This window comes from Macaca thibetana, chromosome 7 (genome assembly GCF_024542745.1).
Source record: "Macaca thibetana thibetana isolate TM-01 chromosome 7, ASM2454274v1, whole genome shotgun sequence".
NCBI lineage: Eukaryota > Metazoa > Chordata > Mammalia > Primates > Cercopithecidae > Macaca > Macaca thibetana.
Window position 1 is genome coordinate 124,918,233 of NC_065584.1, and position 60,948 is coordinate 124,979,180.

General features: G+C 46.3%; 2 protein-coding genes and 2 pseudogenes across 4 annotated transcripts; 2 read left to right on the plus strand and 2 right to left on the minus strand.

The window, feature by feature from the left end:
- The first annotated feature begins 12,452 nt into the window (after positions 1-12,452).
- Positions 12,453-12,545, plus strand: LOC126960225 (uncharacterized; annotated as a pseudogene).
- Positions 12,546-14,483: 1,938 nt separating this feature from the next.
- Positions 14,484-15,407, minus strand: LOC126959884 (39S ribosomal protein L42, mitochondrial-like; annotated as a pseudogene).
- Positions 15,408-37,734: 22,327 nt separating this feature from the next.
- CCDC32 (coiled-coil domain containing 32) lies at positions 37,735-50,944 on the minus strand. Of its 2 annotated transcripts, none has more exons than XM_050799589.1 (4): positions 50,605-50,944; positions 48,328-48,578; positions 41,844-42,000; positions 37,735-38,747 (listed from the first exon to the last, which is right to left on the minus strand). In XM_050799589.1, the coding sequence occupies exons 2-4, from the start codon at positions 48,569-48,571 to the stop codon at positions 38,591-38,593; spliced, it is 558 nt and encodes a 185-aa protein (XP_050655546.1). In that variant the 5' UTR covers positions 48,572-48,578; positions 50,605-50,944; the 3' UTR covers positions 37,735-38,590. The 2 variants fall into 2 exon arrangements, with proteins under 2 accessions (XP_050655546.1, XP_050655545.1); XM_050799588.1 differs by having other exon boundaries at positions 48,328-48,583; positions 50,605-50,942.
- Positions 50,945-55,119: 4,175 nt separating this feature from the next.
- RPUSD2 (RNA pseudouridine synthase domain containing 2) lies at positions 55,120-60,644 on the plus strand. Of its 2 annotated transcripts, none has more exons than XM_050799502.1 (3): positions 55,120-55,758; positions 58,101-58,397; positions 59,709-60,644. In XM_050799502.1, the coding sequence occupies exons 1-3, from the start codon at positions 55,153-55,155 to the stop codon at positions 60,441-60,443; spliced, it is 1,638 nt and encodes a 545-aa protein (XP_050655459.1). In that variant the 5' UTR covers positions 55,120-55,152; the 3' UTR covers positions 60,444-60,644. The 2 variants fall into 2 exon arrangements, with proteins under 2 accessions (XP_050655459.1, XP_050655460.1); XM_050799503.1 differs by having other exon boundaries at positions 55,120-55,575.
- The last annotated feature ends 304 nt before the right edge of the window (positions 60,645-60,948 follow it).

Here is a 60,948-nt window from a genome sequence, read left to right on the forward strand (position 1 = left end):
GAGCAAAGTTTTATAATGCTTAAAATGTTGAAGCTTGGTGGAGAGTGGAGGGGTGTTAATACTATTCTTTCAAATTTGCTGCTTTTGAAATTCATAAAAATAAAAACAAGTAGGAGGGAAAGTATATAGGTGTAGGGTGTAGTTGTAATTTATAAAAATAAAGCGTCTTGAGTTCTGTGGCCTCACGTGTAATCCCAGCACTTTGGGAGTCTGAGGTGGGTGGATCGGATCACGAGGTCAGGAGGTAAAGACCAGCCTGACTGGCCGGTTGCGGTGGCTCACACCTGTAATCCCAGCACTTTGGGAGGCCGAGGCGGGCGGATCATGAGGTCAGGAGATCGAGACCATCCTGGCGAACACGGTGAAACCCCGTCTCTACTAAAAATACAAAAAAATTAGCCGGGCGTGGTGGCGGGCGCCTGTAGTCCCAGCTTCTAGGGAGACTGAGGCAGGAGAATGGCGTGAACCCAGGAGGCAGCGGAGCTTGCAGTGAGCGGAGATCGCGCCATTGCACTCCAGCCTGGGTGACAGAGCGAGACTCCGTCTAAAAAAAAAAAAAAAAAGACCAGCCTGACCAACATGGTGAAACCCTGTCTCTACTAAAAATACAAAAACTAGCCAGGCATGGTGGTGGGCGCCTATAATTCCACTACTAAGGAGGCTGAGGCAGGAGAATCCCTGGAACCTGGGAGGCAGAGGTTGCAGTGAGCCAATATCGCGCCATTGCACTCTAGCCTGGGCAACAGAGCGAGACTGGGTCTCAAAAAATAAATAAATAAATAAATAAATAAATAAATAAATAAAGCTCACTTTAAAACGTTTCTACATTTATCTTAAAGGAACATGAGGAGGATGGCCGGGCGCGGTGGCTCAAGCCTGTAATCCCAGCACTTTGGGAGGCCGAGATGGGCGAATCACGAGGTCAGGAGATCGAGACCATCCTGGCTAACACATTGAAACCCCGTCTCTACTTAAAAAAATACAAAAAACTAGCCGGGTGACGTGGCGGGCGCCTGTAGTCCCAGCTACTCGGGAGGCTGAGGCAGGAGAATGTCGTAAACCCGGGAGGTGGAGCTTGCAGTGAGCTGAGATCCGGCCACTGCACTCCAGCCTGGGCGACAGAGCCAGACTCCGTCTCAAAAAAAAAAAAAAAAAAAGGAACATGAGGAGGAAAAAAAGTTATTTTAAAAAAGAATAAAATGTTTCTGAACTTACAGTATTTTTAAACTCATTATAATTTTCTCTATTTGTTTAATCTCCACTAACATGAGAAAGCCCTTAATTTTTATTTTATTTTATCTTAATTTTTTTAGAGACAAGGTCTCACTCTGTCACCTAGGCTGGAGTGCAGTGCCACGAATCACAGCTCACTGTAGCCTCGAACTCTCAGCACTTTGGGAGGCTGAGGCAGGAGGATTGCTTGAGCCCAGGAATTCGAGGCTGTAGTGAGCTATGATCAACTGCACTCCAGTCTGGATGACAAAGTGAGACCCTGTCTCAAAAAAATTAAATAAGATAGAAAGCCTCCTAATTCAGCCTTTCTAGAAAGTCTTTTTTTTTTTCTTTTTTTTGAGACGGAGTCTCGCTCTGTCGCCCAGGCTGGAGTGCAGTGGCCAGATCTCAGCTCACTGCAAGCTCCACCTCCCGGGTTCCCGCCATTCTCCTGGCTCAGCCTCCCGAGTAGCTGGGACCACAGGCGCCGCCACCTCGCCCGGCTAATTTTTTGTGTTTTTAGTAGAGACGGAGTTTCGCCGTGTTAGCCAGGATGGTCTCGATCTCCTGACCTTGTGATCCGCCCGTCTCGGCCTCCCAAAGTGCTGGGATTACAGGCTTGAGCCACCGCGCCCGGCCGAAAGTCTTAACTAATATATTGTATTATATGAAACACCTTACAAACTTCATATCCACTTTGTCTTGGGAATTTCACTAAGAAAATTACCGTGGATTTCTGTAAAGATTCAGCAACAAGGAAGTGCATCCCAGCATTATTTACTTCAGTGAAAAAAATGGGTATAATTTAAATGTTCCAACAATAATAAACTATGGCCCAGTCACCCAAAGATAGGAGTACAATACAGCCATCAAAAATGAAGTTGTGGGCTGGGCATGGTGGCTCTTTCCTGTAATCCCAGCATTTTGGGAGGCTGAGGTGGATGGATCATTTGAGGCCAGGAGTTTGAGACCAGCCTGAGCAACATGGCGAAACCCCGTCTCTAGAAAAAATACAAAAATTAACCAGGGGCGGTGGTGCATGCCTGTAATCCCAGCTAACTCAGGAGGCTGAGGTGGGAGGATTGCTTGAGCCCAGAAGTGAGCCAAGATCGCGCCACTGCACTCCAGCCTGGGCGACTGAGCGAGACTCCGTCTCAAAAAAAAAAAAAAAAAAAAAAGAAAAAAACATAAAAATGGTATTTGAAGGAAGGCTACTGAATTACCAAATATTTTCTTCTGAAGAACATGAAGGAGCCCCCCTTGTGGGTGCCTGGACCCTTAATCAGAGCTGAGACCAATCGGAGCCGCAAGGTGGCAGTGCTGCTCGCTGAGGCTGCCCTTGGGCTGAGCTTGGGCCAGCCCCTCGCCCGGAGAGTGCCCCCTCCCCCAGCTTCCCTTTTACCCCAACACACACGGACACCCCCTGAAAGAAGAGACAACCTGGTGTGCACAGCTGCCCCGCCCCTCTCTGCACCTAAGTCGAGGGTGACAGGGGAGTGGAGACGACAAATTGAGAATGTCCTTTCCTTGGAGGAAACTGGGAGGCTTCCCCTAACAACTTTTGTCTCTAGATGTGGCTCCAGCTGCCAGATATTTTTTTTTGTGTGTGTGTGTGTGTGTGTGTGTGTGTGTGTGTTCTGCATATTTTGCTTATTATATCATTTTTCTTGGATGTTGTGTACTTGTTTTAATGTTTAGAACCTGTTCATTTATTTCAGGACAGTATGTACAGAACACAATGTTGAAGAAAATACATTTACTTTGTACCCAATTCTATGCATATTTTCTTCTGCTTTTCAGTCCACACATTGTTCAACATATTGGAATTCCTTTCTATACCTGCTTTGAAGCAGAATCAATGCACTATACTGATATAATTTCAGCAAATAACTCAACTACTGACTGAATGCATAAATGGCATCATTTTGCATTCTGGTCTGTAGGCTTATAATAAAAGTACTTCATCTACAAAGCAATAATGCAACTTTATTTATAAAATCATTTTCCAATTAGGAAAATACTCAGTAGTTTATAAAAGTGGACATTTGCATAATCTTTTTCATAATTCATGGAATTGTTTAAAGTGTAAAATTCACTGTTTTTTAGTATATTCACAGAGTTCTACAACATCATCACAATCAATTTTAGAATACAATTGAATCTTGAACAACGTGGAGGTTAGGGCTACCAGCCTCCCTGCAGCTAAAAATCCATGTATAACTTTTGACTCCCCCAGAGCTTAACTACTAATAGCCTACTGTTTACCAGAAGCCTTACCGATAACATAAACAGTTGATTAACACATATTTTGTATGCTGTATATATTATACTCTTACAATGAAGTAAGCTAGAGAAAATAAATGCTATCAGAAAAATCATAAGAAAGAAAAAATATGTTTACTATTCATTAAGTGGAAGTGGATCATCATAAAGATCTTCATCCTTGTCATCTTCATGTTGAGTAGGCTGAGGAGGAGGAAGAAGAGGAGGAGGAGGAGGAGGAAAAGGGGTTGGTCTTGCTGTCTTGGGGTGTCACAGTCAGAAGAAACTTCGTCTATCAGTGGACCAGTGCAGTTCAAACCTGTGTTGTTCAGGGGTCAACTGTATTTTCATCACCCCCAAAAAATAAACCCTATATCCATTAGCAGTCACTCCTCACTTTCCCCTGTGTATTTGCCTATTCTAGACATTGCGTATAGATGGGATTATATAACGCGTGGTCTTTTGTGACGCTTTTCTCATTTGGCATAATGTTTTCAAGGTTTATCCATGTTGTAGCATGTATCAGTACTTCATTCCTTTGTAGTGCCAAATAATATTCCATTGTATGGAGTTTTATTTATCCATCTATCAATGGATGGATATTTGGGTTATTTCCACTTTGGGCTACTATGAATAATACTGCTATGAATATTCATATACAAGTGTCTGTGTGGGATATACCTAGGAGTGGAATTGCCATCATATGACTGTTTTCCAAAGTGGATGCACCATTGTACGTTCCCACTAACAATGTATCAGGGTTCCAGTTTCTCTACATCCTAGCAGGTTCTTGTTATTGTCTGTCTTTTTGATAAGAGCTATCCTAATGAGTGTTAAGTGTATCTCATTGTAGTTTTGATTTGCATTTCCATGATGGCTAGTGGCCATTTCCATGTCTTCTTTGGAGTGATGTCTGTTCAGATCCTTTGCCCATTTTTTAATTGGGTTGTCATTTTATGATTGAGTTGTTAAAGTTCTTCATAAATTCTAGATAGCAGTCCCTTCAGGTATCTGATTTGCAAATATTTTATGCCATTCTGTGAGCTGTCTTTTCACCTTCCTGGTGGTGGTCTTTGAAACACCAAAATTTATAATTGTGATAAAGTCCAGTTTATCTACTTTTTTCTTTTGTCACTTGTGCTCTTGCCTATCCCAAGGTCACAAATATTATTCCTATGTTTTCTTCCTATATTTCTTCTAAGAAATATATGGTTTCTCCAAAGTAATGTGGGTTACAAAAAAAAAAAAAAAAGAATAAAAGAAATATATGGCATGTAGGGTGTCAGATGGGGTCTAACTTCATTCCTTTGCAATTGGATATCCAGTCGTCCCAGCACCATTTGTTAAAAATACCATTTTTTCTCCATTCAATTGTCTTGGCACTCTTGTTGGAAATCAATTAATCATAAATGTAAGGGTATATTTCTGGACTCACAATTCTATTCTATTGCTTTATGTCTATCCTTATGCCAGTACCACACTGTCTTGATTACTACGGTTTTATAGGAAGTTTTGAAATTAGGAAGTGTGAGCCCTCCAACTTTGTTCTTCTCTTTCAAGACTGTTTTGGCTATTGTGGATTCCTGGAATTTCTATATGAATTTTAGAATCAGCTTGTCAATTTCTACCAAAATAATCCACTGTGATTTTGCTATAGATTGCATGGAATCTGTAGATCATTTTGGGGAAAACTGGCGTCTTAACCATGTTACGTCTTCTGATCCATGAACATAGGATGGTTTTCCATTAATTTAGGTGTACACCTGTTTTTTAAATGTTACTGGGCAGGGAGCTAAAATATCAGATGGTTCTATTTATTTTCAAACAGTTGGGTACCTTGAGTAAAGCCCGTTAAGCATGTAGATGCCACTCAGCAAAACCTGAGGAGGACAGTCCCTACCTTTGCAGTACAGACAGTTGCTCAGCATAACTCAGAGGTGCTGCCACAAGCTGCTGGTTTTCTTTTCTTTTCTTTTCTTTTTTTTTTTTGAGACGGAGTCTCACTCTGTCGCCCAGGCTGGAGTGCAGTGGTGCAATCTTGGCTCACTGCAAGCTCCGCCTCCCGGGTTCACGCCATTCTCCTGCCTCAGCCTCCGGAGTAGTGAGACTACAGGCGCCCGCCAGCCTCCACGCCCGGCTAATTTTTTATATTTTTAGTAGAGATGGGGTTTCACGGTGTTAGCCAGGATGGTCTCAATCTCCTGACCTCGTAATTCACCCGCCTGGGCCTCCCAAAGTGCTGGGATTACAGGCGTGAGCCACCGCCCCCGGCCTTTCTTTTCTTTTCTTTTCTTTTTTTTGAAATGGAGTTTCGCTCTTGTCGCCCAGACTGAAGTGCAGTGGTGCGATCTCACACATTGCAACTTCTGTCTCCCGGGTTCAAGTGATTCTCCCGCCTCAGCCTCCCGAGTAGCAGGGATTACAGGCGTATGCCACCATGCCTGGCTCATTTTTATATTTTTAGTAGAGATGGAGTTTTCACCATGTTAGTCAGGCTGGTCTCGAACTCCTGATCTCACTTAGGTGATCCACCCGCCTTGGCCTCCCAAAGTGCTGGGATTACAGGAGTGAGGCACTGCACCTGGGCAGCTGCTGGTTATCTGCTACAAGAAAAGGTGGGTAAGGGCTGGGCACAGTGGCTCACGTCTGTAATCCTAGCACTTTGGGAAGCTGAGGCAGGCGGATCACCTGAGGTCAGGAGTTCAAGACCAGCCTGACCAACATGGAGAAACCCTGTCTCCACTAAAAATACAAAGTTAGCCAGGCGTAGTGGCACATGCGTGTAATCCTAGCTACTCAGGAGGCTGAGGCAGGAGAATTGGCTGAAACCGGGAGGCGGAGGTTGCAGTGAGCCGAAATCCTGCCATTGCACTCTAGCTGGGCAACGAGAGTGAAACTCCATCTCAAAAAAAAAAAAAAAAAAAAAAAAAAAAAAAGTGGGTAAGTCTCTCTGAATTTATTTTCCTTACCTGTAAAAACGAAACAACCATAATTACCTCAACTACTTAGTAAAATTGTGTTGAACAAATTTTTTGAATTATAAAAACAGATAGGTAAACAATAGTTTATTAAATAGGACATAAAAAGGGTCAATAAACAAATGAAAATATCTCAATATCAGTAGCCAACTGAGAAATGCAAACTAAAGCCACAGTGAAATACACACCCACCAGAATGGCTAAACTTAAAAAGACTGATACTATCAAGTCCTGACAAACACATGGAACAATTAGAACTCTCATTCATTGCTGGTGGGAGTGTTAAATGGGACAACCACTTTAGAAAACATATTGGCAGTTTTTAAAAATAAAACTAACAGACATAACAGTAGTTCCATTTTGTGGTATTTACCCAAGATAAATGAAAATGTATATTCACAGAAAAGCTGTACATGAATGTTCATAGCTGTTTTATTCACAATAGCCAAAAACTGGAAACAAATATCAGTTGACAGGAGAATGGATAAATAAATTGTGGTATATCCAGAACAATTAAAGACAGATCAATACTTTAAAAGAACAAATTATTGATACACATAACATGCATAATCTTAAAAATATTATGTTGAGTGAAAAAAGCCAGACACAAAAGAGTATGTACTGTGTAACTGGATTTATGTAAAATTCTAGAATGGACAAAGCTAAGCTATAGGGACTGCAGATCAGTGGTTGCCTGGGGCTTGTGGGGGTGGGGCAATTGGCTGCAAAGAGGCATGAGAGAACTTTCTGGAATGATGGAAAGGCTCTGTCTTCGTTGGAGTGGTGGTTACATGGGTGTATACCTTTGGAAAACTTCATCAAGCTGTTTTTTTTTTTTTTTTTTTTTTTTTTTTGGAGACTGGGTCTTGTTCTGTTGCCCAGTTTTTCTATAGCCTCGACCTCCTGGGCTCAAGCAATCCTCCTGCCTCAGCCTCCTGTGTAGCTATGATTACAGGCATATGCCACTATGCCCAGCTATTTTTTAAATTTTTTGTAGAGGCAGAGTCACACTGCGTTGCCCAGGTTGGTCTCCAACTCCTGGGGCTCAAGCAGTCCCCTCACTCAGTCTCCCAAAGTGCTGGGATTACAAGCATGAGCTGCCATGCCCAACCAATCTGTTCTTTTTTTTTTTTTTTTTTGAGATGGAGTCTCACTCTATTGCCCAGGCTGGAGTGCAGTGGCATGATCTCGACTCACTGCAACCTCTACCACCCAGGTTCAAGCAATTCTTCCTCAGCCTCCCGAGTAGCTCGGATTACAGGCCCCTGCCACTGCGCCCAGCTAATTTTTTTGTATTTTTAGTTGAGACAGGGTTTCATCATCTTGGCCAGGCTTGTCTTGAACTCCTGACCTCATAATCCACTTGCCTTGGACTCCCAAAGTGGTAGGATTACAGGTGTGAGCCGCTGCGCCCGGCCAAATTTTGTAATTGTAAATTTAGATGGGGTTTCACCATGTTGGCCAGGCTAGTCTCAAACTCCTGACTTTAGGTAATGCGCCCGCCTCAGCCTCCCAAAGTGCTGGGATTTACAGGCATGAGCCACCGTGCCCAGCTGAGCCCTCTTCTTCTAAAGTCTCCCCAAACTACGTTATGTGTCCTAAATTTTGAAAAAGTCCTAAATATTCTAAAGCCACACTCTTTTAGACTTATTTCCAAGACCTCAGGGAGGCCTGCCAGTCCTTCTCAGGCCACCGTAACCGACCTGAAGTGTCCTCTTACCCAGAGCTCAGCTTTTTTGACCTCACCCTGACAGGCCACTGGGACCTTGCCCGCTCCTCAGAGCTGACCCTGCCTGATACCCCTTGTTTCTCCCTTAAGCTTTGAGTGCAGAGACCCAGGACATTCAGTGCTCAGGGAATACTGGGTGGCTCTGGCCTGGGTTCTCCAAGCCTTAGAAGCCACCTGCCCACAATTTCTGGTCCACCCAAGGCCCGGGCCCTTGGGAGCTCATACTTTGGTGTCTCTCCTTAGATATAAATAAAATAGTGTCAATAATTACATATCTGTGTCCTTGGCTTTTTTTTTTCTCTCTCCATGACCTGCAAGTCACCCTGGATGGTGGCTGGGGTGGTTAGGCTCTACTGTTGTTTCCCACCGGGAGTGCGGACGAAAGGCCTCTTGAACACCTGTGAGCTGCCTGGTGCCTGCGTGGGCCCACTGCAGCCTCGCTTCACACAGCGCGGGCTGTGTAGATCAGAGCCAGAGAAAGTTAAAGCTGCTCATGAACTAGGGATAAGCACCATTGACAGTGGTCACTGTCCTTCCGAACATTTTTTCATGAAAACATGTGGGCTTGTTTATAAGTGTGTGTTGGGGGGTCATTTGTTTTTAACAGGCTGGGCTCATGCTCTTTCAGCTCAATAAATATTTATTGATTAGTTACTATATGCCAGGTACTGTTTTATATAACTGAAAATAATACTGTAACTTGTTTTTGCTTAAAAGCATAAAATCTTTCCACATCAGTACATAATGATCTCCATCATTATTATTAACAGTCACGTAGTATGCCATAGCATGGCAGTATCACAACTCTAGAATTTAACTAGTTTTAGACATTCAGATTGTCTCCATGTACTTTTCCATTACAAATAATGCTGCAGTGAATGCCTTTGTCATATGACCTTGTGCACATTTGTAATACATTCGTAAATATTTCTAATAGACTCCTTTAAGGGAAACTGCTTAATTAGAGCAAGTGTACTGGCTGGGCGTGGTGGCTCACACCTGTAATCCCAGCATTTTCAGAGGCTGAGGCTGGCAGATTATCTAAGGTTAGGAGTTCAAGACAAGCCTGGCTAACATGGCGAAACCCCATCTCTACTAAAGGTACAAAAATTAGCTGGTGGCATTTGGCTGTAGTCCTGGCTCCTCAGGAGGCTGAGGAGGCGGAGGTTGCAGTGAGTGCCACTGCACTCCAGCCTGGGTGACAAAGTGAGACTCAGACTCATAAAAATAATAATAATAAAATAAAGTAAATATGCTGATTATTTTATTTTATTTTATTTTATTTTATTTTATTTTTTGAGACAGGGTCTTGTCAGAGCAGCAGTACACCCAGACAACAGCAGTACAGTGATGTGATCTCAGCTCACTGCAACCTCTGCCTCCCAGGTTCAAATGATCCTGCCATCTCAGCCTTATAAGTAGCTGGGATTATAGGTGCAGGCCACCATGCCCAGCTAATTTTTGTATTTTTAGTAGAGACACGGTTTCACCATGTTGCCTAGGCTGGTCTTGAACTGCTTTTTTTTTTTTTGCTTTTTTTTTTTTTCCTTTTGCGGCATAGTCTCACTCTGTTACCTAGGCTAGATTGCAGTGGCACGATCTCAGCTCACTGCAACCTCCGCCTCCCGGGTTCAAGCATTTCTCCTGCCTCAGCTTCCCGAGTAGCAGGGACTACAGATGTGGGCCACCACACCTGTCTAATTTTTATATTTTTAGTAGAGACAGAGTTTCACCATGTTGCCCAAGCTGATCTTGAACTCCTGATCTCAAGCGATCCACCTGCCTTGGCCTCCCGAAGTGCTGGGATTACAGGTGAGAGCCACCGCACCCCACCGAATGTTCTTAAATGTTGTACATAGATGCTATGGTTTGAATATTTGTACCCTCCAAAACGCTTGTTAAACTTAATCCCCAGTGTGGCAGTATTGGGAGGTGGGGCCTTTAAGAGGTGATTGGGGCCGGGCACAGTGGCTCAAGCCTGTAATCCCAGCACTTTGGGAGGCCGAGACGGGCAGATCACGAGGTCAGGAGATTGAGACCATCCTGGCTAACACGGTGAAACCCCCCGTCTCTACTAAAAAAACACAAAAAACTAGCCGGGCGTGGTGGCGGACGCCTGTAGTCCCAGCTACTCGGGAGGCTGAGGCAGGAGAATGGCTTAAACCCGGGAGGCGGAGCTTGCAGTGAGATTGCGCCCCTGCACTCCAGCCTGGGCGACAGAGTGAGACTCCGTCTCAAAAAAAAAAAAAAAAAAAGGTGATTGGATAATGAGGGCTCTGCTCTCACAGATGAGTTCTTTCATTCATAAATTCATTGATTAATGGGTTACTATGGGAGGGGAGCTGGTGGCTTTGTAAGAAGAGGAAGAGAGACCTGAGCTAGTACATGAGCGTGCTCAGCCCGCCTCAGCGTGTGGTGCTGTGCTCTGCCCTTGGATGCTGCAGAGAGTTCCGACCAGCAAGAAGGCTCTCTCTGGATACAGCCCCTTGACCTCGGACTTCTCAGCCTCCATAAGAGTAAGAAATACGCTTCTTTTTGTTATAAATTGCTCAGTTTTAGATAATTCTCTTATAAGCAACAGAAAACAGACTAAGATACTGGGTATCGAGATTGTACCCATTCATTCTGCTACTACTAGTGTACAAGAGGGCCCTTTCCCCTACTCCCTGTGGCCTATCTTCACTAATTTTGTCAATTTGATAGATAAAAATGGGCAATAATCTTTTCAGCAGAAATCAGCCTCAGCAGTCGATACTGACTGAGCAGTTTACAACCTTCAGCACAGGGCACTTCTAGAGTGTAAACTGAGAGAGGCGAAGCTCTGGCCACTCTCATGGGGGAAGATTTGGATTTGGCTAACACTTGTGCCGTCCGTCATGTACGTTCACACACTTGGTCTTCTTTCTCCCTCATAACCACCTTCTAAGGTAAATATCATTGTCTCATTTTTTCAGATGAGGAAACAGGCCCAGAGAGACTAACTTCCCTAAATCAAAAAGTTAAGAAGTAACAGCCCGGGGTAAGGGGAGTCTGAGAGTGAAGGGAAGAGTAGCAGAGGCAAGGCCATCATTAACCCTGGAATTTGTGTGGAGCCAGGGCTGGGTCTCAAGGCCAGGCCAGACCAAGGGAGGAGTGGAGGAGGAAATGATACGAAATTCTTTGCCATGGGCTGCAGACTGTGGAATCTGTTTTGCCTGTGCTGAGGGCTTGTCCTGGTTGGGCATGAGGTAGAGGCTGCAAAGAGTCCAGAGCCCTCAAATCCAGGGAGGGGAAGGCCCCAGGTCTGGTAATGCAGAAGGCCTGAGGAGAGAGTGGGCAGGGATGTTACCCTGCTGACGTCGGAGGTGTGTAGGAGTTGATTATACGTCGGAGGTGTGTAGGAGTTGATTATACGGAGCAGGCCTTGTCCACAAGCGAATGGGGAACTTCTTCCATCCTCCTAGCTGGCCTGCCCAAAGCCCTTAGCACAGATCCCATTTCTCAAAAAACTATTAAAAAAAAAAGAAAAAGAAAAAGGAAAGAAAAGTAAAAGAAAACCCCTAAACAGTCCTCTTTGCATAATGGTGGCTCTGAGCCTGGGAGTTCCAAGGACAGACTTGTGTCTCATCACCTCTGGCTCCAGCATGTGCTAAGTGGTCCTCAGCGCTCAGCATTCTGAAGAAATATTTTCAGCAGTCTCTGGGTGGGGACCCAGTAGGCAGCTAAGTGCCTTTCTCTGGAGATTCTGTTCCCCAGTGAAGGTCAGCTTAAGTGGACAGGCTTCCAGGGTCACAGAAACCTCTGTGGACCCACACGTACAGGAGAAGCAGCCGCTCTGCAGGGAGGCTTCATCTCAGCCCCTTTTCCCACACAACCTTGGTGCACAATATGCTACTCTGTGCCAGGGGTCTTAAAGGGAAGCTTAACACATGGCGGCATCACTGGAGTGGTGATTTGCCAGTGTTTTCAGATGACAGAGGGCCAAAGAATACAGAAAAGGGCCTTGCATCCTGAACCTGGTGAAATTGTGGCCCAGGATCACAGGAAAAGAACACACATTTCCTCAGCCTTTTTAAATAAGAAAATAGTACAAATAATGGAAACTCTATTCTTTGGTTGGTTATGTGTTTATTCTTAGGAAATGCATTTATATGCAGAGAGAAAAAGAGGGAGAGAGAGAGCAAGCACGTGCAAATGTGGTAACATCAGTGAATCTGGGTAAAGAGTATTTGGAAATTCCTGGTACATTCAACTTTTCTGTAAATTTGAAATTGTATCAGAATAAAAAGCAAGTATTCTCTTCCTCAGTGCATGCACTAAAATTGGAACATACAGAGATTCGCACGGCCCCTGCGCAAGGATGATCAGATGGTTTGGATGTTTTGTCCCTTCCAAATCTCATGTTAAAGTGTGACCTCAGGCCGGGCGTGGTGGCTCACGCCTGTAATCCCAGCACTTTGGGAGGCTGAGGTGGGTGGATCACCTGAGGTCAGGAGTTCGAGACCAGCCTGGCCAACATGGTGAAACTCCATCTCTACTAAAAATACAAAAACTGGGTCAGGTGTGGTGGCACATACTTGTCATCCCAGCTACTCGAGAAGCTGAGGCAGGAGAATCACTTGAACCTGGGAGGTGGAGGTTGCAGTGAGCAAAGATTATGCCACTGCACTCCAGCCTGGGCAACAAGAGCGAAACTCCATCACACACACAAAAAAAGTGACCTCCAGTGTTGGAGGTGGGCCTAATGGGAGATATCTGGGTCGTGGGAGCGGCTGCCTCATGAATGGCTTGGTGCTGTCCTCATGGTAGTGAGTGAGCTGTCACTCTGAGTTCACGTGAGCTCTCTCTCTCTCTCTCTGGTTGTTTAAAAGAGCCTGGCACCTGCTCTCTCCCGCTTTCTCTCTCTCTCTCTCCCTCCTGCTTGGTCCCTCTCTTGCCATGTGACACACTGGGTCTGCTTTGCCTTCCACCATGATTGTAAGCTTCCTGAGGCCTCACCAGCAGCAGATGCTCGTGCCATGCTTCTCATACAGCCTGCAGAACCATGAGCCAAATCAACCACTTTCCTTTATATATAAATTGCCCAGTCTCACTCAGGTCTTCCGTTTTTTTGTGTGTGTGGTTTTTTTTGTTGTTTTTTTTGAGACAGAGTCTCACTCTGTCACCCAGGCACAGTCTTGGAACACTGCAACATCTGACTCCCAAGCTCAAGTCATCCTCCCACCTTAGCTTCCTGGGTAGCTGGGATTACAGGCGTGTGCCACCATGCCCGGCTAATTTTTGTATTTTTTGTAGAGAAAGGTTTTGCCATGTTGCCCAGACTGGTCTTGAACTCCTGAGCTCAAGCGATCCACCCATCTCGGCCTTCAAAAGTGCTGGGTATGCAGGCATGGGCCACCGCGCCTGGCCAGACATTCCTTTAGAGCAATGCAAAGTGGACTGATACAGATGACTTGCAAATTTGTGAAGTGTTCCATATTTTTTACTACATGTTCTCATTTATAAGTGGGAGCTAAATAATGTGAACACATGAACATAGAGTGTGGAATAGTAGACACTGGAGACTTGGGAGGGTAGGAGGGTGGGAGGTGAGTGAAGGATGGGAAATCAGGGGGTACAATGTGCATTATTTAGATGATGGCTACACTAAAAGCCCAGATTTAACCACTGTGTAATATATCTATGTAATAAAACTCCACCTGTATCCCTTAAATTTATATTTTTTTTATATATATATATATATATATGTATTTTTTTTTTTTTTTTTTTTTTTTTTTTTTTTTTTGAGACAGAGTCTCACTCTGTTGCCCAGGCTAGAGTGCAGTGGTGGGATCTCGGCTCACTGCAACCTCCGGCTCCTGGATTCAAGTGATTCTCCTGCCTCAGCCTCCTGAGTAGCTGGGATTACAGGTGGGAGCCACCATGCCTGGCCAAATTTATATTTTTAAAAAGTAACAAAAAGATTTACAAAAACCAGAGGAGCATTTTTAGGTAAATTAATCTTCATTCCCACAAGACTAGCACAAGAATGGGTTTACATTTTGCATAGATTTTGATTTTTGTTGTTGTTGTTTGAGACAGGGTCTTGCTCTGTCACCAAGGCTGGAATGCAGAGGCATGATCACCGCTCACTGCGGCCTCAACCTCCTGAGCTCAAGCAGTCCTCCTACCTCAGCCTCCCAAGTAGCTGGCACCACAGGCACATATCACCATGCTTGGCTAATTTTTTTTTAGAGATGGGGTCTATGTTGCTCAGGCTGCTCTCAAACTCCTGACTCAAGCAGTCCACCCACCTCAGCCTCCTACAGATTTTGTGGGTTTTTTTTAAATATGAAAAGATATGTTATTATTATTATTAGTGCATACACCACATTGCACTTTCTCCAATGGCAAATGAGGCAGAGGGTAATATTTCTCTTTAATTCCCTAAGAACCTCAATATCATCTGTCTTCTGGAGGATTCAGTTTCTTCTGACATTGTGATATTGTCCACGAAGATACCAACTGTACTTAGTATAAATAACATTTTGCTAAGTTGTTCTATTAGGGGTTCTCGCTCAAGGTGTTCACTTTTTTCTTCTCTAGTTTTCAGCTCTTGACCGTGTGTTTCTTCATTATTATACACAGGATCTGGTCAAGGGATAGATTTTGTGCGTTCATATGGATGTCTGTAGAAGGATAGTAACATACTATTGTCCTGGCATCAGTTGTCAAAGCAAAGTCTACTTTGCAACTGTAGTCATCTGGAAAAGTGGAGTATGTAGATTTATGGCAAACATAAGGCTCCATTTTGGATTGAAAATAAATGTTTCCAGATAGTTCCCTTTGATATCACCCATCTTACTGCTGCTACTGCCATGTAGCAAGATGCTTATCAGGTAGTATGAAAAAAGATGCTTCAAAGAGAATCTGCTTTTAAAATCTGCTTCTGGGCACATCAGTTTTCATCCCTGCTTAACAGCTCCTCACCATGAGCCCATCATCTTCTCTCTTTATTTTTGCATAGATCTTAAATTATTTTTACTCAGTTGTAATCATGGACAAATTTGTAGTCTGCTTTTTTTCACCTAACATTAGTTATAAACTGTTTTCCATACTGCTGCATATTCTTTGTAATTATCATTTTAATGATTTATAATTTAATTTTTTTACTTGATTTTTTTTTTTTTGAAAGAGAGAGTCTCACTCTGTCACCCAGGCTGGAATGCAGTGGCATGATCACAGCTCACTGCAGCCTTGACTTCCCGGATTCAGTTGATCCTCCCACCCCAGGCTGGCGCATGCCACCAGGCCTGGCTAATTTTTTTGTATTTTTTATGGAGGGGGTTTTCACCATGTGGCCCAGGCTGGTCTCAAACTCCTGTGCTCAAGCAATCCTCCTGCCTCAGCCTCTCAAAGTGTTGGGATTACAGGCATGAGCCATCGCACCTAGCCAATTTATAATACTATATATCATAATTTATATTCTCCTGTTGGTGGACATGTAAGAGGAAGAGGATACTGGTTCATCATGAGCTCTGTACCAGGTGCTGCCCACCGCAGGCTATATATGGGTATCATCTTGTTTGACCCTCATGATCCTGCTATGCCCCAGGCTCTGTTCTAGTTTTGGGAACACATCAGCAAATTAAATAGACAAAATGGAACTTACATTCTAGTAGGGGTCGTGGTCGGCGGGAGATGTACAATCAAAAGTATACATAATGCTGAAGAATTAAATGTGGAAGGAGTTTAAATTTTGAAAGTTTGCTATACATACTTTTCCTGCATTATTATTATTATTTTATTTATTCACTTATTTTAAGATGGAGTCTCCCTCTGTTGCCCAGTGCAGTGGCGTAGAGTGCAGTGGCGTGATCTCAGCTCACTGCAACCTCTGCCTCCTGGGTTCAAGTGATTCTCCTGCCTCAGCTTCCTGAGTAGCTGGGACTACAGGCGTGCACTACCACACCCGGCTAATTTTTGTGTTTTTAGTAGAGACGGGGTTTCACCATATTGGCCAGGCTGGTCTCGAACTGCTGACCTTGTAATCCACCCACCTCAGTCTCCCAAAGTGCTGGGATTACAGGCGTGAGCCACTATGCCTGGCCATTGTCCCCCATTATTATAAAGAGTTTTCAGCACGTTTTTTAAAAAGGATATGCATAATAAATAAAAAAGTATGTATTATATTATAAGATGCCAAATAATATGGAAAAACAGCAGAATAAGGAGAGTAACAAGTGCAGGAGGAGGGAGTGTTTTCGTTTGAAATAGAGTAGTTGGGGTAGACCACACCGAGAACGTTTGAGCAAAGACTTGGAGGAGATGAAAGCAATCCCTGAATAACACATGAACAAATCAAATGACTTTTTCAATACATTCTAACTATGCCGTTAGGAAGCAGGCATTAGAAGGGCTAAGATCCCACGAGGGGCTGGTGAAACTTGTATATATCTACATCATTGGCTAAAATATAAATCAGCCCAGTTCTTTTGTGAAGCATTATGTCAATTCACACAGCCATTTAAAATATTAATGTCTTTTGACCTGGTAATCCCACTCCTGGGAATTTGTCCTAAGGAAATTTTTGCAAAGAGGAGAAAAGGCTCTATGTGGAAAGATCACTGCAGCAGTATCCATTTGTCTTAGTCAGGTCTAACCTTAGTCAGGTTTATTTCTCACAGTTCCGAGGTTGGAGTCTGAGATTTGGGGACCAGCAGGGTCCAGTTCTGGGAGAAAGCCCTCTTCTGGGTCTCCAGCTGTATTAGCCCATTCTCATGCTGCTATAAGAACATACCGGAGACTGGGTAATTTATAAAGGAAAGAGGTTTAATTGGCTCACAGTTCGGCATGGCTGCGGAGGCCTCAGGAAACTTACATTCATGGCAGAAGGGGAAGCAAATACGTTCTTCTTCACAGGGCAGCAGGAAGGAGAAGAATGAGAGCCAGTTGAAGGGGGAAGCCCCTTCTAAAACCATCAGATCTCGTGAGAACTTACTATCACAAGAATAGCATGGGGAAAACCGCCCCCATGATTCAATTACCTCTCACTGGGTCCTTCCCACCACATGTGGGGATTGTGGGAACTACAATTCAAGATGAGACTTGGGTTGGGATGCAGCCAAACCATATCACCAACTGTCAACTTCTCATTGTATCCTCACGTGGCAGAAGAGAACTAGCTAGGTCTCTGGCCCCTTTTTGTAAGGGCACTAATCCCATTGATAAAGGGTCCACACTCATGACATAATTACCTCCCCAAAGTTCCACCTCAGGATTAGTGTTTCAACATGTATATTTTAGAGGGACACAAACACACAGTCCATTGCACCATCAAAGTGAGGAAGTGATGGATTCAGAATTGTCTGGGAGTCAGGTGTTGGGGTCTGAAGGTTTGACTCTATGATCTGCCACTTGGTATCTGTGTGGTCTTGGGTTTAGTGACTTGATCTTCCTGAGCCCATGCCTGCCGTGATGGAAGGAAGGAAATCAGTTTGGGAAAGTCCTGGGGGACGAGACTGTGAAGGGTCTTGACTGCTAAGCCAATGATTCCAGGCTCTGTGCAGTCAGCAGGAGAATCATTACAGGTATTTGATTAGAGCTGTGCATCAGGAAGATTAACTTGACGGTGGCATATAAGATGAATGGAACGGGAGAATGCAGAGGTGGGGAGGCCACTTAGGAGGCTTCTGCAGTAGTCTACATGAGAGGCAATGACTAATTAAATGAAACAGCCCAAATTGTATGAGCACCTCATGGGTGATGAGCCATTATAAATCTCCAGCCTCCCCATAGCATCTGTCTTAAAGTCTGCACTGAACAGAAATATTACAGAATAATGCTTTATATTTCTTTCTTTTTTCTTTTTTTCTTTTTTTTTTTTTTTTGAGACGGAGTCTCGCTGTGTCGCCCAGGCTGGAGTGCAGTGGCCGGATCTCAGCTCACTGCCAGCTCCGCCTCCCGGGTTTTTACGCCATTCTCCTGCCTCAGCCTCCTGAGTAGCCGGGACTACAGGCGCCCGCCACCTCGCCCGGCTAGTTTTTCGTATTTTTTAGTAGAGACGGGGTTTCACCGTGTTAGCCAGGATGGTCTCGAACTCCTGACCTCGTGATCCGCCCGTCTCGGCCTCCCAAAGTGCTGGGATTACAGGCTTGAGCCACCGCGCCCGGCCAATGCTTTATATTTCTAACCCTTTGCAGTTCAAAAAGTGCTTTTATGAGCATTATCTCATTTGATCTAGGCTGTTTACAAATTGATTTTTTTTTTTTTTTTTTTTTTGAGACGGAGTCTCGCTGTGTCGCCCAGGCTGGAGTGCAGTGGCCGGATCTCAGCTCACTGCAAGCTCTGCCTCCCGGGTTTTTACGCCATTCTCCTGCCTCAGTCTCCCGAGTAGCCGAGACTACAGGCGCCCGCCACCTCGCCCGGCTAGTTTTTTTTTTTTTGTATTTTTTAGTAGAGACGGGGTTTCACCGTGTTAGCCAGGATGGTCTCGAACTCCTGACCTCGTGATCCGCCCGTCTCGGCCTCCCAAAGTGCTGGGATTACAGGCTTGAGCCACCACGCCCGGCCAAAAATTGATATTTTGAAGGAGTTTTTCCAGATACTGAAATTGGGCCTATAGATTTATAGTTTTCAAGGCTCGCCCCTTCTATCCTCCTCTACTCAGCTTCCTTTTGCTCAGTCTTCAGGCACTTCATGGTTCTTTATTCCTTTTCACAACCAAAAAAAAAAAAAGTGTATGCTGAACAACACACCAGGCTCCTTGCTAGGTCACTCCAAAAGCAGGGAAGTCATCAGTGTGCGGGATTTGAGCACATTTGGTTTATTTAATCATTCGTTCATCTTTCTCTGATCACAGTGGAGTTTCATGTGTTCCACCATATGCTGTCCCTGAAATGCTCTGCACACACCAGTAAGAGCCCACGAGGGGTCCTAGCCTTTACCTTCCCTCCTTGTCTGCCAGGATTGAAGGAGGAAATCAGGTTGGGAAAGTCCTGTGGGACCAGATTGTGGAGGAGCTTGACTGCTAAGCCAAGGACTCCAGGCTCTATGCTGTCAGCAAGAGAAACATTACAGGTATTTGATCAGAGTTGCGCATGAGGAAGGTTAATCCAGCAGTGACTCCCTCCAGCTTCAGCCCTTCCCCAGTCTCGCGGTTGGGGGGAGTGTCTTTTGCTGGATTTCCCCAAAGAGGTCCCAAGTCACACAGACACAATTCAGGAGACACAGGACTAGCGATCACCCAGGAGGCCTGCAGCCTGGGTCTCCACTGTGATTGAGGCTTCCTAACTCTGGCTTTTGGGCTTCCAGAGGCACTAATGAGCAGGGCTGAGCAGTAATTAAGACTGTGCTGTGTTCCACATCACGCAGCACAGCTGCAGCTGCCGGGAGGAAGGGGAAGGAGAGAAGACAGGGAAGATGCCTTTAGCCCTCTCTTCCCACTCTGAACCCACTTGCTGTCCAGGCTCTTCAGTGCAGCAAGGGGGTTTGGTAAAGCCATGGGATGATGGAACAGCTACAGGAGATGGATGCCCAGGGCTGGGGAAATAGTGTTCAGACACCAGCCAGCTGTTGCTGCTCCATTCTGCATCCCAGGTGGGGTGCCAATGGGCCAAGCCATGGTTGTCTCAGAGGTGAGGACCCCCTGTCTTGCAACCAGCCTGGCACTACAGGCCCTGCAGCAGGAGGGGGCTGTGATCTGGCCAGGGGGAGCCAGGTGGAGGGCGAGTATGACACATGCAGTTATGAGCCTGGGACTTTCTCTGGCTCACATCCCAGAACAGGGGCCTCTCTTGGTGAGGGGCCACTGCAAGAACAAATACTCAATGAGCAACACAGAGCCAAGCGCTGGAGGTTCACAGGTCACACTACGAGCCAGTTCATTCCACAGAACACACTCTCTAGTGGAGAGGTAGAGGTCAAAACAGAGTCATGACTGCTACGATGGTGATGAGAAAAAGTTCCATGGGGCCACCTAGCGTAGACTGAGGACAGCTTCACTTATATGGTGGCACTTGAGCTGAACCTTGAAGTAGAAGAGGGATTCACCAGAAAATATGGTTTTGGCAAAGGGAATAGAGAACAAAGGCAGTTGGCATGAGATAGTTGGCTGCCAGGAGACGTGGTGGGCCTGGCCCAGAGCATGAGTGGAGTGAGAAGGGAAGGAGTCTAGGGAAAGGAACCTAGAGAATCCAGAATTCTAAAGGACCACCAGAGGCTCCAGGCGGGGCAAGAGCGACTAACAGGATGACCCACCTTCCCCAACTTACACCATCTCAGGCACTGGGCAGATGCTCTGTGACTTTATCGGGATCCCTGGGGAGTGGTGCCAGCCCCAGGTACTGAGCTGGAGGGGGGATCACAGAGGACTCAAGGAGGAAAGGCAGCTGGAGGGAAGGGGCTTGGGCGGAACAAAAGAGGAGGGGGCTTGGCCCTGGGCTCTCATCCACTCCTGAAGCCCATCCGGGGAAACAATGAACAGTGAATGATGCAGTGCCTGTGTCCCGAGATCCCAGCCTTGTGTGGGGCCATCGGGTCACCAGAAGCCTTCCTGTCTCCTGCCCATTGCTCTGGGGGCCACAGGTACCTGAAGGTTTCCAGAACCCAGGGAAGAGGCCGGAGGTTCAGTCATAGCTCTATAGGAACAGAACTAGAGTGATGACCAGCTCCCAAAATACATAACCCTTATTTTGAGCTTCACAATACATGTCAGTCAGAGAAAGAAAGGTTCAAGTCTCAAAAATGCTGGATCTTGGCTGGGCGCGGTGGCTCACGCCTGCAATCCCAGCACTTTGGGAGGCTAAGGCAGGCAGATCACTTGAGGTCAGGAGTTCAAGACCAGCCTGACCAACATGGTGAAACCCCGTCTCTACTAAAAATAGAAAAATTAGCCAGGCATGGCAGTGGGCACCTGTAATCTCAGCTACTGGGGAGGCTGAGGCAGGATAATTGCTTGAACCTGGGAGGTGGAGGTTGCAGTGAGCCGAGATGGTGCCACTGCACTCCAGGCTAGGTGACAGAGTGAGATTCAAAGTCTCAAAAAAAAAAAAAAAAAAAAAGCTGGAGCTTCAATAATGCTGACCACTTTCAAATATATGTAATCGGCCGGGCGCGGTGGCTCAAGCCTGTAATCCCAGCACTTTGGGAGGCCGAGACGGGCGGATCACGAGGTCAGGAGATCGAGACCATCCTGGCTAACACGGTGAAACCCCGTCTCTACTAAAAAAAATACAAAAAACTAGCCGGGCGAGGTGGCGGGCACCTGTAGTCCCAGCTACTCGGGAGACTGAGGCAGGAGAATGGCGTAAACCCAGGAGGCGGAGCTTGCAGTGAGCTGAGATCCGGCCACTGCACTCCAGCCTGGGCGACAGAGCGAGACTCCGTCTCAAAAAAAAAAAAAAAAAAAAAAAAAAAAAAAAAACAAATATATGTAATCAGCACTCGTTTCAAATAGTCTTTTAGCAGCATGCTAACTTATGACTACAAGGTCTGCGGTCCCCTCTCCTGCCAAGTGTCCCCTTCCCCTGTTCGAGCGGCTTGAAGGCAGTCCTCCAAGGGGATTCAGGGTTGTACTCCCGTATAAAAGAAAGCCTGTGGTGCTGCTGTGTTAAGTTACCCACCTGTTGGCTGGTGAGCGCCCCCTTCATGTCTTTCCTGAAGGTGGATTTTCAGTAAATAAGAAGACCACATTTTTTATTCTGAGGCTGTGGTCTTGTTTTCCATAGCAGTATGTCCCAGAAAGTTCGAGATCTCTTGCATGGCCATGATTTGAAAGTCTGGAAATGGGATCCACCGGTAAGCTGTGTTCTCCATGGAATTCACCCGAGGCTGCCCTGCACCCCTCTCCTCTCCCTCGGGGTCACAGGGCATCTGTGGGCGCCTCTTCCTATTGCCTGTATGTCCTCCCCAATAGGAGAAAGACAGGGCATAGAGGGAAATGAGTCTCTTTCACTGGTTCGAATTAAGGAGAAGCCTGTCAGTCCAAGCCCCCCTCACATTCAGGCAACGGCCGATCCGGCTTCCTTTCCTCCGACCTGGCGGGCATGGGAAGCAACTGTGGAGGAATTTCAGAGCTGGGGGAAGCAGAGGGAGGATAGGAATGCCTTTTATTTTCTTTGAACTTTTCCATTTATAATATTTCTATTTTTAAAAGAATAATTTGGTTATTTTTCATTTAGCATATTTTCCTTAGAGCAATAAAGGCTTTTGCAATATGGAAAAGGTGACATTTGATCTGAAGGAGTCTGGGGGAGCTCTGAGTATAGGGAACCGACCTTTCATACCCGCCCATGAGCGCTGCTGCCTGGGGGCCTGAGGTGTAGGTCGGCTCACCGCCAGCGACCTGCCTGTGACCAGCCTGTCCCTCTTCCCATGGGTTCTCTAGCTGGCTCTGCCTAAAGCCTGTCTGTCTCGCCAACTCTCCCACTTCTCAGCTTCTCCCTTTCTTCATTCAGCCCGGCCCAGAAGCCCTGAGGGCTGGGCCAGAGAGAAGCAGTTGTTGCTGTTTTTTCCCAGCTCCCGCTCAAACCTGACACCCACAGAAAGGTCAAGCCCACGTGGTTCTGCACATCCCTGCCTGGCCAGCCCTGGCTGTTACCATGACGACTGCTGGGCTGGAAATGTCCTTCGCCACCTCCACTCAGCACACTGGTGACTGTCCCACGCCCCATCCTCAGAAAAGCTGCTCCTGCCAGGGGTTCTGGAGTTACAGGGCCTTTGGGAATAAGACAGACCGACGGAGACCAGGAAGATGGACAGATACAGTCAGAGGCACACACACTAACAGAGTCAAAGAGACAGGCATAGTGCGACAGGAGAGTGCGAAGGTGCGAGGAAGTGAGGTGGCGACACAGCCTCAGCCGCGCAAGACTGCAGGAAAAATAAAGCAAAGCGGGGCCTGAGACAGAGACAAGAGACAAAGGGAGGCACGGGGGACGCGGGGGCCCGTGGCGCCACAGCGAGAGGCCAGACAGAGGAAGAGACAACAGGCAGAGGCCAGGGCAGTCAGCTCTCCCATCCCAGGGAATTTCCTTGCCCAGTAGGTCTCTCTTGGCCTCATCCTCTCTGAGATGTCAGGCAGGGTCTGTCTGAGTTGATTTGCTGTCCAGGCTGTTCCTCTGGCTGGACAACATTTGCCACCTTAAGAGGGGCCCTCCCCTAATAACAGTGATTGTTATTTTGTTGACAGACACACACACATACACCCTGCTCCTTGCCCATGATTCCATGTCACCCCAAACTCATCATAAATACCTTCGCAGCCTCACTTCACCCAGGCGTTGGAACATTGAGCAGGGTTGATTTTCAAATTGTGGCAAAATCTAGGAAATAAGCGTGAACCTCAGAGATGATGAAGCCCCTGGAGGATAATGAACGGGCAAGAGGAGGGAAAAGACAGACTGAACAGTGAGTACCAGACAAGAGTGTGGGGGCAAGAGGGTGGGAGAAGGGATCAGGAAAGAGAGAGGCGGGCTCAGAGCTCTGACCAGGGCAAGCCAGAGGAGCGGTAACGGGAGGGCTGGGCCAACTAGATTAGCCTTCAGGGCCTGGCAGGGAACCCTGCCTCCAACATCAGTGCCATGATTTCCCATCTTTGAGGTGTCTCCCAGGCTTTGAGAGAGGCTTCTCAAGGTCTTTGAATTCTTGGTCGTTCTTAGCATTTTCTTTTTTCTTTTTCTTTTTCTTTTTTTTGAGGTGGAGTCTCACTCTGTTGCCCACGCTGGAGTGCAATGGTGTGATCTTGGCTCACTGCAACCTCCGCCTCCCGGGTTCAAGTCATTCTCCTCCCTCAGCTTCCTGAGTCGCTGGGATTACTGGCGCCTGCCACCATGCCTGGCTAATTGTTTTTGTATTTTTAGTGGAGATGGGGTTTCACCATGCTGACCAGGCTGGTCTCGAACTCCTGACCTCAGGTGATCCACCCGCCTTGGCCTCCCAAAGTGCTGGGATTACAGGTGTGAGCCACTGTGCCCAGACCAGCATTTTCTTCTTAGAAAATGACAAGGCTGTTGGCCGGGCGTGGTGGCTCACACCTGTAATCCCAGCACTTTGGGAGGCCAAGGCGGGTGCATCACGAGGTCAGGAGATCGAGACCATCCTGGCCAACATGATGAAACCCTGTCTCTACTAAAAATACAAAAAATTAGCCGGGCGTGGTGGCAGGTGCCTGTAGTCCTAGCTACTCAGGAGGCTCAGGCAGGAGAATGGCGTAAACCCGGGAGGTGGAGCTTGCAGTGAGCTGAGATCGTGCCACTGCACTCCAGCCTGGGTGACACAGCGAGACTCCGTCTCAAAAAAAAAAAAAAGAAAATGATTAGGCTGTCAACACAGGAAACTCTGGGGCCAGGTCAGTCTCTCACCTGTCCTAACCTTGACCACAGTGTGGAAGGACGGTAGAGTCAGTGCCCTTAATGTCACCATGTTCCAAGGTCACATGAGTGTTGAACAGGTGCCAGCCTGAAGCACCGATTGCCCTGGTGCCGTCCGTCCAGAGAGCCCAGTGAGAAGGTGGGCCAAGAAAGAAGACTTGAACCTAAGAGAGCTGTGGGTGGACATTCAGAGTAGGCTGGGCTGAACTCGCCCCGGGAAGAACCACTTCCCACACTGGGCCACAAAGGCCAAAATGTCAAAACCAAGGGTCCTGCACAGCCCCGGAAGGTGGATCCTGGCCTGGGCGGGAAAGGGATTGTGCCATATGCTCACGCGCTGCCTCACATCCCTCCAGCCCATTTCCGTGACCAGTTGCAGTTGCAGCGGATGCTTCTGGTACACGCTCAGTTTCCCACCTCTCTCCTTCTCTGCATGAAGTTTTTCTCAGCCCCTGCAGGGCCGCCTGAAAGTGGCAGGGGCTTAATACCTCCAAAGAGCAAACCTCAACCAATGAAGGATGGGCATTGGTGGAACTATAACCCAGATGTCCCCCGTCAGTCAGTGGCAAAATTCTGAGCTGTAATCTTTTTTTTTTTTTTTTTTTTTGAGATGGAGTCTCGCTCTGTCACCCAGGCTGGAGTACCGTGGCTCCATCTCAGCTCACTGCAACCTCCACCTCCCGGGTTCAATTAATTCTCCTGTCTCATCCTCCCAAGTAGCTGGGGCTATGGGCACACACTACCACACCCAGCTAATTTTTGTATTTTTAGTAGAGACATGGTTTTGCCACGTTGGCCAGACTAGTCTTGAACTCCTGACCTCAGGTGATCCACCCACCTCAGCCTCCCAAAGTGCTAGGATTACAGGCGTGAGCCACTGCGCTCAGCCTGAGGCGTCATCTTTATGTCTCCTCAGAGTGATCCCAGGGCGACAGCCCTAACTACCCACAGTGGACCTACTCAACACAGGGAGCTGTCTCATTCTCCTCACTCCCTCACTCTTGCTCACCCTCTAAAATCAGCCACCTACGTACAGGCCCTTGTCTCATGATACACATTCAGAGAACATAAAACAGCACAAGAGCGATCTTCTTTTTGTCATCTTCCAGCCCGAGTCTCTCCCTCATGGTTGGGCTAAGATAAGAACTGTGGGAGGGCTCTGCCTCTGAACACTGATTGGCAGGTGATCAGGTGTTTGTCATTATTATCTAGGAAGGAGAAAGAACTCACCAGCTCTCCCTCCCAAATGCTTGGGAGACCAGGGCTGACTTACCAGCAGCAGGCCCCCATAGGTCCCCAGTGGCCAACCACAGATTTTCATAACTGGAAAGGACCTTAGGGGTGACCTGATCCAACTTTCTACACAGTGCAGGAATCCCCTTTACAACCTCTCTGACATCCACTTACACACCTCCAGTGACAGAGAATTACTATCTTCTACAAGGCCACCCTGTTGTTGAACAGCTATTAGAAAGTTCTTAACACTGAATGGTAATTGGTCTTCCTGAAACTCCCTGCCATTGGTCCTAGTTTGTCCTTTGTACTTCAGTGTCTCAGCTTTCTACCCAATACTCCTCCAAATATTTTAAAGCCAACCGGGTCTCTCTTAAATCTCTTTTCTATGGAAAACAATCTTATTGTCTTGTCCTGTCTTCAAATGACTCGATCTTCTGAGCCTGCTCACCCTGGACCCCTCCTCTAGGGAGCATTGCAGTTTGTCGATGTTCCTCTGTAGGAAAAGACCCTGTTGCGTGGCAAGAGTGGCAACATCTTGAAGCAAAACTGCCATATGACTGATGTTTGACTCCTGCATACATCAGCCTCCCAGGCTCAAGCTATCCTCCTCAAGGCATTCCCGTGGCAAGGTCAAGAAACAATGCCTGGGCCGGGCATGGTGGCTCACGCCTATAATCCCAGCACTTTGGGAGGCCAAGGTGGGTGGATCACCTGAGGTCAGGAGTTTGAGACCAGACTGACCAATGTGGTGAAACCCCGTCTCTACTAAAAATACAAAAAGTAGCCAGGCATGGTGACAGGCACCTGTAATCCCAGCTACTTGGGAGGCTGAGGCAGGAGAATCACTTGAACCCAGGAGGCGGAGGTTGCAGTGAGCCAAGATCGTGTACTGCACCCCAGCCTGGGCGACAAGAGAGAAACTCCATCTCAAAAATAAATAAATAAAAGAAACAATGTCTGTAACACAGATAACCCCTCATAAAGAAATGATGCCGGGCCAGGTGGGGTGGCTCATGCCTGTAATCCCAACACTTTGGGAGGCCAAGGTAGGAGGATTGCTTGAGCCCAGGAGTATGAGACCGGCCTGGGCAACATAGTGAGATTTCTTTTCTTTTTCTTTTTTTTTTTTTTTTGAGACGGAGTCTCGCTCTGCCGCCCGGGCTGGAGTGCAGTGGCCGGATCTCAGCTCACTGCAAGCTCCGCCTCCCAGGTTTACGCCATTCTCCTGCCTCAGCCTCCTGAGTAGCTAGGACTACAGGCGCCCGCCACCTCGCCCGGCTAGTTTTTTGTATTTTTTAGTACAGACGGGGTTTCACCATGTTAGCCAGGATGGTCTCGATCTCCTGACCTCGTGATCTGCCCGTCTCGGCCTCCCAAAGTGCTGGAATTACAGGCTTGAGCCACCACGCCCGGCTCTTTTCTTAAAAAAAATAAAATAAAATAAAATATTAGCCAGGCGTGTAGTCCCAGCAAACTCAGGAGGCTGAGGAGGGAGGATAGCTTGAGCCTGGGAGGTTGAGGCTGCAGTAAGCTGTGATAATGCCATTACACTCTAGCCTGGGTGACAGTCAGACTCTGTCTAAAAAAAAAAAGAAAATGGAAAAGAACGAGAAAAAAGGAAAGAACGCCTATAGCATAAATAACCCCTCATAAAGATGCTTATCTGACCTCCCCAGTGGTCATGAAACTTTATACAATAAAGTCTGAGGTGTGACCAGCTGCACATGTTTTCCCCTAAAAGCTTGCTATGTAAAGGATATTTTCTGGAGGGTGGACATGGAAATCCACCACCTCATGACCACCCAAGGTATGGCTTCTGTGTATAAGTTGCTATTAAGTATTTCTTTCTGAGAGACTAGATTCTGTTAGCCTCTTTTTTTTTTTTTTTTTTTTTTTTTGAGACGGAGCCTCAGTCTGTCGCCCAGGCTGCAGTACAGCGGCATGATCTCGGCTCACTGCAACCTCTGCCTCCCGGGTTCAAGAGATGCTTCTGCCTCAGCCTCCTAAGTATCTGGGATTACAGGTGCACACCACCATACCCAGCTAATTTTTGTATTTTTAGTAGAAACGGAGTTTCACCATATTGGCCAGGCTGGTCTCAAACTCCTGACCTTGTGATCCACCTGCCTCAGCCTCCCAAAGTGCTGGGATTACAGGTATGAACCACTGCGCCCGGCCTTGTCAGCCTCTTTCTTTGGCCCCTCAGCTCTCTTGGCCTTTAGGGGTAGGTTTGCATAGACCTGCTCGCTGCAGAACATCCTCTTACATTGTGGTGCCCAGATGATGCTTTCAGAGAGGCATGGCCAGTGCAGAATATATTTTTACACTACTATGTCCCAAGTACATTTCCACTATTGATTCCTAGAATTATAACTTTTTTTTAGCAACACATAACACTGCTGACGCCATTGAACTGTTAAGACACTGAACTCCTGTTTGGGGTTTTCCATACCACTTTCCCCTTTCTTCAGCCAACAGCAATCCTCTTTCACTTCCCATTCTGATATGGTTCTGGTGGGACTGTTAACCACAGTATCCTGTACACTTACTCATAGATCTTGCCCTTGTCATAGTCACTGCTCCAATGACGAGCATGTGACCCAGGCCAAGCCAATCTGAGTCCTTCCCCTGGAATTGATTTATTTATCTGAGACATGATCTTGCTCTGTCACCCAGGATAGAGTGCAGTAAGGCAATCATAGCTCACTGCAGCCTCAACCTCCTGGGCTCAAGCAGTCCTCCCACCTCAGCATCCCGAGTAGCTGGACTACAGGCATGCGGTACCATGCCAGGCTAATTTTTAAATTTTTTGTAGAGACGGGGTCTCTGTGTGTTGCCCAGGCTGGTCTCAAACTCCTGGGCTCAAGTGATCCTCCCAGCTTGGCCTCCCAAAGTGCTGGGATTATTAAGCCTAAACCACTGTGCTGAGCCCCCTGGGATCTATTAGATGGGGTTGGAAAGTGTATCTTTCCTCTAGAGTTCCTAAACTGGAATGATGTCTGCCCAGAGCTCCCTGTGCTATACGAACACACACAGATAGTCAACAGTGGGAGGAAGACAGGCTACAGATACTGCTGGAGTCCTGGGGTCCAGCTAACTGAAGCCAGCTCTGTATATCTTAGGCTAGAATTGAGTCTGGCTTGGATTTCTTTTTTTTTTTTTTTTTTTTTGCAATAGCCTTGGAAAACTTTCCAGAGTCTGGCTTCTTGGCTTCTGTCACTAGAACTTTGTCCCATCACTCTAGTCTATAGAAAAATTTTAGAATTGTTATTCTGTTATTTAATCAATTACCTACTCTTCTCACTTTTGATAAGGTTTCCTTCTATTCACTCAACCAAATCATTGATAAAAATGTTGAGTTGAACACAGGAAAAAGAAACCAACAACATGTCAGCTTATCAATAAAAGAGTTTACCTTTGGGATGACTGTTTCAACAACTGTGAGTCTCCTCTACCATACTCTTACCCAACGTACACTCCGCATCCTGTCTGCCTTGATCAGGCACCATGCTAAAGACCACACTGCACCTTGGCATTCTGCTGAGCCAATAGTTGATGGTCTCATCCCCAAAGGATATAAGATTAAAGAACCAAAACTGGTCCTGGAGATACCTATTCTTTAAAATGCCCATAAACTCTCAGTAACCTATCTCCTTTCTTGCACACACACACACACACACACACACACACACACAGAGTCCCTCTTATCACCCACCTCCACCTTTGCTTCCTCCCTCCCTACTTATCTCACCTGCTAAAGAAGTAATTTTTAAAAGTGGATTAGGTAAACATGAAGGGAGGAGAGAGTCTGTTTGGGAAAAGAAAACCTTTAGAGCAATGTGTGACACAACACTTGGGACAGAGGAGGTGGAGAGAATGGGGGGAGATGAACATCTCTCTGCCACACATTGACTAATGGGAACAGTACATTGAGGGCTCAGGAAAGGCTGAGGCTGGAGGCCAGGGAATCCAGGAGCAGAGGCCCACTACTGCTCCACTTTGGCCTGTAGGAGGTGGTATGGGGTACCAGCAGAGAGCACAGGCGCCAGAGAGCTAGGCTTGGCTCTCCATCCTGGCACCACCACGAGCTAACCACCCACTGCTAACTGCTGAGAGCCTGAAGCTCCCAAGACAGACACTCAGGTGCCACACTTCCCTCCACTCAGTGACCAAGCCCCAGTGGTTCTCCTTACAAATGCTCCCATATCCACTTCTCTCTAGTCTTGCTGCCATACCTCATTCATGTAACTATCATCTCTTCAAAGATTTATTCTGCTCCATTCTCTCTCTCTTTACCTTCTGAGACTGGAATCACACGTATATTAGACTGTTATTGTCCCTCAGCTCTTAAAGGTTTTGCTTTGTTTTGCTTTCCCCCTATCCCAGTTTCTTTTCCCCCATCCCAGTTTCTCTTTGTGTTTTAGGATTCAGATAATTTTTATTGACCAGTTCAAGTTCACTGGTTCTTCACCTATGCCTACCTACTGAAAAGCCTGTGGAAGCAATTCATCTCTAATATCATGTTTTTTATTTCTAGCATTTCCATTTGACTTTTCCTTTTTCTTTCTTTTTTTTTTTCCTGAGACAGTGTCTCACCCTGTCACCCAGGCTGGAGGGCAGTGGCATGATCTTGGCTCAGTGCAACCTCTGCCTCCTGGGTTCAAGTGATTCTCTTGCCTCAGCCTCCCAAGTAACTGGGACTACAGGCATGAGCCACTATGCCTGGCTAATTTCTGTATTTTTTGGTGAGATGGGGTCTCATGTTGCCCAGGCTGGTCTCAAACTCATGTGCTCATGTGCTCCTCCTGCCTTGGCCTCCCCAAGTGCTGGTATTACAGGCATGAGCCACCACGCCCAGCCCCATTTCACTTTCTCTTAGTTTCCATGTCTCTGCCAAAATTCCCTGTCTGTTCATGCAAGTTGCCCACCTTTCCCCACTAGACCCCATAGTAATTGTAATTATTTTAAGTCCCTCTGCGATAGTTCCAACATCTGCGTCATCGGTGAGTCTGGTTGTGTTGATTCATCTTCTGATAATGGATTGGGTGGTTTTCTTCTTGCCGTTTTGTGTGTTTTGCTATTTTATATTTTATTTTATTATTATTATTTTATTTTGAGACGGAGTCTTGCTCTGTTGCCCAGGCTGGAGTGCAGTGGGGCCATCTCAACTCACCGCAACCTCACCCTCCCATGTTCAAGTGCTTCTCCTGCCTCAGCCTCTGGAGTAGCTGGGACTACAGGCACATGCCACCAATGCCTGGCTAATTTTTGTATTTTTAGTAGAGATGGGGTTTCACCATGTTGACCAGGCTGGTCTCAAACTCCTAACCTCAGGTCATCCACCTGTCTCGGCCTCCCAAAGTGCTAGGATTACAGGTGTGAGCCATAGTGCCCAACCTGTGTTTTGCAGTTTTTTAACTGAATGCCCATGGTGTATGGAACCGCAGAGACTGAGCTAAATAGTATCTGTGTCTGGGAGTGAGGCTGCCTCGTCTGTCAGCCCCACTGACAGAAGGTTGAGTCTGGTGGGTTGGTCTGGGGAGTTGAGTCAGTCTTGTTAGGAACTGGACAGGATTTGGGTTTGGTTGTACTCTCATTACCTTCAGTGCACCCCAGTTCCTCTAGTGGTGGGCTGCTTAGAGTGGGGACTGGGGTGTCAGGGCTTCCTCAGTGCTGCTGTCCCACACCCAGCTTTTCAGCCGGTAAGAGACATCCGTTGCTTGTGATCTGGTGCCAGGCTCAGGCAGGGCAGGGCAGGGTTGATTCTGTTACCCTGGCCCAGCTTCAGTCTTAAATAGGTCCTAGATACCTGAGCTTCAGCAGTGGGACTTTCTCAGTGTTTCTGTCCCTCTTCCCTATGGCAGCCAAACTCTGCCTTATATGTGGTTCATCTAGGATTAGCCAAAGTTCTTGCCTTCCCCACAACAGAGTGGACCTTCACTTGACTCTTCACCCCAGGACAGTTTCCTGCTTCTGTTCCTGGGTAGGGGTTTCTGCTTCTAGTCCCAGGAGCAATGGGTCTTTGCCTGTTCAAGAAGGGCAAGAAGGTTTTGACACCTCACCAAAAGCAGATAAGTTTTGCTTTTATTCCTCCCACTGAAGCAAATGTTTGTTACCCTCCACCGAGGCTTAAGGCTTTTGCTTAAAGGGGAGGACTGTGGAAGTTGAGGTTTTTTGCCTTCCACCAGCCTTGATCAACCTCTGTACGCATGAATCACCAAGGAAGAACAGTCCCTCCATTTCCTGCCCTGCTCCCACTTTTCCCCATGAACCCCAGGGGAGGCCTATAGAAAAAAGGTTGCCTTTGCATGCACTCCCGTGTCTAGAATCCTATTCAGCTATTCTATACTAACATGTTAGACCACATGTGGACTTCACAAATTTGTTAACATTTTTATTGGTTTTTTTCTTACCCACTTGTAAGACAGCCACATCTTTGTCAAAGTTGAAACAGTCGATGTGTCACTCTCTCTCCTTCTATTTCCTCTCACTCCTATTCATTTCTATGGACTCAGCTCCCTTAACACTCTCTCTCTTTTATTTGGTTGCCTTGTGACCTTGGCTTTCTGATGGGCTCAAGAAAAGTTATGATTTTATATACCTGCTTTTTCACATTGTTAGGACGGAAGGGGCATTTTCTTGCAGTATTCTACATCCTAAATGGAAAAAGTTCTCAAGTACTATCATCTCTATCTTAGACAACTGCAACCACCTCACAGCTGGATTCTTGCGTCAAATTTTGCCCCTCTCCCTACTGTAGCCAGCATAAGTATTAAATTCTGCAACCATCGCAGACTAGAGGGGACTGCAAAATAAAATACTTTAAAATTAGCTACTTAAAACCTGAAACTTAGCTTATGGTGCATTGGTTATCTATTGCTGAGTAACAAATCCACCCAAAACTTAGTGGTTTAAAACATGACATTTATTTTGCTCATGAATGTGCAGGGCTTTGCAGGGACAGTTTGTCTCTGTACCACCTGGTGTCACTTGGGACATTAAAAGCTGGGGGATGAAATCATTTGACTTACTTACTTATATGTCTGATGCCTGGGGTGGGAAGACTCAAACAGCTGGGACTCCCTGGGCTTCTCTATCTCTGTGGCCGACTTCTTACATGCCGGCTCAGAACTACCAAGGAGCATGCTGAGAGAGAGAGAGAGACCCCAGGTGGAGTGCTTTTATGACCTTGCCTCAGAAGTCCCGTTATTTGTGCTGTACTCTATTAGCAAGGCAGTTACATAGGTCTGCCCAGGTTCAAAGGGAGGGAATATTGACCGAAGATCTCAGTGGAGGAGTGTCCACATCACACTGGAACATGAATGAGTGGGATGGGATACACTGATTTGGCCATCTTTGGAAAATACAGTCTGCCATACATGATTCTACTTGTTCTGTAATAGTGAAAAAATAACAATACAAATTGAAGTAGAAAATAAAAACAAAGAGGCCGGGCGCGGTGGCTCAAGCCTGTAATCCCAGCACTTTGGGAGGCCGAGATGGGCGGATCACGAGGTCAGGAGATCGAGACCATCCTGACTAACACGGTGAAACCCCGTCTCTACTAAAAATACGAAACTTAGCCGGGCGCGGTGGCGGGCGCCTGTAGTCCCAGCTACACGGGAGGCTGAGGCAGGAGAATGGCGTGAACCCGGGAGGCGGAGCTTGCAGTGAGCTGAGATCCGGCCACTGCACCCCAGCCTGGGCGGCAGAGCGAGACTCCGCCTCAAAAAAAAAAAAAAAAAAAAATAAAAAAAAAACAAAGAAAAACCATTTCGCATAGACATGTATCGCTGTCAAGTGTGAATAACTTGTCCACCCGCAATCACTTTAATTATGGCATACCCATGGCAGCCATAACCTTCTAGATGTAAATCTTATTTTGTCACTGCCCTTTTTTTTTTTTTTTTTTTTTTTGAGAGGGAGTCTCGCTCTGTCGCCCAGGCTGGAGTGCAGTGGCCGGATCTCAGCTCACTGCAAGCTCCGCCTCCCGGGTTTACGCCATTCTCCTGCCTCAGCCTCCCAAGTAGCTGGGACTACAGGCGCCCGCCACCTCGCCCGGCTAGTTTTTTGTCTTTTTAGTAGAGACGGGGTTTCACCGTGTTAGCCAGGATGGTCTCGATCTCCTGACCTCGTGATCCACCCGTCTTGGCCTCCCAAAGTGCTAGGATTACAGGCTTGAGCCACCGCGCCCGGCCAATCACTGCCCCTCTTAAAATCAGTCCTTCCTGTTCTCCCACAATAAACTCCAAACTCCTTAACATGGTTTATAAAACTCTTCACACCTGGCCTTGTTTAGTAATTTCCACCCTTACCTCTTGTCTGGCCCTCCTTTGTTCTTTGTGCTCCAGCTACACTGAACTACCTTCCATCTTCCAAGTTCCGTTTTGCCTTAGGCCTTTGTACATGCTGTTTTCGTCTTCTGGGACTGTTCTTGGTCCCCATGCTCTTACTCTTCTATTTCCTCTCACTCCCATTCATTTCTATGGACTCAGCTCCCCTAACACAGCCTCTCTCCTACCCCACCCCAACTGGTCTAGGGCTCTCACATCTCCATCCCACGTGCTCTCAAAGCACCTTGTGCTTACACCTTCCACAGAATTAATGAGGTAGCTCTAATCCCCCCTCCATCATTCTATGTGGGAAGATGCCATTCTGCTTTATTTAACACCATGCATAGTGCCTGGAACATGGCAGGGGCTCAACAAATATTGGTTAGATGAATGAATCTCTGCCTTAAATAACCTATTTCTGGGTTCAAGTAAACGGTCCTCACACCCACCTAACATCCCAATGGCAGTATCCTATCTTGAGTCTTATAACTAAAGTAGGGCCAAAGCTGGTTGGGATAATTTAGAATTTTCAAGACAACCTTGCCTGCTTCATGTGGCTGGGGCTATTCTCAGCCTTGGAGGACTCCTTCCAAAACAGGGCCAGGGAGAGGCTCCAGGGCTTCCGTCTTCCAGCAATGGTTCTGGTGGGCAGGTCTGCCTGGAAGGGTGCACCTCGGCCACAGCTGGCGGGACGTTTGTTTACTTGCTTTGCCTACAGCCAGGGCCTATTTCTGCATCAGGTATTGGATGCATGCCTGTGTCACTCTAGTGAGGATCTCGCCAGGCACTGAGTGATGAGCACGTGTGATGGGAGAGAACAGCGGCAGTCCCTTAGGTTATCTGCCTGGCTGCAGCCCAGCCTTCTCTGGGTGTACCAAGTCATTACGGCTTGGCCCCTGTTGGTGATTACCCTCCCTTGGCTCTAAGGCTTAGCACTAAATATTGCTCCATTTGCTCTAACTTGCTGCCTATTTCACTAAGGAGGAAGAAGGAAGAAAGTTGGGGGTGATAAGTAAGACTCTCTACCAACTTATAAATCTTACTGGGTTGAGGAAGCCCTAACTGGAGTTCAGGGCCCTGGAGTTTTCAGGGTCAAAGGAAACAGATGAGCATTTTGGGCCAATACTATTTTTTCCTGTGGTTAGTCCCATTACTAAAAAGGAACTGGAACATGAAGAGGTCACGTGACTTATTTATGACCATTCAGTAAGCCACAAGACAGATAAAAGACAGCACTCAAAAGACTCTCAGTTTCCAATGTAGTGCCACTTCACTAGCCTAAGATAAATCTATATTAACAAGTTAGCTTTGGGAGCTAGTGTCAAATTTGGTTTTGGTAAATGGAACATGGCAGGGGCTCAACAAATATTGGTTAGATAAATGAATCTCTGCCTTAAATAACCTATTTCTGGGTTCAAGTGAACAGCCCTCGCACAGACCTAACATCCCAAAGGCAATATCCTGTCTTGAGTCTTATAACTGAAGTAGGGCCAAAGCTGGTTGGGCTCTTTTTTTAAGGCTTTTTTTGGAGCCATTGTTTAAGCTGTCACCTCTAAATCAATTAAGAAACTATAGCTACAACTCACTGGGTTCCCTTCCGTGGAGTCATGCAGAGCCCCTCTCACACCGCACCCAGGTTTACACATGGGCTAGAAACCATTCAACTTACAACTCCGTTTCAGTTCCTCTAAAGCAATTCTCCACCCTCTCATATTCCGATTTCTGTTTCTGAGGTAGAAAATGGGAAGTAGGGAAAAGGCAAAGCTAGAACCTTGCCTGAATGACAGAAACACTATTTTCGGGTATAGAAATATTCTCTTACCGTCCTATGATCTGCACTTTGGGAGAGTGTTTTGAGACCTCATTGTTTTTTTTCTTAAATTGTTGTTTCTGAGGAAGAATAATTTTTGTTTATCATCCAAGGAGAAGAAAAAATTTAGTTTCTCTTTCTTTAAAAAATCCATCCTGAAAGCCATCACTCTTGGAGTGGAGTGAGGCCTGGCGTCTGAACTCCAGGTGGAGATGGCAGCCTGCAAGCCTGGACCAGAGCTGGATGACCGTCAGTACTCTGGCTTCCTCAACGTGCCCAGGGGCCACAGAGAGCCACTCTCTGTGTCACACGTATCCTGCCAATAGAATGCTGTAAGAATAAAGCTACTAAATCTACTAATAAAGGTGTTAACCCAGCCAGGACAACATGGCAAAATCCCATCTCTACAAAAAATATAAAAAATTAGCCGGGCGTGGTGGTGTGCACCTGTAGTCCCAGATACTCGGGAGCCTCAGGCAGGATCACCTGAGCCCAGGAGGTCAAGACTGCGGTGAACTGAGACCATGCCACTGCCCTCCAGCCCTGGTGATAGAGTGAGACCCTGTCTCAAAAAAAAAGAAAAAGTTTAACCATTAGTCAATGGAAAGAGAGGAGGCCGGGCGCGGTGGCTCAAGCCTGTAATCCCAGCACTTTGGGAGGCCGAGATGGGCGGATCACGAGGTCAGGAGATGGAGACCATCCTGGCTAACACGGCGAAACCCCGTCTCTACTAAAAAAATACAAAAAACTAGCCGGGCGAGGTGGCGAGCGCCTGTAGTCCCAGCTACTCGGGAGGCTGAGGCAGGAGAATGGCGTGAACCCGGGAGGCGGAGCTTGCAGTGAGCTGAGATCCGGCCACTGCACTCCAGCCTGGGCAATAGAGCGAGACTCCGTCTCAAAAAAAAAAAAAAAAAAAAAAGAGAGGAAAGGGCCAGGCATGGTGGCTTGCACCTATAATCCCAGCACTTTGGGAGGCCAAGGTGGAAGGATAGCTTGAGCCCAGATGTTCGAGACTAACCTAAGCAAAATAATGTGACCCTGTCTCTATAAAAAAATTTTTTTTAATTAGCCAGGCATAGTGGCACATGCCTATAGTCCCAGCTACTCAGGAGAAGCTAAGCCAGAAGAAGGATGGATTGAGCCTGGGAGGTTGAGGCTGTAGTGAGCCATGACCATCACTATATTCCAGCTTGGGTGACAGACTGAGGAGACCTTGTCTCAGAAAAACAAAAAAAATAAGGAAAAAAGAGGAAAGTATATTTGAATATTACAATAAAAATATTCGTATCACTAAGCAAGTATATGGAACAACCTAATTGGTTCCTGTCTTTTCGGGCAAGGCAAATACTTGATTTAGAAATGAGCAAACAGTAGCTGGGTGTGGTGGCTTGCACCTCTAATTCCAACTACTCAGGAGGCTGAGGTGGGACGATCACCTGAGCTCAGGAGTTTGAGGTTACAGTGAACTATATGATTGTACCACTGCACTGCAGCCTGGGCAACAAAGTGAGACCCTGCCTCAGGAAAAAAAAAAAAAAAAAAGCAAATGTTCTCAGAAGATTGATTGATTTATTCTATTTTTTCTTTTGGCTCCTCTCTGGATCTGAAGATTTTTACAGCCACCCTACTGATCATTAGGGATTTGTAAACTATTACCCAGGAAGAAGGCCCATGGAGCAAAGGCCTCAGAACACCAAAGTCTGGACTGTCTGAGGGCACATGCTAATAACGGGAGTGTGGCAAAGGTGGCCAGCTCCCGTGGCTTGGCATGCATTAGTCTTTACCTCCTGCTGCCTGGAACATCCCTCCGGGAGGAATCGAGTCAACAGCACCACAGACACTGCTATTCCGTTGAGAAAAGTTTTACATGGACAACATATACTGATCATGAACACGATAAACAGGGAGGGAACCTCGGGCTCAGCCAGGAAAGCTGCCACAAGGAAGACGTTTGGAACCATCCAGGAGTAGTGTCAAACACTAACACCATATTTACAAGTCTAATTTGGAACCTGGCCCTTTTTAAGTGCAGGAGGAAGTTGGAGGAGAAGCCATGCATGAAATAAAAAATATATATACACAGACATAAACACCCACATTTTCACACTTCTTTTCTCCGCAAGGAACAAATGAGAGAAAGAAGGCCAGCCTCTCTCTCTGGAGTCTGTACACTTACTACAGATTTGTTAGCGAAGCCCCAGATGGGGCTTGGATTCAAGGAGCAGACTTCACTCTTACTGGCCCCACTCACCCGTGACAGTTCACCAAGGGAATGCTTGGGACACAAGCATGAATGTCCTGAAGAGGCAAGAAAATATATGGCTCACTTAACTTACACATTACACATGAGGGGCCTCAGTTTCTCCAAGTACTTTCACATTCGATCCTTAGCAGACTTCTAATCTGCAGTGACAGAGCTCAGTCAAGCTGAGACACAGAGGAAAGCAGCATTTTCATCCAGCGTGCACTGGGTCAGTCACTTCACCCAAGACAGTCACACATGCCAGCCCCAAGTAAGTCCCTGGGGGCTTGCAGCTGTTTTCTTTGTGGAGTGAAATTTGGGTTTTTTCCCTCAGTGGATTTCTCCCTGCTGCTGCCGCTGAGCTCCACGCTGCTCCCTCTGGACCCGAGACAGCTGCTCCACGTGTGTGAGTGTGTGTAATTTACTGTTCTGCTGCTCCACGTGTGTGAGTGTGTGTAATTTACTGCTCTGCTGCTGCTGGTTTGTCCCCGGCTGCTGGCTCGTCCTTGGCCACTGGCTTCTCAACCTGTGACTCTGGAGGAATCAGATACTGGACCTCCTCTGTGCTGACGGCTACTTTATCCGGCTGCAGCCACCTCTTGAAATGTTCCAAGGTGCTATGAAAGGGCAGAAGAAAAGGGTGGCTGTGTCAGACCTCACTGATTACTTAATGATTATCTCAGTTACTCAAACACTACCTTCCCGCCCACCAGCAATTTCTTCCTACAGTTGTTTTTCACTGCTAACCTGGGGAGTACAAGGATACTTCTATGGCAGCTGTGCATCCTGGCAGCTCTGCGCATAATTTACCCCATAGTGGGCACTTTGGCTACAGGCAGCAGTAGGCCCCCTTCGAATGCAGAGCCTCTGAAGGCTTGATGAGAACCGCTGAAGAGTGTATGCCTCAGTCCTAAAGACCTAAAGATAGGTCTTTTTTCACTCAAAACAGGAGAGGAAAAAAATTGTCAAGGGGAAGAAACACTCAAATAAATACCAAATTATTACTGAGGCAAAAATCTGAGTATCTTTTACCTCTTATAGCTGAGGCAGTCTGGGACTCAATTATAGCACTTACTTGCACTCAGTGATTTTTTTTTTTGTTTTTTCTTTTTGTGGGTTTTTTTGTTTGTTTATTTCATCCTATAGCAAGTCCCTAAGATAAAAACATCTGAGCAGCAAATATTCCCCACAAGAGACTGACCACTATGCCAGAGGGCTCTCTTTTTGTCTGGATCTATAGGGAGAGTAGAGATGTAATTGTCAAGCTCAAGGTCCCCTACCGACCTTCCTTACAGGACCCTGTACCCTAAAGCTATTAGACGTTCACAGTACAATATAAATGACTAGAAATAATGTAAACCTTATTCAATGCTCCTCAATAGCACAAAGTCTCAACCCAAGAAAGAATACCGTAACAGCAGATTTTAGGCCTCTCTTGGTGTATGGGGGAATTATGTTTTGGACAGCTGGATTTCTCAGCCCATTACTCCCTTGCCAAAAGCATACCACAAGGAGGATCACCTACCTGGCCCTCACATACGTGAAGACCTATACAACCCCATTATAAAATGGCCTCTGTTTAAAAGATAAACTTTGAAGAACTAGTGTTTCCTGGTGTTTTTTCTGGACAATGATAGAGAGAAACATTCCCACAGATGTAGGCTCTGGGGAAAAATCTAAATGTCAGAGGGCAATGAGAGCAGCTGACTGACTCTAGTGCTCACAGGTCAGGGGAATCAGGTGTGACACAGCATTTAATCTTCATTTACCACACTTTTCATAGAATTGTTCAAATTATTTCCATAGAGAAGGGAAAATCCACATTGTTTTACATATTGATAAATACATAGGAACATGCTGATCTGATTTCAGAGAAAGAGGATTTCTACTTGAGAATGACACGGGAAAAAGTTTTGTCTTTTCTTCTCAGAGCTGGAGAGAAGGGAGGTATTCAGGGGGAGAGAGAATATAAGTAAATACAAAATTATCAGTGGGTCAGGAGTCTGCATCTTCAAATCTCCTATGTTTGGAGCAATTTAAGACTTAATTAGGTCGGACCTTTAGAGATAGAAAAGAGCAAAATGTATATGATTTCCTGAACCCTCAGAGGACAGTTGGCCTGACCTTAGATGCTACACTGATTTTGAAGCATCTAGAGGCATGCTCATTCAGCATTTGAGATAATGTAAGGGAAAGTATTTTGCAAATTTGCAAGTAAATGTACATATGAAGTTTTATTCACATACTGTCCTGATTTCAGCAGCAGTACTTCTGACATGATGGGACTCTGAACACCAATGTCCATATGTTGCAAACCTATGGACAAACCCTAAGACCTTTTGTTAAAATTCAATTTTTTACTCCCCCCATTGATTTTTACTTTGAATAATTTCTTACTAACTCTAAAATTCTGTTAGAAAGGATAACATTAGTAACACTTCTATAGTGCTTGCCATGTGCTAGGCATTGTTCTATACCCTTTACATATAGTAACTTGTTTAACCCTCATAACAACTTACGAGGTAAGAGCTGATTGCTCCCATTTCACAGATCAGGAAACTGAGGCACACACAGGTTACTTACCCAAGAACATACAACCAGTAAGTGGCAGAGCCGATTTCCTGAGTGTCGAGCCCCATTCCTCCTCACTGGGGCAGGGCAGCATGTCCTCTCTACCTCTCTATCTTTCTGCATCTAAATTACTTGCATCTAAACTACTTTCTGCATCTAAACTACTGTTCAAGTCCTGCCTCCCTCTATGGCAAAACACCAAAGCCAGGAGGGAGCTCAGCGGTCTCTCAATTCCCAAAGCACGTTCTGTCACTTGTACTAAACTGGCCCTTCTCTTATTACTGCCTGGTATTGTTACATATATTTGTCATCTGCCCGCAAGTAGTTTTGAGGACAAAAACAAATGGGTCTAAAACTTCCTTATACCATTCCCTCCATGATGCCAAAGCACAGTGCTATCACACAATGGATGCTTAATCCATTCATTCATTTAGTCTACATAAATTCATTCAGTGGCTACAATCTGACAAAAATTCTGTAAGGCAGGCCGAGTGCAGTGGCTCATACTTGTAATCCCAGCACTTTGTGAGGCCAAGGCAGGCATATCACCTGAGGTCAGAAGTTCAAGACCAGCCTGGCCAACATGGTGAAACCCCATCTCTACTAAAAATACAAAAATTAGCTAGGTATGGTGGCACACGCCTGTAGTCCCAGCTACTCAGGAAGCTGAGGCACAAGAATTGCTGGAACCCAGTAGGCAGAGATTGCAGTGCGCCAAGATCGTGCCAATGTACTCCAGCCTGGGCAACAGAGCAAGATTCCATCTCAAAAAAAAAAAAAAAAAAAAAAATTTGTGGGGCAGTGGAAATTCAGAGGTAAGAAGAGAGCGTTCCAGAAAATAATCTCTCTGAAGAGTAAATGGTTTTTCCTTTTGTTACAGTAACATGTTTTCCAAACCTCATGAGAAACAATTCAAAAACATAAGAGAGATTGATTAATTACTACTTTCTCAAGTCACTGCATACTTAAAAATGAACACAATGGTTTATCCTTAACTCTATTCATATGTGACCAACATGTAGCTGCAGTATTTGCCTTTTGGCAAAGAAGTCTGTTCTTAAAAATCTACTGCTGGGCTAAAAACAAGTAGAACAACTACATAAAGGCTGATTTCAGCTGGGACTAGATGGGGAATTGATTACCTCTCATCAGAATCAAGTCCATCCACAAAGAACTCTGAAGCTAACTTCTCCTGGAGGAACCGATCCCAGCATTCCTTCTTGGCTTGGGCCAGAGTTCGAAGCATGTCCTTGGAAGTCACTTCCTGATTTAAACCTTTGATTCTTCTTAGCTTCTTCTCTACAGAGAGAAGTAGAGCTTAATAAGGAAAATGAGTATGACATGAAATTTTAACTAAATCTAAAACTCAAAATACCAACTTAAAAAAATCTCTGATGAGGACATCCACACTCCCTGCCAAAGAGGTCATTTTTTAAGGACAGATAAAAGGGAATTGAACAGTCTTCTTTTTTCCTTCACAAAGTCCTCACCCTGCATTGTATCAAATAAATGTCTAACCCGAGAAAAGGGAAAAGCCATAGGTTCTCATAAATAAATCAATGGCATGTTTTCTTTGAAATCACATAAGCCCAGCAGGTATCTCTCTAAGGAATGGTTGTTTTCCCTGGTTTGACATGTGTATACTACTGTCTTTTTTCAACTCCTTGAAAATAATCTGTCAGGAGTAAGTGGTTTTTCTTTTTGTTACAGTAACATGAAGTGGTTTCCAAATCTCATGAGAAAGAATTAGAGAAAATGATGAAAGATCCAACAGTTCATTAGGTATTAAAATTGACTTGATGAGAATTCAATAAGAGACCTTTAAAATCTCTATGTGTGATTAAATTATTGATAAAAAGAATCTCCCGATATTTTTAAACTTGCTCAACTTGTGGCCTGGATGTTGGAGTCTAACAAAAACAAATGTCTTCTAATCCCATGACAGTGCTCCATATGGCTTCTTGATGATAGAGGTTAAATTACTCTTGTTTGCATTTTAACTCTAATTGTCTAACAGATTTCCCCTTTTGAAGAATGCAAGAAAGGACATCACCATTTACCGTCTGCCTTAATTTAGTTTTGCCTTCAACTATAAGTACATAGGTAAATGATGGCATGGTGGGGTGGTGAACATCAAGCTTAGAGCCAATAGAAACTATGATTTGCAGTTCTGTTTTCATTTCTAAAAAAGTCACATCAGCTAACACCCACTGATCAAAACAAATACCTTTTGTTCCTGTTATTACCACCGTGAACTCAACCATGTTAAAAAAACCCTGCAGTTGATAAATGTTAAATATTTGCAGGGTTTGTTTTCTCCTTGAGGATATAAAAAGGGTTATCCATAGCATACATTTAAGTTTTTAATTACTGCTGTTATCAGTGGATTCTCTTTGATATAAGTTATTTAGCAATAAAAACAATCTTCATATTGTCTGGCCTCAGTTGTCAAGGTGGAAGGTACTCTTTTGGGCCGGAAAAGGTCCTCCCCTCTCTAAGTATGCTGAGTCCCTGGTCAGGTGTGATTTCAACAGGGCAGGCAGAAACAGGCACTAACACATCCCTGTCTGCCGCTGTCTCCCAGTCCGTGCCATAGGCAACAGAAATGACTCTTATTTTCTTCAGAGATAAAAACTTCTTTTTTTTTTTTTGAGACGGAGTCTCGCTCTGTCACCCAGGCTGGAGTGCAGTGGCCGGATCTAGCTCACTGCAAGCTCCGCTTCCCGGGTTTACGCCATTCTCCTGCCTCAGCCTCCCGAGTAGCTGGGACTACAGGCGCCCGCCACCTCGCCCGGCTAGTTTTTTGTATTTTTTAGTAGAGACGGGGTTTCACCGTGTTAGCCTGGATGATCTTGATCTCCTGACCTCGTGATCCGCCAGTCTCGGCCTCCCAAAGTGCTGGGATTACAGGCTTGAGCCACCTCGCCCGGCCCGAAAACTTCTTAACTGACTTTAGAAAAGATCATTAACTTTCCAAGCCAGTCTTCACTAATCAGAATCATCACTGTCTTCATTAAACTTTTTCTTTCTTTTTTTTTTTTTTTGAGATGGAGTCTCGCTCTGTCACCCGGGCTGGGGTGTAGTAGCATGATCTCACTCAGCTCACTGCAAGCTCCGCCTCCTGGGTTCAAGGGATTCTCCTGCCTCAGCCTCCCAAGTAGCTGGGATTACAGGTGCACACCATCACACCTGGCTAATATTTGTATTTTCAGTAGAGACAGGGTTTTGTCATGTTGGCCAGGATGGTCTTGAACTCCTGACCTCATGTGATCTGCCCGCCTCGGCGTCCTGAAGTGCTCTCTCTCTTTCTCTTCCTCTGTCTCTTTTTCAACAAGGTCTTACTCAGTCACCCAGGCTGGAGTGCAGTGGCATGATCACAGCTCACTGTAACCTTGAACAACTACTAGGCTCAAGCAATCCTCTCACCTCAGCCCCCTGAGTAGCTGAGATTACAGGCATCTACCACTTCAGGCTAATTTTTAAAAATATTTTTGTAAAGACAGTCTCACTATGTTCCCCAGGCTGGTCTCAAACTCTTGGCCTACATGTGATCCTCCCACCTCGGCCTCTCAGAGCGCTGGGATCATAGGTGTGAGCCACCATGCCTGACTTTCATGAAAGTTTCTTAGAAGCCCTCGTCATAGAGCACCAACAAGCCAAGGGATCTGGTTCTTTAGCTTTATCCGATTGCTGCCTCTTCTCCTTATCATCATTAAACAGATGCTTTGGCTACCACATACAGAATTTTCATCCCCTAGGCCATGGCTGCAAGCATTGCTATCCTATCTTTGGTGGCTTCCTGGCAAATTTCACATTACTCCCTATCTTTCTATCACTCCACCTATGTTTTTCTCATATCTTCTTCCTCCAGTACATCATTAACAAAATCCCTTTTGTTTTCGCAAGATATTTCTTAGCTATTATGCAAGCTCTCTTCTGACTCTTCTTTCCGTCTTTCCTCAGAAGCTCCTCCTACCTGAATTGCCTTTCCTTCCTCAAAAAATTATTCCCACGTTTGCAACTGATCTTCGACAAAGCATACAACAACATAAATTGGGGAAAGGACACCCTATTTAACAAACGGTTCTGAGAAAACTGGCTAGCCACGTATAGAAGAATAAAACTAGATCCCTGTCTCTCACCTTATAAAAAAATCAACTCAAGATGAATATGACTTGAAATCTCCAAAATTCTAAAAGAAAACCTAGGAAAAACTCTTCCAGATATTGGCCTAGGCAAAGATTTTTTTTTTTTTTTTGAGACGGAGTTTCGCTCTGTCGCCCAGGCTGAAGTGCAGTGGTACTATCTCGGCTCACTGCAACCTCTGCCTCCCAGGTTCAAGCGATTCTCCTGTCTCAGCCTCCGGAGTAGCTGGGACTACAGGCGTGCGCCACCACGCCCAGCTAATTTTTGTATTTTTAGTAGAGATGGGGTTTCACCATGTTGGCCAGGATGGTCTTGATCTCTTGACGTTGTGATCCACCTGCCTTGGTCTCCCAAAGTGCTGGGATTAAAGGCGTGAGCCACCGCGCCCAGCCTAGGCAAAAAATTTATGACTAAGATCCCAAAAGTAAATGCAACAAAAACAAAAATAAATAAATGGGATCTAATTAAACTAAAAAGCTTCTGTACAGCAAAAGAAATAATCATCAGCATAAACAGACAACCCATGGAATGGGAGAAAGTATTTGCAAACTATGTATCTAACAAAGGACTAAAATCCAGATTCTACAAGGTGCTCAAACAAATCAGAAAGAAAAAAACAAATAATCCCATCAAAAAGTGGGCAAATGACGTGAATAGACATTTCTCAATGGGATTTGAGAAGATATACAAATGGCTAACAAACATGAAAAAATGCTCAGAATCACTAATCATCAGGAAAATGCAAGTCAAAATGATGAGATACTACCTTACCCCAGCCGGAATGGCCACTATTAAAAAGTCAAAAAACAATAGATGTTGACATGGATGTGGTAAAAAGAGAATCCTCATACACTGCTGATGGGAATGTAAATCAGTACAACCTCTATGGAAAACATAGGGCGATTTCTCAAAGAACTAAGAGTAGATCTACCATTTGATCCAGCAATCCCACTACAAGGTGTTTACCCAAAGGAAAAGAAGTCATTATATCAAAAAGACACCTGCACACATGTTTCACAATTCATAATTGCAAAGATACGGAAGCAACCTAAGTGCCCATCGAGCAATGAGTGGATAAAGAAAATATGGAATATATACACCATAGAAGACTACTCAGCCATAAGAAAGAATAAAATAATGTCTTCTGCAGCAACTTAGACGGAGCTGGAGGCCATTATCCTCTAAGTGAAGTAACTCAGGAATGGAAAACAAAATGCCATACGTTCTCACTTATAAGTGGGAGCTAAGCTATGGGTACACAAAGGTATACAAAGTGGTATATTGGCCAGGCACTGGCCACACCTGTAATCCTAGCACTTTGGGAGGCAGAGGCGGGTGGATCACGAGGTCAGGAGTTCGAGACCACCCTGACCAACATGGTGAAACTCTGTCTCTACTAAAAACACAAAAATTAGCCAAGCGTGGTGGCAGGCGCCTGTAATCCTAGCTACTGAGGAGGCTGAGGCAGCAGAACTGCTTGAACCCATGGGACGGAGGTTGCAGTGAGCCGAGATCGTGCCACTGCACTCCAGCCTGGGCGACAGAATAAGACTCGGTCTCAAAAAAAAAAAAAAAAAAAACCAAAAAACGACAAAGTGGTGTACTGGACTTTGGAGATTCAGAAGTGGGGAGGTTTGGAGAGGGGTGAAAGATAAAAAACTACACATTGGATACAATGTCCACTACTTGGGTGATGGGTGCACTAAAATCTCAGACTTTGCCACTATACAATTAATCCACATAGCCAAAAACCGCTTGTACAGCAAAAGCTATTGAAGTAAAAAAATTAGGGCCAAGCGCGGTGGCTCACGCCTGTAATCCCAGCACTTTGGGAGGCCAAGGTGGGCCTTACTCCCAGGTTTGGTTTCGTGAAACATGGATGGATCTCATGGTTGTTCCACAATAAAAGGATATTACAGTTCTAAAGACTGCCCATCACTGCCCTAGACTGATATTTCCTTTTCTCCTAGCATGGGACAATTTGAATCTCTTTCCTGTGTTTGGAATCTCTCTAGATACTTATACTATGGCCACAGGACAGGGTACTGAAAATGTGTTCAGGAAATATTTTTAAAAATAAAATGGCTAACAAGAGGCAGAATGAATCTTATGTCAATGTGCTCCCATTCTCAACAATCAATCAATTTATTACGTTTTTCAAACTCTAGCATCAGAAATCACATTTAGCCCTGGGGCCATCACATTTTCTTGCAGGATGGCATAAGGTTTAACACTTTTTGGCCGGGCGCGGTGGCTCAAGCCTGTAATCCCAGCACTTTGGGAGGCCGAGACGGGCGGATCACGAGGTCAGGAGATCGAGACCATCCTGGCTAACACAGTGAAACCCCGTCTCTACTAAAAACTACAAAAAACTAGCCGGGCGAGGTGGCGGGCGTCTGTAGTCCCAGCTACTTGGGAGGCTGAGGCAGGAGAATGGCGTGAACCTGGGAGGCAGAGCTTGCAGTGAGCTGAGATCCAGCCACTGCACTCCAGCCTGGGCGGCAGAGCGAGACTCCGTCTCAAAAAAAAAAAAAGGTTTAACACTTTTGTTATTTGAATATATGGGCAACCAACAGTAGGCAAGAGGGTTCTACAGAATGCCAAGAAATCAAACGGCATTTAGATGAACTGGTCAGAAGCAGGAAGTGACAAAAACTGTTTTAAGAGCTGCTCGGCTAGTGGCGGTGGCTCATGCCTGTAATCCCAGAGCTTTGGGAGGCTGAGGTGGGTGGATCACCTGAGGTCAGGCATTTCAGACCAGCCTAGCCAACATGGTGAAATGAAACCCCATCTCTACTAAAAATACAAAAAATTAGCCGGGTGTTGTGCCAGGCGCCTGTAATCCCAGCTACTCAGGAGGCTGAGGCAGGAAAATCGCTTGAACCCCGGAGGCGGAGGTTGCCGTGAGCTAAGATCGCACCATTGCACTCCAGCCTGGGCAACAAGAGTGAAAGTCTCAAAATATTAAAAACAAAAAACAAAAACGAGAAAAAGATCTGTTCAAGGAAAACGGGGCTGCTTCCCAACAGCCAGCTTGAAACATCCCTTGGAATTATATCTGACAGATACATGTGACAGGAATAACAACAACACAAAAGGGTAGGAAACTGGCGCGGTGGCTCAAGCCTGTAATCCCAACACTTTGGGAGGCTGAGGCAGGCGGATCACGACGTCAGGAGATTGAGACCATCCTGGCTAACATGGTGAAACCCCGTCTCTACTAAAAATACAAAAAATTAGCCGGGCGCGGCGGCAGGCGCCTGTAGTCCCAGCTACTGGGGAGGCTGAGGCAGGAGAATGGCGTGAACCCGGGAGGCGGAGCTTGCAGTGAGCCGAGATCACACCACTGCACTCCAGCCTGGGCGACAGAGCGAGATTCCGTCTCAAAAAAAAAAAAAAAAAGAAAAGAAAAAAAAGAACAGGAAACCAAGTTTGATGTAACAGAACTTCAATATGCTTACCTAGAGCCGTCAAACTTACCTAGAGATGCTAAATACACTTCTGAATCCTGCAAGGGAGCCCAAGGCTTTACAGCCGGCTGGACGGCAAAGTCAGCCACCTCCCTCTGGCCTTCACCTTCAGGGTAAGAATCCACAAAGGAGTCTGAGAAGGAATTGTTAGCACCATCTTCTTGGTCAGCATTTGGCAGACAGGAACAAATTTCAGCCCAGAGATCCTGGCCAGATCTTGTGGCTGTAGAGTCAGCGCTCTCAAACATTTTCATTTGGAATCTGTGCTATAAAACAGAAGCTCAAGTGAGTAAGAACTGGCTTTAAGAATACAGCATAAGGTTGGGCACAGTGGTTCACGCTTGTAATCCCAACACCTTGGGAAGCTGAGACAGGCAGATAATTTGAGGCCAGCAGTTCGAGACCAGCCTGGGAAACACGGCAAAATCCCATCTATACTAAAAATACAAAAATTAGACAGGTGTGGTGGCACATGCCTGTAGTCCCAGCTACTCCAGAGGCTGAGGAAGGAGGATCACCTGAGCCCAGGAGATAGAGGCTGCAGTGAGTGGTGATCACGCCACTGCACTCCAGCCTGGGTGACACTGCGAGACCCTGTCTCATAAATAAATAAACAAAATAAAAATAAAAATGGAATTCCTGGCCAGGTGCAGTGGCTCACGCCTGTAATCCCAGCACTTTGGGAGGCCGAGGCGGGCGGATCAGGAGGTCAGGAGATCGAGACCATCCTGGCTAACACAGTGAAACCCCGTCTCTACTAAAAATACAAAAAATTAGCCGGGCGTGGTGGCGAGTGCCTTTAGTCCCAGTTACTCGGGAGGCTGAGGCAGGAGAATGGCCTGAATCCGAGAGGCAGAGCTTGCAGTGAACCGAGATCCCGCCACTGCACTCTAGCCTGGGCGACAAAGCGAGACTCCGTCTCAAAAAAAAAAAAAAAAAAAAAAAGGAATTCCTACAAGCCATACACAAAAGGCAGATACTGTGATTCCGCTTATATAAGGTACCTGAGTAGTCAAATTCATACATACAGAAAATAGGATGGTGGGAGCTGGGAGGTAGAAAGAATGGGGAGTTACTGTTTAATGGGTATACAGTTTCAGTTTGAGAAAATGAAAAAGTTCTGGAGATGCATGGTGGTTATGGTTGCACAACAATATGACCACTGAATCATACACACAAAAATAGTTAAAATGGTCAATTTTGGCCGGGCGTGGTGGCTGACGCCTGTAATCCCAGCACTTTGGGAGGCTGAGGCTGGTGGATCACGAGTTCAGGAGATGGAGACCATCCTGGCTAACACGGTGAAACCCCATCTCTACTAAAACTACAAAAAAAAAAAAAAAAAAAAAATTAGCCAGGCGTGGTGGCGGGCGCCTGTAGTCCCCGCTACACAGGAGGCTGAGGCAGGAGAATGGCGTGAACCCGGGGGGCGGAGCTTGCAGTGAGCCACTGCAAGCTCAATTTTATGCTGCATGTTAATTTTATGCTACATGTATTTTAACACACACACAAACACACGAATCTCTAGGGCATTTCCAGTGTGGACAACCAGCCTGCATTTTTCTCCAAAGATCTCCAAAATGCAACAGTTCTATCCCCAGTCAATTAAATTCTTTTTTCTTTTTTTTTTTTTTTTTTTTTTTTTTGAGACTGAGTCTCGCTCTGTCGCCCAGGCTGTAGTGCAGTGGCGCTACGGATGAAGATCCTGGTTGGTAAAAAGTGTCTGTCAGAGAGTACTGTCACAGTGCAAGGGCTATGTTGCTCAGCGCATGCAGTTCAGCCATATGCCTCACGTTCTTATTTTAACATAAACACTGAAAGGTAGGTATTCTCACCATTTTACAGATGAAAAAACAGGTTCAGAAGGGTAACTTGCTCCAGGGCACATTATTGATATGTGGGGAATCCTTGAATGGAAACCAGATCTGTACTGCTCCAGAATCCATGTTTTTATCAAATACTATCCTGCCTGTTTGGAAAATATAACGAAATCAGCCCAAGCAAGGGCAGGTAGGAAAAGCTATAACTATCTAGGCATATAGTATAGGCTGACACCTTCTTTCAAGAGGGGACTTAGAGATCAGGAAGGCTGCCTGAGGCAAGGTCTGAATAAAGCCAGGAGACAGAGCACAGCCAGCGTAAAGGCCGGAAGTAAAAGGGACAGATATGCGACGGCGGTCCTGGGTGAACTGATGTCTAGGGCTACAGTGAACCCCCAACCCGAAGTCGTCTGAAGCCACCCAAAACCAAAACTTTGTTCACACCAGAGTCCCGCATGGCCCCTTACCCCAGGGCAAGGCGTCCAGAACCGCGCAGGAAATTCCGGAGTCCAGATCCCAGGCCTCAGTCGCTCAGGTCTCTAGGGCTGTCTGGACGGGATGAATCAGGTCCCAAGGCCTCTATGTGGTATTCCAGGGCCGGGCCAGAGTGGGAGATCCAAAACGCTGGGCACCCCAGCCCCTCCTCACTTACCGCAACAGCTGCCCAGTAAACGCTTGGCTCAGCTCTGTCGCCTGCAGCCAGGAGGAAATCGGGAGGGGCGGAGTCACCTAGTGACGGAGCCCAGGAGTCCTCCAACTACCTTCCCACCCGACGATGTTCTGTGCGTCGATTGGTCGAGAAGAGTTCAGCGGGGTGAAGAAGTGAGGAGCAACAAGAGGCGAACGGTGGGCGGGGCTCTGGTTGCCGGGAAACGGTGAAGTCACGTGCCCCGAGCATTGCCCCTCCTCCCCTCCCGAGGGCCGGGTTGATTCCTTATAGATCCAGGGTTCCAGTCCCTGCTTGGATAGGGAAGTCCAGTTTCCAAGACTTTTGACTTTTCCTGGTCGCCAGAGCCATTTCACCTCCTCCACAATTCTCTCTGCCGGTGTTTTGTCTTCTAAAAATTTCACCCCTTCGTTACCCAAGTTAGAGCACTCCCGCGGCTCTTTCCTTACTCTCCCAGGAGACCCATGTCTCATTCATCAAATTATGAAGCTTTCCTTTATTCATTTAGTCAGTAGATACCAAGTTCCTGCTGTGTTCTAAGCATTGTGTTAAGCGTGAATTTAAGACACATGTGACTTGGTATAAGTCCTGGAGATCCTTACAGCTTAGTAATGTAGGAAGGGGGTCCGCCATGGAGGCATGAAAGTTTACAAATAACAGTAAACAGTTATAGACGGCCGGGCGCGGTGACTTACGCCTGTAATCCCAGTGTTCTGGGCGGCCGAGGCGGGTGGATCACCTGAGGTCAGGAGTTCGACACCAGCCTGGGTGAAATATGGTGAAACCCTGTCTCTACTAAAAATAGAAAAATAAACTGGGCGTGGTGGCACGTGCCTGGAATCCTAGCTACTCGGGAGACTGAGGCAGGAGAATCGCTTGAACCCAGGAGGCAGAGATTGCAGTGAGCCAAGATCGCGCCACTGCATTCCAGCCTGGGCAACAGAGCAAGAGTCTGCCTCAAAAAAAAAAAAAAAAAAGAGGTTATACAGTATATGATGGAAGTGTGGCCAGAGTACATAAAGGAGACAGTGGTCATGAGAAGTGTGTGTCAGAATGCTTTATTGTTGTTGTTAAAGGAGATGACCTTTGGTATCCTTCAGGGGATGGATACCAGCTTGTTCATTGAGATACAACCCCTCCCCATCCCCAACTTCCAGGGTCAACACCAGTTACTCTCTGCCAAGAAACATGTGATGAAAGACATCAGCCAACCCTCAGCAGAAGTAACTTGGCTGAGGAAATAGTTTTCACTCCAGCCTGGGTGACAGAGCAAGAATCCGTCTCAAAAAAAAAAAAAAAAGAAAAAGAAAACAACAACAACAAAAACAACACAGTGTTAGGATTACAGATGTGAGCCACTGCGCCCAGTTAAAATCAAATTTAAAATTCAGTTTCTGGCCAGGCTCGGTGGCTCACGTCTGTAATCTCAGAATTTGGGGAGACTGAGGGGGGTGTGGATCACCTGAGGTCAGGAGTTCGAGACCAGCCTGGCCAATATGGTGAAACCCTGTCTCTACTAAAAATACAAAAATTAACTGGGCGTGGTGGCACATGCCTATAATCCCAGCTACTCAGGAGGCTGAGGCAGGGGAGAATTACTTGAACCCAGGAGGCGGAGGTTGCACCACCACGCCTAGCCTGTAATCCTAACACTTTAGGAGGCCAAGGTAGATGGATTGTTTGAGCCCAGTTTGAGGCCACCCTAGGCAATGTGGCAAAACCTCGTCTCTACTAAAAATACAAAAAATTAGCCGGTCATGGTGGCACATGTCTGTCGTCTCAGCTACTAGGGAGGCTGAAATGGGAGAATCACTTCAGTTTGGGAAGTCGAGGCTGCAGTGAGCCAAGATCATGCCACTGCACTCCAGCCTGGGTGATGGGAGTGAGATCTTGTCTCAAAACTTTTTAAAATTTTAATTAATTTAAATTTAATTAGCCACATGCAGCTATTGTACAGCACATGGCTAATGGTGACCCTATTGTATACCACAGGATTGAAGAATATTAAGTAGTTCACAGAACCTCAAGGTGGGTGGAGAGTCAGGCTTTATCTCTGTACAGCCAGGAACAGTATCTAAACCTCACTGAGAGACTGCTCAGGGAACACCCCCATGGTCACTGAACATATATAGCTGGCATTATTTATTGATTAGGCACTTGACACAAGAACCTCCCCTACTGTTGGCCTCCCAGATTACATGCCTCCAATGCTACCTTGTTAGACATGGATTTGACATTGGGCCTGCTTCCAGGGTTGTGTGCCTCTGAACCAAAGCCTCTGTCTAAGAGATAGAGCCCAGGTCAAATGCCTGTGTCCAAGCTGGCAGAGAGTGTGAGAAGGCTCTGGCTTCTACCTCTTGGGGGCAGTAATGTAATGTGAGAAATTCCCCACCAAAAACAAAGGTTTTCAGAAGATGCTGGATGTTTATAGAATATGACAAATGTCTACTCTACATGGTCTATTCTAGTGCTTCCCAAGCTTTAATATGCAGAAAAATCACCTGGGGATCATGTTAAAGTGCAGATTCTCATTTAGTAGGTCAGAAGGGGAGGAGGAACAAGATTCTGCTGTTTTCTGTCTCCACAGTTTTGCCAGGCACTAGTTCGAGTATTTTACTTGAATTAACTGATTTAATTCTCCCACCCCAATCCTATGGAACAAAGAGGCTAGCTAAGAATACATACTTTCTTTTGGATAAGGTTCTGCTCTCACTGTAAATATCTTAATGAGATGACACATTTGCGAGATGATGTCCCTCCTGTGAAGTAGTTTTGCTCTAACATACCCCACAATCAATGGAAAATTCTACCTCTTATTTCTGGAGGTGGTCAGGAATCAGACTTTTCAGCATACGGAGTTCTGCAGCTGTGAATACCTCAGCTGCAGTCCCTCAGTTAGTTTAGTGAGACTGATGACTTGAAGAAGGAATTTAGCTAAAAAAGATTTCCCTTTCTCCTCTCTAGAATACAAATGCCTAGGACAAGAATTACACTGTGTCCTTTTTGTTTGTTTTTGTTTTTATTTTTTGGCAAACTAACATTGAAATGCCTCCTTATTTGGAAGAATCCCACTCTGGATATCAAAGAGGGTTAGATTCTTGGCCGGGCGTGGTGGCTTATGCCTGTAATCCCAGCACTAATAATATAAAAATTAGCCGGGTGTGGTGGCGGGCGCCTGTAGTCCCAGCCACTCGGGAGGCTGAGGCAGAAGAATAGCTTGAACCCGGAAGGCTGAGATTGCAATGAGCCGAGAAGGTGCCACTGCACTCCAGCCTGGGCAACAGAGCAAGACTCCGTCTCAAAAAAAAAAAAAAAAAAAAAAAAAAAAGAGGGTTAGATTCTTCCATCTCCAGGCACCCTGGAAGTGAGGGCTTAGACCAGTGAGGTTTGGCTGACGGAAGTCCTCCCCTGCAGGACTCTGAACGCTGGGAGAGGGACACAGAGACACAGGGAGATTTAGGGGTCTCCAAGGGGTGGCAGGGTTGCAGAAAAAGGGTCCTTTGGCACAACATAGTGTCTTGTGTCTATTGCATCCCAAATGGGTTTCTTCCCTGACATGCCTGAAGCCAGGCTCTCAAAAGGCTTGGTTTCCTTTCATTTGGCCCTTTTTCTGAGCCTATTCTCCAGTTATCTTGTGAATTCTATGAGGCACTAATATTATTTCCATAATTCCCTCTCTGATTAAGTTAACCAGAGTTGGTTTATTTTGCACTTAAGAACCCTCGCAATATATCCTCTGATCTATTTGCAGTTTTAATCTCAGGATGGAAGCATATGGGAGGCGAATGGGGATCCCTAATCCTTCTCATGCTGTTAGGGGGAAACAGGTGTGAACACATTGCTTCTGGGGTGGGCTCGTGTGTGTTTTAAATACATACATAACAATCTTACTGAGATATAAGTCACATACTATAATATTGACCCTTTAAAAATACACAATACAGTGAGTTTTAGTATATTCGCAGAGCTTAGCAATCTTTATTCTGATTGTTAGTTTTTGTTTTGTCTTAAATAAAGCTCCTTTCAAGAGTTTCTCCAGACCCAAGGAATTACTCGGAATCTACACGACCTTCTCCTGCCGTGGCCTTACACGGAGCAATTCCAAGGGTTTCCTTTATAAATAACGTCGTATCTCCCTAATAGGAAGACGTCTGAGTAAGGTCACTTTTGGTGAGACATTTACAATCTCTCAACTCTACGCTCAATTCACCTAATTTAACTCGAGTACCTCAACTCAATTCGCTCACTCACCGCAGACCCCGCCTCGGGACTGGGCCTCCCTGATTCGCTGGGGCCGAGTGACGTCCTCAGATTGCGACTCTGGGAGTGGAGTGGGGGCCGCGTGGTTATGTGGCTGGGCGGCCGCGGATGGCTCGGGGTTCTCGGACATTGGCGCTGCGACCTTCGGTGCCCTAGCTTTGCCAGGACTTGGAGTGGCTTTAAGGGCCCAATGGCAGAAACACTGTCTACCCAGGTTGGGACAGCGGGCGGTTTGAGGGCTCCGCATCAGCAAAACGGTGACGCTGGTGGCGACGCGAGGGTTGAGCCGTCCCCGGGGTCCCCGAAGCCGGCTGGCCGGGAAGTGGAGCCGGCCCCAGTAGGCGGGGAGTATCCCTCGGCTGCAGCCCCGGGCCCGGGCAAGCGTAAGAAGCGACGGGGCGCAACCGGGGAGCGTGTCGTGCCGCCCCCGAAGAAGCGGCGGACAGGGGTGAGCTTCGGAGATGAGCACTTTAAAGAAACCAGTTATTACTTCGAGGGCGGCCTGCGTAAGGTGCGGCCCTATTACTTTGACTTCCAGACCTACTGCAAAGGTCGCTGGGTGGGCCACAGCTTGCTGCACGTCTTCAGCACCGAGTTCCGAGCTCAGCCCCTGGCCTACTACGAGGCCGCGGTCCAGGCGGGCCGCCTGCACCTCAACGAGAAGCCGGTGCAGGACCTCAACATCGTGCTCAAGGTGGAGTCCTGATGGGGCTGGCCAGAAGCGGGAGAGGAAAAGGGGCAGGGTTTTTTGTTTTTGTTTTTGTTTTTGTTTTCTGTTATGGTTTTTGTTTTTTTGTTTTTGAGACGGGGTCTCGCTCTGTCACCCAGGCTGGAGTGCAATGGCCGGATCTCAGCTCACTGCAAGTTCCGCCTCCCGGGTTCACGCCATTCTCCTGCCTCAGCCTCCCGAGTAGCTGGGACTACAGGCGCCCGCCACCTCGCCCGGCTAGTTTTTTGTATTTTTTAGTAGAGACGGGGTTTCACCGGGTTCGCCAGGATGGTCTCGATCTCCTGACCTTGTGATCCGCCCGTCTCGGCCTCCCAAAGTGCTGGGATTACAGGCTTGAGCCACCGCGCCCGGCCTGTTGTTATGTTTTTTAGGCTTAGTGAGGCATAGGTAGTTGATTAAAATCACGTCAATTCTAGACTGCGCGCGGTGGCTCACGCCTGTAATCCCAGCACTATGGGAGGCCGAGGCGGGTGGATCACGAGGTCAGGACATCGAGACCATCCTGCCTAACATGGTGAAACCCCCTCTCTACTAAAAATACAAAAAAATTAGCCGGAAATGGTGGCGGGCGCCTGTAGTCCCCGCTACTCTGGAGGCTGAGGCAGGAGAATGGCGTGCATCCGGGAGGCGGAGCTTGCAGTGAGTCGAGATCGTGCCACTGTGCTCCAGCCTAGGTAACAGATCGAGACTCTGTCTCAAAAAAAGAAGAAAAAAAAAAAATCATGGCAATTCTAAAGCGTTCTCGCTTTCAATTGGAACACTTATTTAGCCCGCGTTTCCCACCTCCGCAAGTGGACAGCGGCTCTGTGCTTCAGGAGTCAGCCTGTTTATCCTCTTCCTCAAGGCAGCTTCCTTGTTTCCAAGGGACAGAAGTTGGAATTCTCATAATTCCTTTAAACACCGTCTTGTGGCAAGGGCACTGATCACTTTACCCTGCGTTGTAAATCTCCGTGCAAATAGTAATAATAGGGGCTATCATTTATGTCTCTACTGTGTGCCGGGCACAAAGTTAAACATTGTATGTCCACTAACGTCTAATTCTAATGACAACCTTGTGAAGTAGGTATTGCTACTCCATTTTACCTCTGAGGAAACTAAGGAAACTCACAGGGGTAAGGCCACAAACAGTGATACTACCAAAGCCTGTGTTCCTGTAACTACTACTTAAACTATTTAACATAGAGCCTGATATGTTAACAGAATTGTGAGATGTCAGGGATAGAGACTAGAATTGTTTAGCCCAGTGCTTTGACTCCTTTAAAATTCCATCACAGGTATGAGATACCAGACACCCCTGTCAGAAGTAACACTGTTTACCTGTCAGTAACACTGGTTTACCATGGTTGTGAGTGGAGAAAAGGCGATTACAGCATTTGGGAAATGGATGGTTTTGGAGTAACTTGTTTCATTGATCAAGCGATTTGGGTCAATATATCATAAATTGATGAATTCCCTCTCCTATCCCAATTTCTAAAAGCACAGGTCTGGTCTAACCCTCACATTCCACAGGAAACGAAGACCCAGAAAGGATAAATGACTTGCCCAAGAGCATGTCACAAGCCTGTGGCAAATCCTGGTCTACAGCCCATATCCCTGGACCTAAACCTTAGTTTTGTTTGTTCAAGATCGTGATCAGTGATGATTTATGAAGGTTTTTTCCTCCATTAAAAAAATTGTACCTTTATTATTTTTATTTATTTATTTTTTGAGACAGAGTCTTGCTCTGTCGCCTAGGAGTGCAGTGGCGCGATCTCAGCTCACTGCAAGCTCCGCCTCCCAGTTTCAAGCTATTCTCCTGCCTCAGCCTCCCAAGTAGCTGGGATTACAGGCGCCTGCCACCATGCCCGGCTAATTTTTGTGTTTTTAGTAGAGATGGGGTTTCACCGTGTTGGCCAGGATGGTCTTGATCTCTTGACCTTGTGATCCACGCACCTCAGCCTCCCAAAGTGCTGGGATTATAGGCGTGAGCCACTGTACCCGGCTAAAAAATTTTACTTTTAAAATACCTGTATTGTAGAGAAAATAACAATTAGCAAAACCAAAAAACATTCATAATCTCACCACCCAGAGATAACACAGTTAACATTTTTGTAGATGTCCTTCCAGTACTTTTTTCAATGCCAGCTATCTGCCTGTGTCTGTCTATACTTTTACAAAATGAGATCATACTCTGCACACTGCTTTTCTGCCCAAGATATGCTTTCACCATTTTTCCATGTCAGTAAGGAACAGGGGAAGCTGGGTATGAAGTTGACTGATTACAGGCTGCGGTCCCTGGGCTGACTTATTACCTATGTCTTTGACAGGACAATGATTTCTTGCGGAACACAGTGCACAGGCATGAGCCACCAGTCACAGCAGAGCCCATTCGCCTGCTAGCTGAGAACGAAGATATGGTGGTTGTAGACAAGCCTTCCTCCATTCCCGTTCACCCCTGTGGCCGCTTCCGACACAACACAGTTATCTTCATCCTAGGCAAGGAGCACCAACTGAAGGAGTTACACCCCTTGCATCGGCTTGACCGCCTTACCTCAGGGGTGCTTATGTTTGCCAAGACAGCTGCAGTCTCTGAGAGAATTCACGAGCAGGTTCGGGACCGGCAGGTGAGTCAGGCTTTTGTCTCCACAGGCCACTTCTTGGGCTCACGAATGCTTTGTATCAAAAGGGCATCACGGAGTTCTAAAGTGGTCCTTCATATTTATCTGGCAATCCTTCCTACCTTAAGGCAGGTCAACACCTAAAGTGCCAAACACAGGATATCTCATACGTTTCCAAAAAATCTTTAGAGATGGCATACACTGCCTCTCTTAGTAGTTTGCTATTTTGAAGCTTTAAGATGCTGACAAGGCCAGGCATGGTGGCTCACACCTGTAATCCCAGCATTTTGGGAGGCTGAGGCAGGAGGACAGCTTGAGCCCAGGAGGTCGAGACCAGCCTGGGCAAAATAGGGAGACCCTGTCTCTACAAAAAAAAAAAAAAAAAAAAAAAAACTTAGCTTGGCATGGTGGCACATGCCTGTGGTCCCAGCAACTTGGGAGGCTGAGGTAGGAGGATTGCTTGGCCATGGGAGGTTGTGGCTGCAGTGAGCCATGATCGTGTCACTGCTCTCCAGCCTGAGCTATAGAGCAAGACTCTGTCTCAAAGAAATAAATTAACATAAGAAAATGCTGAGCAAGGCTTTTAAGATTATGGGAGAGCCTGCTTGGTGAAAAGATTCTAGATGTAGTTGGAAAAGGCTTGGGTAGAAGAGTTTAATGGTATTGATTGTTGTCCTGAGACTTGTAATTCTGAATCTGAATCATAATACATTTATTGAGTGCATACTCTATACCAGGCTTAGTATCAAGCACATTAGAGCCTAACTTACTGACTGCTTATCACAGCCCAATGAGGTAGTTGGTTTTCTTTTCTTTTTTTTTTTTTTTTTTTGAGATGGAGTTTCGCTCTTGTTGCCCAGTCTGGAATGCAATGGTGCGATCCCGGCTCACTGCAACCTCCGCCTCCCGGGTTCAAGCAATTCTCCTGCCTCAGCCTCCCAGGTAGCTGGGATTACAGGCATGCGCCACCACGCCTGGTTAATTTTGTATTTTTTAGTAGAGACAGGGTTTCTCTATGTTGGTCAGGCTGGTCTCCAACTTTCGACCTCAGGTGATCCACCCGCCTCAGCCTCCCAAAGTGCTGGGATTACAGGTGTGAGCCACCACACCCAGCTGGTAAATGCTTTTCTAATTTCACATTTTCTAGATGAGTTAGTAAGATTTAGAGGTTAAGTAATGTACCCAAGATCACAAAACTGGCAAATGGTAGAATTGGAGTTTGAATCTTCTGAGACTGGTCCTTATCACTCCACAAAGGGTTTGGACTCCATGAATTTAGGCTTTGTACTGACTTTCTCCCTCTTCCCTCCTATGTAGCTGGAGAAGGAGTACGTGTGCCGGGTGGAAGGGGAGTTCCCCACTGAGGAAGTGACCTGTAAAGAACCCATCTTAGTGGTGTCTTACAAAGTAGGGGTGTGCCGTGTAGATACCCGGGGCAAGCCCTGTGAGACAGTGTTCCAGAGGCTAAGCTACAATGGCCAGTCCAGTGTGGTACGGTGCCGGCCACTCACAGGCCGCACACACCAGATTCGAGTCCACCTTCAGTTCTTGGGCCATCCCATTCTCAACGACCCCATCTACAACTCAGTTGCCTGGGGTCCCTCCCGAGGCCGGGGCGGCCGCATTCCCAAGACAGATGAGGAGTTGCTGCGGGACCTGGTAGCAGAGCATCAGGCCAAACAGAGCCTGGATGTGCTAGATCTCTGTGAGGGTGATCTGTCCTCAGGACTCACAGACTCTACGGCCCCCTCCTCAGAGTTGGGCAAGGACAGCCTGGAAGAGTTGGCTGCAGCTGCCCAGAAGATGGAGGAAGTAGCTGAGGCAGCCCCTCAGAAGTTGGACACAATAGCCTTGGCACCAGAGAAGGCAGTTGAAACAGATGTCACGAATCAAGAGGCAGACTCACTCTGTGCAGAGTGCCGGCTGGTTCGACAGGATCCCTTGCCCAAAGACCTTGTGATGTTCCTACATGCCCTACGCTATAAAGGGCCAGGCTTTGAGTACTTTTCCCCAATGCCTGCCTGGGCACAGGATGACTGGCAAAAAGACTGAGGGGTGTGGCCAATGGAGGGATTGCTTCTTGGGTTGTGACAAGGATGGGCTATAGGGCAAGGGCTGACCCCGTGGGCTGGTACTTGGGGTTTCTATAGAAGTGAGGTCGGGCTTCTGAAGAGACCTGCTCATACTTGCTACCTCCTTACAGTGGGAATTTGGAGATTTTTTGGTTTGTAAATATATCCCTTTTTCTAACATATTTTGTGTCTGGTTTTCTTCCTGCTTTTTTATTGATATAAAATTCACATAACATAAAATTAACCACTTTAACTGGCCAGGCACAGTGGCTCATGGCTATAATCCTAGTACTTTGGGAGGTAGAAGTGAAAGGATCATTGGAGTCCAGGAGTTCAAGGTTAAAGTGAACTGTGGGCCAGGCATGGTGGCTCACGCCTGTAATCCCAGCACTTTGGGAGGCCATGGTCAGGAGATAGAGACCATGGTGAAACCCCGTCTACTAAAAATACAAAAAAATTAACTGGTTGTGGTGGCAGGTGCCTGT

What these genes read in the sequence shown, in the direction of transcription:
- CCDC32 (XM_050799589.1), bottom strand. Translation starts at nt 48,571, where the DNA reads ATGAAAATGTTTGAGAGCGCTGACTCTACAGCCACAAGATCTGGCCAG. An exon ending in AGTGTATTTAGCATCTCTAG is followed by an intron (nt 42,001 to 48,327) that starts GTAAGTTTGACG and finishes TTCTCTCTGTAG; the next exon opens with AGAAGAAGCTAAGAAGAATC. An exon ending in GGACTTGATTCTGATGAGAG is followed by an intron (nt 38,748 to 41,843) that starts GTAATCAATTCC and finishes GCCCTTTCATAG; the next exon opens with CACCTTGGAACATTTCAAGA.
- RPUSD2 (XM_050799502.1), top strand. Translation starts at nt 55,153, where the DNA reads ATGTGGCTGGGCGGCCGCGGATGGCTCGGGGTTCTCGGACATTGGCGC. An exon ending in ACCTCAACATCGTGCTCAAG is followed by an intron (nt 55,759 to 58,100) that starts GTGGAGTCCTGA and finishes TGTCTTTGACAG; the next exon opens with GACAATGATTTCTTGCGGAA. An exon ending in AGCAGGTTCGGGACCGGCAG is followed by an intron (nt 58,398 to 59,708) that starts GTGAGTCAGGCT and finishes CCTCCTATGTAG; the next exon opens with CTGGAGAAGGAGTACGTGTG.